This window comes from Symphalangus syndactylus, chromosome X, assembly GCF_028878055.3.
Source record: "Symphalangus syndactylus isolate Jambi chromosome X, NHGRI_mSymSyn1-v2.1_pri, whole genome shotgun sequence".
Taxonomy (NCBI): Eukaryota; Metazoa; Chordata; class Mammalia; order Primates; family Hylobatidae; genus Symphalangus; species Symphalangus syndactylus.
This window is the reverse complement of record NC_072447.2, coordinates 123,271,174-123,342,287: the sequence shown is the minus strand read 5'-3', so window position 1 is coordinate 123,342,287 and position 71,114 is coordinate 123,271,174. Positions and strand designations below refer to the sequence as shown.

The 71,114-nt window shown below is 45.5% G+C and overlaps 1 protein-coding gene, 2 long non-coding RNA genes and 1 other non-coding gene across 4 annotated transcripts; 3 read left to right on the top strand and 1 right to left on the bottom strand.

The window, feature by feature from the left end:
* The first annotated feature begins 8,715 nt into the window (after positions 1-8,715).
* Positions 8,716-11,485, top strand: LOC134735998 (uncharacterized). The gene is made up of 2 exons (XR_010119612.1): positions 8,716-8,956; positions 9,269-11,485. It is a non-coding gene; the product is annotated as an uncharacterized lncRNA (long non-coding RNA).
* Positions 11,486-33,860: 22,375 nt separating this feature from the next.
* On the bottom strand, positions 33,861-48,659 carry LOC129475568 (uncharacterized). The gene is made up of 4 exons (XR_008654828.2): positions 48,402-48,659; positions 45,343-45,608; positions 45,016-45,136; positions 33,861-34,494 (listed from the first exon to the last, which is right to left on the bottom strand). It is a non-coding gene; the product is annotated as an uncharacterized lncRNA (long non-coding RNA).
* A 64-nt stretch (positions 48,660-48,723) lies between these two features.
* On the top strand, positions 48,724-54,603 carry RPL39 (ribosomal protein L39). Its single transcript, XM_063634874.1, has 3 exons — positions 48,724-48,847; positions 50,436-50,539; positions 54,375-54,603. Exons 1-3 carry the CDS (start codon positions 48,845-48,847, stop codon positions 54,421-54,423), a joined length of 156 nt encoding a protein of 51 aa, XP_063490944.1. The 5' UTR covers positions 48,724-48,844; the 3' UTR covers positions 54,424-54,603.
* Positions 53,631-53,762, top strand: LOC129476575 (small nucleolar RNA SNORA69). The gene has a single exon (XR_008655003.1). It is a non-coding gene; the product is annotated as a small nucleolar RNA SNORA69 (small nucleolar RNA).
* Positions 54,604-71,114: the final 16,511 nt, after the last annotated feature.

Sequence of the window (71,114 nt, the reverse complement as noted above, 5' to 3'; positions counted from 1 at the left end):
GCCTGGCTGACACAGTGAGACCCTGTCTCCAAAGAAAATAAATTTAACCAGGCATATAAAATAATAATTATGAAATGGTTGCTTTTCTTTGGAGATGGAGAGAGGAAGTGGGCAAGTTGTCATTTACCATGCCCTCATGTATTTGGTCTTAAATGACTGGGGTTTAGTATATATTAATATATAAGGTATAACCTAAAAATCTCATGTAAAAGCTTAGTAGCATTGTTGTAACAGTAACATATTTCATTGTACTTCAGAATTGTCCATGGATGCAGCGTTACCATCCAAGAGCTCGAGGCCGAGGTCGACTCTGGCACCCTGTTGACAAGTCTAGAGATTCAGCAGTAGAAAGAAACCAGGAAAGTGGTATTAATCTTAGAAAAGAAGGAGGAGAAGAGTGATAAGTCCAGATGGCCTTAGGTTTCCTGACTGGGCAGCCAAAGAGCACGTTAGGCAATCCAGAGGACAATGGAATAGAGATAAAGGGAGCCACTGTGCTGGTGGGGTACACTGCAGAGAAGTAAGTTTTGTGTCAAAGCTGGAATCTGATCAGAGGTTCAGAATTGGAAGTACTATTTCATTGTTTTTGCAATTTTACAATTTAATATTTATTTATTTATCTATTTATTTATTTATTTATTTATTTATTTATTTGAGACAGAGTTTTGCTCTTGTTGTCCAGGCTGGAGTGCAATGGCACGATCTCAGCTCACTGCAACCTCTGCCTCCTGGGTTCAAGCAATTCTCCTGCTTCAGCCTCCCAAGTAGCTGGGATTACAGGCATGCGCCACCACACCGGCTAATTTTGTATTTTTAGTAGAGACGGAGTTTCTCCATGTTGGTCAGGCTGGTCTCGGACACCCAACCTCAGGTGATCTGCCCGCCTCCGCCTCCCAAAGTGCTGGGATTACAGGCATGAGCCACTGAGCCCGGCCAGTCTACAATTTAGTTTTAAAGTGTCAGAAAAAGGTGATGGCGAGGACATGCATTGCAATTTACAGGAGGGAAATGTCAAGTGAGGACTTCATCACATATGACACGAGAGAAAAGTAAGAGCTGGTTCTAAAATCAAAAGCTGTTGTTCATCCTGAATTGAATTTTCTAAACTTGGATGGAGTAGAGTCGCTTTGAAGCCTTGTTCCGATCTTGTTCTATTGCATTGTTAATGATAACTGTTGACTTTGTTTAGTATAGAAGCAACAAGCATGTCGTTGTAGTACAAGTATGGTGAAGGATAGAACAAATTTTTGTTGATGCAAACATTCATTCATTTATTAATTTATTTATATATTGAGACGGAGTTTCACTGTTGTCACCCAGGCTGGAGTGCAGTGGTGCAATCTCGGCTTACTGCAACCTCCGCCTCCTGGGTTCAAGCGATTCTCCTGTCTCAGTATCCCGAGTAACTGGGATTACAGGCACCTGCCACCATGCCCAGATAATTTTTGTATTTTTAGTAGAGATGGGGTCTCACCATGTTGGCCAGTCTGGTCTCAAACTCCTGACCTTAGGTGATCCGCCTGCCTCAGCCTCCCAAAGTGCTGGGATTACAGGCATGAGCCACTGCGCCCACCTGATACAAACATTTAAATAGTCATGGCACTTCTGTATCCAATGTCCTAAAGTTTCAGGATTCGTTTTAGTTTTTTGTTTGCTTACATGAGCTTAGGATAAAAATATTGTGAAATATCTCATTTTATCTTCAGCATTTTTTCTATTAAGAGGTGAAATGTAGTCCTTGTTTGACTGTTGACAATCCAGTTTGTTTTATCTCAGGGCTCATGATCTGAGTGCATGCCCTCTCCAGGAAGGAAACTGCACCAATGTCTGTTGCTGTTAAATGGCAACTTTTAGTCTCAGCTTGTTCTGTTTTAATGTCAATAAACAGTAACAGCATTTGGCTGTGCACAGTGGCTCACGCCTGTTATCCCAATACTTTGGGAGGCCAAGGCGGGTGGATCACAAGGTCAGGAGTTTGAAACCAGCCTGGCCAATATGGTGAAACCCTGTCTCTACTAAAAATACAAAAAAATAGCCAGGCATGTTGGTGCGTGCCTGTAGTCCCAGCTACTCAGGAGGCTTACGCAGGAGAATTGCTTGAACCCAGGAGGCGGAGGTTGCAGTGAGCCAAAATTGTGCCACTGCACTCCATCCTGGGCAACAGAGGGAGACTCCATCTCAAAAAAAAAAAAAAATAGTAACAGCATTCAAGTATGAGGCTAAGTGTAGTGAGTACCAAGTAGCTGTGAGTTTTGAGAAATTTTTGATACTGAATTAACCTCTTTGGAGTTTGGAAAGCAGATGAATGATATTAGTTTCTGCCTTCACTAGCATGCCTTTGTTTTGTCTACCAGGGAATGATCAGTTCATGGTTCACTCCTATATTAGGTCCTTCTTGCATTGCTATTATGAAATACCTGAGACTGGGTAATATATGAGAAAAGAGGTTTAATTGGCTCACAGTTCTGTGGGCTATACAAGCAAAATGTCTGACATTGCTTATCTTTTGAGAGACCTCAAGGAGCTTTTACTCATGGCAGAAAGTGAAGCAGGAGCAGGCATCCCACATCACAGAGTGAGAAAGGGAGTGAGTGCGGGGAGAAGGTACCACACTTTACAACAACCTGATCTGTAAGAACTCACTGTGGGGAGGACAGCACTAAGCCGTGAGGGATCCGCCCCATAACCCCAGGACCCCACCAGGCCCCACCTACAACACTGGGGATTATATTTCCATGAGATTTGGGTGGGGACAAATATCCAAACCACATCAACTATTCTGGTCCCATAAGAACAAAATGTATAGACAACATCCTTGAGCTTTTGCTTGATTTTCATTCATCCTGCCAGCCTTTCCTGAGCCACCATGTCCAGCCTTATATGGATTTTTAAAAGAACAGAGGCCAAGCACGGTGGCTTCCACCTGTAATCCCAACACTTTGGGAGGCTGAGGCAGATGGATCACCTGAGGTCAGGAGATCGAGACCAGCCTGGCCAATATGGCGACACCCCATCTCTACTAAAAACCAAACCAAAACAAAATTTAGCAAGGCGTGGTAGCATGCACCTGTAGTCCAAATTTCTCAGGAGGCTCAGGCAGCAGAATGGCATGAACCCAGGAGGCGGAGGTTGTAGTGAGCAGAGATCACACCACTGCACTCCTGCCTAGGCGACAGAGCAAGACTCACCACCACCCCCGCCCCGCCCGGCAAAAAAAAAAAAAAAAAAAAAAAAGGCCGAGCATGGTGGTACACGACTGTAGTCCCAGCACTTTGGGAGGCCAAGGTGGGCACTTCACTTGAGGTCAGGGGTTTGAGACCAGCCTCGCCAACATGACAAAACCCTGTCTCTACTAAAAATACAAAAATTAGCCAGGCACGGTGGCAAGGGCCTGTAATTCGAGCTACTCGGGAGACTGAGGCAGAAGAATCGTTTGAACCCGGCACGTGGAGGTTGAGTGAGCCGAGATTGCGCCACTGCACTCCTGCCTAGGCAATAGAGCAAAACTCCATCTGAAAAAAAAAAAAAAAGTAAAAGAAAAGTTTCTGGAAAATAGAAATAAAAGAAAAAAATGTAAACTTCTCATAAGATCCACCAAGGGCAAGACACTTTTGTAAGCAATGATACTTCCCACTTATTTATTTATTTACTTTTGTCTCTTGCTCACAACAATTACATACTAGCCATTTCATCCATCCCCTAAGAAGTGGAGGTCCTGGGAATTTAACCACATCAATGAAATCTTTTTTACATTATTAGCTGAAGAGAAATGGGTGCCCTTTACAGACTTTCTAAGATTAGGAAACAAAAAGGAGTCAGAGGGAGCTAAATCCCGAATGTAAGCTGGATGCCTAATGGTTTCCCATTGAAACTCTCAAAATTGCCATTGTTTGATGAAAGGCATGAGCAGAAGCATTGCCGTGGTGGAAAAGGACTCTCTGGTGAAGCTTTCCTGTGCATTTTGCTACTAAAGCTTTGGCTTTCTCAAAACACTCTCATAATAAGCAAGTGTTATTTTTCTTCGGCCCTCCAGAAAGTCAACAAGGAAAGTTCCTCAAGCAGCTCACAAAACTATTGCCATGACCTTTGCTTTGACTGGACCACTTCCACCTCTTCGGAGCCATTATTTTGATTGTGCTTTGTCTTCAGAGTCATGCTGAGAAAGCCATGTTTTACCTCCTATTACACTTTCCAAATAGATGCTTCATGATCTATTGATTGGTGCAAATATAATTAAGACTTTTGACATTCCATGGCATAAACCGCAATTAATATGCAGCAACCTAATAGAGCTCACTTGTTTAAAATTTCCATTGAAATCTCTGTTCTTGTCTGCAGCTAATCTAGTTTTGGCACCCATCAAGTGGAAAGTTTGCTCAAGTTTTAATTTTTCAGTCAGAATTGTGTAAGCTGAACCAACTGAAATGTGTATGGTGTTGGCTGTTATTTCTGCCATTAATTGTTGGTCCTTTTCTTTTTCTTTCTTTTTTCTTTTTTTTTTTTTTTTTTTTTTTTTTGAGACAGAGTCTGACTCTGTCACCCAGGCTGGAGGCCAGTGGCATGATCTTGGCTCACTGCAACCTCCGCCTCCAGGTCCAATGACTCTCCTGCCTCAGCCTCCTGAGTAGCTGGGATTACAGGCGCCCTCCACTGCGCCCAACTAATTTTTGTATTTTTCTTAGGTACAGGGTTTCACCATGTTGGCCAGGCTGGTCTCGAACTCCTGACCACAAGTGATCTGCCCGCCTTGGCCTCCCAGAGTGCTGGGATTACAGGGGTGCCGCCACGTCTGGCCAAAGCTTTCCAGTTAGAGCACAAACAGGATTAATTTTTTTCCTTGCAAATTGACGTGGATGACCTGCTGCTGCAGGCTTCATCTTCAACATCGTCTTGTCCCTTCTTACAAGTTATCCATTTGTAAACTGCTGATTTCTTTAGGGGCATTGTCCTCATAAACTTTGGGTAAAGCATCAGTGATTTTACCATTCTTCTACCCAAGCTTCATCTTAAATTTTATGTTTGTTCTTCCTTCAATTTTAGCAGAATCCATTTTGCTCTGATAGGGGCTCTTTTCAAACGGATGACTTCTCCTTTTTAATGCTGCAAGGTAGATCCTGTCGAGATATTTTTTAACGAGTTAGTACCAATTTATTTTGGTGCCAAAAGATTTTGCAATCCGTGCACAGTTTCTTGATAATACACATTTTCCATGGACTTTTTGAAGGCTTCTCATATGGCTGTTGATAAGATTGGGCTCTGTGCCCGCACCCAAATCTCATCTTAAATTGTAATCCTCATGTGTCAAGGGAGGAGCCTGGTGGGAGGTGATTGGATTTGGGGTGGGGGGGCAGTTTCCCACATGCTTATCTCGTGATAGTAAGTCTCCCGAGATCTGATGGTTTTATACTAGGCAGTTTTTCCTATGCTTGCACTTCACCTCTAGTCTGCTGCCATATAAGACGTGCCCGCTTCCCCTTCTGCCATGATTGTAAATTTCCTGAGGCTCCCCCAGCCATACAAAACGGTGAGTCAATTAAACCTCTTCTCTTTATGTATTACCCAGTCTCAGGCATTTTTCTTTCTACCAGTGGGGAAACCAACTAACACAGCTATGAAAGAAATGGAGATACATAGATTAATGGTTTTAATGAAGCATCATTTTAAGTTTGAGAAAGTAAGTTTAGAAGCCAAAAGGAAAGCTCTAGAAGGATGAATAGCCAAGAGACAATGAATACTGTAGGCTTCCTTCAAAGGCATGTGAAAATGGTAGCCAAGGTAGAGGTTAGAGGAGAAACAATGTTTCCTGAACCACCAGGTATGAGTTGACATCCTTGCCTCTTTGTCTAGCCTGTTGTCAGCCATCTCAAAGCCGTTTTCATATCAGCACCTCCCTCTTCTGTTCTACTTGCCTTGCCTGTCCAGCTCTGGGTAAACCACCCATCCCCACCCTACCCTCTTAAATTTCTTCCACTCGCCCATTCATTTAGCAAACATGTACCAATCACTGTCTGTGTGCCAGGCCCTGGAGGTCAAGGATTCAAATAAATCCTTGTACATGTGGAACTCATGTTTCGGTGTTGGCAAGAGGCAAATAGCAATAATCAGATCATGATGCACAATGTCAGAAGGGTCGTGGTAGCACAGGGTGTTGTGGGAGCCTCTTGCCCCTAAGCTGCAAGTGTCACTGTAGAAAATCCCTCAGCCAGATCAACTGGTGAAACCACAGGAGGGCCCTCCCTCCTGCTAAGCAATTTTTAAAATCCATCTTGAGTTGATATCCTTTCCCCAGCGCCACCTTTCTTCTTCTAATTTGCTGCCTTGTTCTCCTTTCTTGTGTTGCAGGCAAAGGGGGTGAGGACCACTTCCTCATAAAGCATAATTTCATGTCCTTAATAACTATAGGCCAGGCACGGTGGCTCATGCCTGTAATCCCAGCACTTTGGGAGGCTGAGGCGGGTGTATCACTTGAGGTCAACAGTTGGAGACGAACCTGGCCTAAATGGTGAAACCCTGTCTCTACTAAAAATACAAAAATTAGCCTAGCATGGTGGCGTGCACCTGTAGTCCTAGCTGCTTGGGAGACTAGGGCAGAAGAATCGCTTGAACCCAGGAGGCAGAGGTTGCAGTGAGCCAAGATGGCACCACTGCACTCTAGCTGGGCAACAAGAGCAAAACTTCATCTCAGAAAAAAAAAAAAAAAAAAGAGAAAGAAAGAAATAGGCCAGGGATGATGGCTCATGCAGGTAGTCCTAGCTTTTGGGAGGCCAAGGCAGGAGGATCATTTAACTTCAGGAGTTCAAAGCCAGCCTGGATAACATAGGGAGACCCCATCTCTATTAAAAATTTTAAAACTTAGCCCAGTGTGGTAGAGCATGCCTGCAATCCCAACTACTAGGGAGCCGAGGTGGGAGGATTGCTTGAGTCTGGAATGTCGAGACTGCAGTGAGCCCTGATCTTGCCACTGGCACTTCAGCCTGGGTGACACAATGAGACCATGTCGCCACAAAAAAAAGTGATACCAGCCTTATAAAATAATAATTAGGAAATGATTGCTTTTCTTTGGAGATGGAGAGAGGAAGTGGGCAAGTTGTCATTTACCATGCCCTCATATTTTTGGTCTTAAATGACTGGGCTTTAGTATGTATTAATATATAAGGTATAACCTGAAAATCCCATGTAAAAGCTTAGTAGCATTGTTGTAACAGTAACATATTTCATTGTACTTCAGGATTATCCATGGATGCAGCGTTACCATCCAGGAGCTCGAAGCAGAGGTCAACTCTGGCACCCTGATGACAAGTCTGGAGATTCAGCAGTAGAAAGAAAGCAGGAAAGTGGTATTAGCCATAGAAAAGAAGAGGAGAGGCCGGGCGTGGTGGCTCATGCCTGTAATCCCAGCATTTTGGGAGGCCGATATGGGTGGATCACCTGAGGTCAGGACTTTGAGACCAGCCTGGCCAACATGGTGAAACCCAGTCTCTACTAAAACTACAAAAATTAGCCGGGCTTGGTGGCAGGTGTCTGTAGTCCCAGCTACTCGGGAGGCTGAGGCAGGAGAATTGATTAAACTCAGGAGGTGGAGGTTGCAGTGAGCCATGATCGTGCCACTGCACTCCAGCCTGGGTGACACTAGGGAGGCTCTATCTCCAAAAAAAAAAAGAATGAAAGAAGAGGAGAAGAGTACGCAGCAGAAAAGTAAGTTTTGTCTCAAAGCAGGAATCCGATCGGAGGTTCAGAATTGGAAGTACAATTTTATTGTTTTTGCAATTCCTATAAATTAAAGTGTCAGAAAATGCTGATGGCGAGGACATGCATTGCAATTTGCAGGGGAAATGTCAAGTGAGGACTTCATCACGTGTGACACGAGAAAAAAGTAAGAGCTGGTTTTAAAATCAAAAGCTGTTGTTCATCCTGAATTGAATTTCTAAATTTTGGTGGAGCAGAGTCACTTTGAAGCTTTATTCCCATCTATTTCTATTGCATTGCTAATGATAACTGTTGACTTTGGGTAGTGTAGAAGCAACACGCATGTCCTTGTCTATAAGTACAGAGAAGGATAGGACAAACTTTCATTGATGCAAACATTTAAATAGTCATGTTACTTCTGTATCCAATGTCCTAATGTTTTAGGGTTACTTTTAGTTTTTTATTTGCTTACATAAACTTAGCATGAAGAATATTTTTAAACATCTCGTTTTGTCTCCAGCATTTTTTCTATTAAGAGGTAAAATGTAGTCCTTGTTGGATTCTTGACAATCTAGTTTGTTTTATCTCAGGTCTCATGATCTGAGTGCCTACCCTCTCCAGGAAGGAAACTGCACCAATGTCTGTTGTTGTTACATATCAACTTTTAGTTTCAGCTTGTTTTGTTTTGATGTCAGTACATAGTAACAGCAGTCAAGTATGAAGCTAAGTGTAGTGAGTAACTTTAGTAAACAGCTGTGAGGTTTTTTTTTTTTTTTTTGAGACGGAGTTTCACTCTGTCACCCAGGCTGGAGTGCAGTGGCACGATCTCGGTTCACTGCAACCTCCACCCTCCGGGTTCAAATGATTCTCCTTCCTCAGCCTCCTGAGTAGCTGGGACTACAGGCGCCTGCTACTGCACCTGGCTAATTTTTTGTATTTTTAGTAGAGATGGGGTTTCACCATCTTGGCCAGGCTGGTCTTGAACTCTTGACCTCGTGATTCACCCGCCTTGGCCTCCCAAAGTGCTGGGATTACAGGCGTGAGCCACCGTGCCCAGCCAGCTGTGAGTTTTGAGAAATTAAATTTTTTATACTGAATTAGCCTCTTGGAAGTATCGAAAGCAGATGAACAATGTTAGTTTCTGCCTTCATGGGCATTGCCTTTGTTTTGTCCACCAGAGAAAGATCAGTTCATGGTTCACTCCTGTATTAGGCCGTTCTTGCATTGCTATAAATAAATGCCTGAGACTGGGTAGTTTATAAGAAAAGAGGTTTAAAGGCCGGGCGCGGTGGCTCAAGCCTGTAATCCCAGCACTTTGGGAGGCCGAGGCGGGCGGATCACGAGGTCAGGAGATCGAGACCATCCTGGCTAACACGGTGAAACCCCGTCTCTACTAAAAATACAAAAAATTAGCCGGGCGTGTTGGCGGGCGCCTGTAGTCCCAGCTACTCGGGAGGCTGAGGCAGGAGAATGGCGTGAACCCGGGAGCCGGAGCTTGCAGTGAGCCGAGATCGCGCCACTGCACTCCAGCCTGGGCAACAGAGCGAGACTCCGTCTCAAAAAAAAAAAAAAAAAAAAAGAGGTTTAATTGGTTCACAGTTCTGCAGGCTGTACAAGCATGGCATCTGACATCACTCAGCTTCTGGGAGGCCTCAGGGACCTTTTACTCATGGCGGAAAGTGAAGCAGGAGCAGGCATCGCACATCACAGAGTGAACAAGAGAGTGAGTGCAGGGAGGAGGTGCCACACTTTACAACAACCTGATCTGTAAGCACTCACTATGGAGAGGACAGCACCAAGCCATGAGGGATCCGCCCCATAACCCCAACACCCCACTAGGCCCCACCTACAACACTGGGGATTATATTTCCATGAGATTTGAGTGGGGACAAATTTCAAAACTACATCAACTGTTTTGGTCCCATAAGAACAAAATCTTTAGACAACATCCTTGAGCTTTTGCCTGATTTTCATTCATCCTGCCAGCCCTTTCTAACATGGCATCTGTTTGCCAGATGCCTGGGCTCAAACAATCTGTCCACTGTAGCCTCGAAAAGTGCTGGGATTATACGCATGAGCCACCGTGTCCAGCTTTATATGGATTTTTAAAAGAACAGAGGCCAGGGGCAGTGGCTCATGCCTGTAATCCCAGCACTTTGGGAGGCTGAGGCGGTTGGATCACCTGAGGTCAGGAGTTCGAGACCAGTCTGGCCAACATGGTGAAACTCCATCTCTACCAAAAAATACAAAAAAAAAAAAAAAATTGGCCAGACTTGGTGGAGCGCACCTGTAGTCCAAACTCCTTGGGAGGCTCAGGCAGGAGAATCACTTGAACTTGAGTGGCAGAGGTTCCAGTGAGCAGAGATCTCAACACTGCACTCCTGCCTGAGCAACAGAGTTAGACTCCATCTGCCCCCCTCATCACCACACCCAAAAAAAGGCCGAGCATGGTGGCACATGCCTGTAATCCCAGCACTTTGGGAGGCTGAGGTGGGTGGATCACCTGAGGTCAGGAGTTTGAGACCAGCCTGGCCAACATGGTAAAACCCCATCTCTACCAAAAAATACAAAAAAAAAAATTGGGCCAGGCTTGATGGAGCGCACCTGTAGTCCAAACTTCTCGGGAGGCTCAGACAGGAGAATCACTTCAACTTGGGAGGCAGAGGTTGTAGTGAGCCTAGATCTCACCACTGCACTCCTGCCTGAGCGACAGAGGGAGACTCCATCCCCCCCACAACAAAAAGGCCAGGCATGGTGGCACATGCCTGTAGTCCCAGCACTTTGGGAGACCGAGGCGGGCACTTCACCTGAGGTTAGGGGTTCAAGACAAACCTGGCCAACATGGTGAAACCCAGTCTCTACTAAAAATACAAAAATTAGCCAGGCACAGTGGCGGGCTCCTGTAATCCCAGTTAGTCGGGAGGCTGAGGCTGGAAAATCGCTTGAACCCAAGAGGCAGAGATTGCGGTGAGCCAAGATCGTGCCACTGCACTCCTGCCTGGGCAACAGAGCCCAGACTCCATCTCAAAAAAAAAAAAAAAAAAAAAAAAGGAAAAAATAGAAAAGTTTGTGAAAATAGAAATAAAAGAAAAAAATATAAACTTCTCATTGTAAGATCCACCAAGGTCAAGACACTTTCGTAAGCAATGATACTAGCCATTTATGTATGTATGTATGTCTTTTGCTCACAGCAATTACATACTAGCCATTTCATCCATCCCCTAAGAAGTGGAGGTCCTGGGAATTTAACCACATCAATGAAATCTTTTTTACATTATTAACTGAAGAGAAATGGTTGCCCTTTACAGACTTTTTAAAATTAGGAAACAAAAAAGTGACAGAAGAAGCTAAATCCCGACTGTAAGGTGGATGCCTAATGGTTTCCCATTGAAACTCTCAAAATTGCCCTTGTTTGATGAGAGGCATGAGCAGAAGCATTACCGTGGTAGAAAAGGACTCTCTGGTGAAGCTTTCCTGGGCATTTTGCTGCTAAAGCTTTGGCCTTCTCAAAACATTCTCATAATAAGCAGGTGTTGGCCAGGCACGGTAGCTCACACCTGCAATCCCAGCACTCTGGGAGGCCGAGACGGGTGGATCACGAGGTCAGCAGTTCGAGACAAGCCTGATCAACATGGTGAAACCTCGTTTCTACTAAAAATACAAAACTTAGCCAGGCATGGTGGTGCGTGCCTGTAATCCCAGCTACTCAGGAGGCTGAGGCAGGAGAACAGCTTGAACCTGGGAGGCAGAGGTTGCAGTGAGCCAAGATTGCACCACTGCAGTCCAGCCTGGGTGACAGAGTGAGATTTGGTCTCAAAAAAAAAAAAAAAAAAAAAAGCAGGTGTTATTATTTCTTCAGCCCTCCAGAAAGTCAATAAGGAAAGTTGCTCAAGCAGCTCAAAAAACTATTGCCATGACCTTTGCTCTTGGCCAGTCCAGTTTTGCTTTGACTGGATCACTTCCACCTCTTCGGAGTCATTGCTTTGATAGTGCTTTGTCTTCAGAGTCATACTGGGAAAGCCACATATCACCTCCAGTTACACTTTCCCAATAGATGCTTCATGATCTATTGGTTGGTGCCAACGTAATTGTGGCTTTTGACATTCCATGGCATAAACCACAATTAATATGCAGCAACCTAATTGATCTCACTTGTTTAAAATTTCCATTGAAATCTCTGTTCTTGTCTGGAGCTGATCTGGTTTTGGCACCCATCAAGTGGAAAGTTTGCTCAACGTTTAATTTTTCAGTCAGAATTGTGTAAGCTGAACCAATTGTGATGTCTATGGTGATGGCTATTGTTTCTGCCGTTAATAGTCGGTCTCAGTCTCTCACGAAGGCTGGAGGCCAGTGGCACAATCTTGGCTCACTGCAACCTCTGCCTCCCGGGTTCAATGATTCTCCTGCCTCAGCCTCCTGAGTAGTTGGGATTACAGACATCCGCCACCGCACCTAGTTAATTTTTGTATTTTTATTAGAGACAGGGTTTCACCATGTGGGCCAGGTTGGTCAGGTGACCTGTCCGCCTTGGCCTCCCAGAGTGCTGGAATTACAGGGGTGAGGCACCACGCCTGGCCGATGCTTTTCAGTTAAAGCACAAAGAAGATTTTGTTGTTGTTTTTTAAGACGGAGTCTCACTCTGTTGCCCAGGTTGGAGTGCAGTGGCATGATCTCAGCTCACCACAACCTCCGCCTCCTGGGTTCAAGCGATTCTCCTGCCTCAGCCTCCTGAGTAGCTGGGACTACAGGCTCGTGCCACCATGCCCAACTAATTTTTGTATTTTTAGTAGAGACAGGGTTTCACTATGTTGGCCAGGCTGGTCTTGAACTTCTGACCTGGTGATCCACCCACCTCAGCCTCCCAAAGTGATGGAATTACAGGTGTGAGCCACCACGCCCGGCCTAATTTTTTCTCTTGCATATTGATGTGGATGACCTGCTGCTGCAGGCTTCATCTTCAACATCATTTTGTCCTTTCTTACAAGTTATCCATTTGTAAACTGCTGATCTCTTTAGGGGCATTGTCCCCATAAACTTTTGGTAAAGCATCAGTGATTTTACCGTTCTTCCACCCAAGCTTCATCTTAAATTTTATGTTTGTTCTTCCTTCAATTTTAGCAGAATTCATTTTTCGCTGATATGGGCTCTTTTCACACTGATGCCTTCTCCTTTTTAATGCCTCAAACTAGATGCTGTCAAGATATTTTTTAATGAGTTAGTACCAGTTTATTTTGGTGCCAAAAGATTTTGCAGTCCATGCATAATTTCTTGATAACACACATTTTCCATGGACTTTTTGAAGACTTCTCATATGGCTGTTGATATGATTGAGCTCTGTGCCCGCACCCAAATCTCATCTTAAACTGTAATCCTCATGTGTCAAGGGAGGAGCTTGGTAGGAGGTGATTGGATTATGGGGGCAGTCTCCGACATGCTGATCTTGTGATAGTGAGTAAGTCTCATGAGATCTGATGGTTTTAAACAAGGCCGTTTTTTTCCTATGCTTGCACTTCACCTCTAGTCTGCTGCCATGTAGCATGTGTCCACTTCCCCTTCTGCCATGATTGTAAGTTTCCTGAGGCTCCCCCAGCCATGTGGAACAGTGAGTCAATTAAACCTCTTCGGCTGGGCTTGGTGGCTCACCCCTGTAATCCCAGCTTTGTGAGGCTAAGGCTGGTGGATCACCTGAGGTCAGGAGTTCCAGACCAGCCTGACAAACATGGCGAAACCCGTCTCTACTAAAAATACAAAAATTAGCTGGGTGTGCTTATGCCCGCCTGTAATTCTAGCTACTCAGGAGGCTGAGGCAGGAGAAGCGCTTAAACCTGGAGGGCAGAGGTTGTGGTCAGCTGAGATCGCACCATTGCACTCCAGCCTGGGCGATAAGAGCAACACTACGTCACATTAAAATAAATAAATAAATAAATAAATAAATAAATAAATAAAATAATTAAACCTCCTCTCTTTATATATTACCCAGCCTTGGGTATTTTTTTCCACTAGTGTGAAAACCGATTAATATAGCTGTGAAAGAAATGGAGATACATAGGTTAATGGTGTTAATGAAGCTTTATTTTAAATATGAGAAAGTAAGTAAGTTTAGAAGCCAAAACGTAAGCTCTACAAGGATGAATACTCAAGAGAAAGAGACAACGAATACTGTAGGCTTCCTGCAAAGGCAGGTGAAAATGGAAGCCAAGGTAGAGGTTAGAGGAGTTGGCCTTAAGAGAAGCAATTCTCCTGAACCACCAGGCATGAGTTGACATCCTTGCCTCTTTGTCTAGCCTGTTTTCATGTCAGCACCTCCCTCTTCTGTTCTACTTGCCTTGCCTGTCCAGCTCTGGATAAACCACCCGTCCCCACCCCACCCTCTTCAATTTCTTCCATTTGCTCATTCATTTAGCAAACATGTACCAATCACTGACTGGGGTCACGGATTCAAATAAGTCCTTGTGCACGTGGAACTCATGTTTCAGTGTTGGCAAGAGGCAAATAGCAATAATCAGATCATGATGCACAATGTCAGAAGGGTTGTGGTAGCACAGGGTGTTGTGGGAGCCTCTTGCCCGTAAGCTGCAAGTGTCACTGGAGAAAATCCCTCAGCCAGATCAATTGGTGAAACCACAAGAGGGCCTTCCCTCCTGCTAAGCAATTTTTACCATCAGTCTTGAATTGATATCCTTTCCCCAGTGCCACCTTTTTTCTACTTAGCTCCCTTGCTCTCCTTTCTAGTGTTGCAGGCAAGGGGGGTGAGGACCACTTCCTCATAAAGCATAATTTCATGTCCTTAATAACTATAGGCCAGGCACGGTGGCTCATGCCTGTAATCTCAGCATTTTGGGAGGCCGAGGCGGGTGGATCACTTGAGGTCAGCAGTTAGAGACGAGCCGGGCCTACATGGTGAAACCCCGTCTCTACTAAAAATACAAAAATTAGCCGGGCTTGGTGCTGTGCACCTGTAGTCCCAGCTACTCAGCAGACTAAGGCAGGAGAATCGCTTGAACCCGGGAGGCAGAGGTTACGGTGAGCCGAGATTGCACCACTGCACTCCAGCCTGGACAACCAGAGCGAAACTTCGTCTATGCAGGCAATCCTAGCATTTGGGAGGCCAAGGCGGGAGAATCATTTAACTTCAGGAGTTCAAAGCCAGCCTGGATAACTTAGGGAGACCCCATCTCTATTAAAAATTTTAAAACTTAGCCCAGTGTGGCAGTGCATGCCTGCAATTCCAGCTACTAGGGAGCTGAGGTGGGAGGATCGCTTGAGTCTGGAATGTCAAGGCTGCTATGAGCTGCAATCTTGCCATTTGCACTTCAGCCTGGGTGACAAAATGAGATCATGTCTCTAAAAAAAATAAGTTGTACCAGGCTTATAAAATAAGCCATTGGGAAATGGTTGCTTTTCTTTGGAGATGGAGAGAGGAAGTGGGCAAGTTGTCATTTACCATGCCTTCACATTTTTGCTCTTAAATGACTGGACTTTAGTATATATTAATATATAAGTTATGACTTGAAAATCCCACGTAAAAGCTTAGCAGCATTGTTGTAACAGTAACGTATTTCATTGTACTTCAGAATCATCCAGGGATGCAGCTTTACCATCCAGGAGTTCGAAGCCAAGGTCGACTCTGGCACCCTGATGACATAACCAAGTCTGGAGATTCAGCAGTAGAAAGAAAGCAGGAAAGTTGTATTAGCCATACAAAAGAAGAGGAGAGGCTGGGTGTGATGGTTCACGCCTGTAATCCCAGCACCTTGGGAGGCCGAGGCGGGCGGATTACCTGAGGTCAGGAGTTTGAGACCAGCCTGGCCAACATGGTGAAACCCCATCTCTACTGAAAATATAAGAACTAGCCAGGTGTGGTGGCAGGTGCCTGTAGTCCCAGGTACTCGGGAGGCTGAGGCAGGAGAATCGCTTGAACTCGGGAGGCGGAGGTTGCAGTAAGCCGTGATCTTGCCACTGCACTCCAGCCTAGGCAACAGAGTGAGACTCCATCTCAAAAAAAAAAAAAAAAAAAAAAAGAGTAGGGGAGTGTGCAGCAGGGCAGTAAGTTTTGCCTCAAAGCAGGAATCTGATCAGAGGTTCAGAATTGGAAGTACAATTTCACTGCTTTTGCAATTTCTATAAATTAAAGTGTCAGAAAAAGATGATGGCGAGGACATGCATTGCAATTTGCAGGGGAAAATGTCAAGTGAGGACTTCATCACATATGACATGAGAGAAAAGTAAGAGCTGGTTCTAAATCAAAAGCTGTTGTTCATCCCAAATTGAGTTTCTAAATTTTGGTGGAGCAGAGTCGCTTTGAAGTCTCGTTCCGATCTATTTCTACTGAATTGTTGATGATAACTGTTGACTTTGGGTAGTGTAGAAGCAACAAGCATGTCCTTGTAGTACAAGTACAGGGAAGAATAGAACACACTTTCATTGATGCAAACATTTAAATAGTCATGTTACTTCCATATCCAGTATCCTCAAGTTTTAGGATTAGTTTTAATTTTTTATTTGCTTATCTAAGCTTGGCATGAAGAATATTTTTAAACATCTTGTTTTGTCTCCAGCATTTTTTCTATTAAGAGGTAAAATGTAGCCCTTGTTGGATTCTTGACAATCTAGTTTGTTTTATCTCAGGTCTCATGATCTGAGTGCCTACCCTCTGCAGGAAGGAAACTGCACCGATGTCTATTCCTGTTACATAGCAACTTTTAGTCTCAGCTTGTTTTGTTTTGATGTCAATAAATAGTAACAGCATTCAAGTATGAAGCTAAGTGTAGTGAGTAACTTTAGCAAATAGCTGTGAATTTTGAGAAATTAATTTTTTGATACTGAATCAACCTCTTTGGAGTTTGGAAAGCAGATGAATGATATTAGTTTCTGCCTTCGCTAGTATGCCTTTGTTTTGTCCACCAGGGAACGATCAGTTCATGGTTCACTCCCGTATTAGACCATTCTTGCACTGCTAAAAAGAAACACCTGAGACTGGGTAATAAGAAAAGAGGTTTGGCCGGGCACGGTGGCTCATGCCTGTAATCCCAGCACTTTGTGAGGCCCAGGTGGGATGACCACTTGATGTCAGGAGTTAGAGACGAGCCGGGCCAACATGGTGAAAACCCCGTCTCTACTAAAAATACAAAAATTAGCCGGGCTTGGTGCTGTGCACCTGTAGTCCCAGCTACTCAGCAGACTAAGGCAGGAGAATCGCTTGAACCCGGGAGGCAGAGGTTACGGTGAGCCGAGATTGCACCACTGCACTCCAGCCTGGACAACCAGAGCGAAACTTCGTCTATGCAGGCAATCCTAGCATTTGGGAGGCCAAGGCGGGAGAATCATTTAACTTCAGGAGTTCAAAGCCAGCCTGGATAACTTAGGGAGACCCCCATCTCTATTAAAAATTTTAAAACTTAGCCCAGTGTGGCAGTGCATGCCTGCAATTCCAGCTACTAGGGAGCTGAGGTGGGAGGATCGCTTGAGTCTGGAATGTCAAGGCTGCTATGAGCTGCAATCTTGCCATTTGCACTTCAGCCTGGGTGACAAAATGAGATCATGTCTCTAAGAAAAATAAGTTGTACCAGGCTTATAAAATAATAATTGGGAAATGGTTGCTTTTCTTTGGAGATGGAGAGAGGAAGTGGGCAAGTTGTCATTTACCATGCCTTCACATTTTTGCTCTTAAATGACTGGACTTTAGTATATATTAAGTTATGACTTGAAAATCCCACATAAAAGCTTAGCAGCATTGTTGTAACAGTAACGTATTTCATTGTACTTCAGAATCATCCAGGGATGCAGCTTTACCATCCAGGAGTTCGAAGCCAAGGTCGACTCTGGCACCCTGATGACATAACCAAGTCTGGAGATTCAGCAGTAGAAAGAAAGCAGGAAAGTTGTATTAGCCATACAAAAGAAGAGGAGAGGCTGGGTGTGATGGTTCACGCCTGTAATCCCAGCACCTTGGGAGGCCGAGGCGGGCGGATTACCTGAGGTCAGGAGTTTGAGACCAGCCTGGCCAACATGGTGAAACCCCATCTCTACTGAAAATATAAGAACTAGCCAGGTGTGGTGGCAGGTGCCTGTAGTCCCAGGTACTCGGGAGGCTGAGGCAGGAGAATCGCTTGAACTCGGGAGGCGGAGGTTGCAGTAAGCCGTGATCTTGCCACTGCACTCCAGCCTAGGCAACAGAGTGAGACTCCAACTCAAAAAAAAAAAAAAAAAAAGAGTAGGGGAGTGTGCAGCAGGGCAGTAAGTTTTGCCTCAAAGCAGGAATCTGATCAGAGGTTCAGAATTGGAAGTACAATTTCATTGCTTTTGCAATTTCTATAAATTAAAGTGTCAGAAAAAGATGATGGCGAGGACATGCATTGCAATTTGCAGGGGAAAATGTCAAGTGAGGACTTCATCACATATGACATGAGAGAAAAGTAAGAGCTGGTTCTAAATCAAAAGCTGTTGTTCATCCCAAATTGAGTTTCTAAATTTTGGTGGAGCAGAGTCGCTTTGAAGTCTCGTTCCGATCTATTTCTACTGAATTGTTGATGATAACTGTTGACTTTGGGTAGTGTAGAAGCAACAAGCATGTCCTTGTAGTACAAGTACAGGGAAGAATAGAACACACTTTCATTGATGCAAACATTTAAATAGTCATGTTACTTCCATATCCAGTATCCTCAAGTTTTAGGATTAGTTTTAATTTTTTATTTGCTTATCTAAGCTTGGCATGAAGAATATTTTTAAACATCTTGTTTTGTCTCCAGCATTTTTTCTATTAAGAGGTAAAATGTAGCCCTTGTTGGATTCTTGACAATCTAGTTTGTTTTATCTCAGGTCTCATGATCTGAGTGCCTACCCTCTGCAGGAAGGAAACTGCACCGATGTCTATTCCTGTTACATAGCAACTTTTAGTCTCAGCTTGTTTTGTTTTGATGTCAATAAATAGTAACAGCATTCAAGTATGAAGCTAAGTGTAGTGAGTAACTTTAGCAAATAGCTGTGAATTTTGAGAAATTAATTTTTTGATACTGAATCAACCTCTTTGGAGTTTGGAAAGCAGATGAATGATATTAGTTTCTGCCTTCGCTAGTATGCCTTTGTTTTGTCCACCAGGGAACGATCAGTTCATGGTTCACTCCCGTATTAGACCATTCTTGCACTGCTAAAAAGAAACACCTGAGACTGGGTAATAAGAAAAGAGGTTTGGCCGGGCACGGTGGCTCATGCCTGTAATCCCAGCACTTTGTGAGGCCCAGGTGGGATGACCACTTGATGTCAGGAGTTAGAGACGAGCCGGGCCAACATGGTGAAAACCCCGTCTCTACTAAAAATACAAAAATTAGCCGGGCTTGGTGCTGTGCACCTGTAGTCCCAGCTACTCAGCAGACTAAGGCAGGAGAATCGCTTGAACCCGGGAGGCAGAGGTTACGGTGAGCCGAGATTGCACCACTGCACTCCAGCCTGGACAACCAGAGCGAAACTTCGTCTATGCAGGCAATCCTAGCATTTGGGAGGCCAAGGCGGGAGAATCATTTAACTTCAGGAGTTCAAAGCCAGCCTGGATAACTTAGGGAGACCCCCATCTCTATTAAAAATTTTAAAACTTAGCCCAGTGTGGCAGTGCATGCCTGCAATTCCAGCTACTAGGGAGCTGAGGTGGGAGGATCGCTTGAGTCTGGAATGTCAAGGCTGCTATGAGCTGCAATCTTGCCATTTGCACTTCAGCCTGGGTGACAAAATGAGATCATGTCTCTAAGAAAAATAAGTTGTACCAGGCTTATAAAATAATAATTGGGAAATGGTTGCTTTTCTTTGGAGATGGAGAGAGGAAGTGGGCAAGTTGTCATTTACCATGCCTTCACATTTTTGCTCTTAAATGACTGGACTTTAGTATATATTAAGTTATGACTTGAAAATCCCACATAAAAGCTTAGCAGCATTGTTGTAACAGTAACGTATTTCATTGTACTTCAGAATCATCCAGGGATGCAGCTTTACCATCCAGGAGTTCGAAGCCAAGGTCGACTCTGGCACCCTGATGACATAACCAAGTCTGGAGATTCAGCAGTAGAAAGAAAGCAGGAAAGTTGTATTAGCCATACAAAAGAAGAGGAGAGGCTGGGTGTGATGGTTCACGCCTGTAATCCCAGCACCTTGGGAGGCCGAGGCGGGCGGATTACCTGAGGTCAGGAGTTTGAGACCAGCCTGGCCAACATGGTGAAACCCCATCTCTACTGAAAATATAAGAACTAGCCAGGTGTGGTGGCAGGTGCCTGTAGTCCCAGGTACTCGGGAGGCTGAGGCAGGAGAATCGCTTGAACTCGGGAGGCGGAGGTTGCAGTAAGCCGTGATCTTGCCACTGCACTCCAGCCTAGGCAACAGAGTGAGACTCCAACTCAAAAAAAAAAAAAAAAAAAAGAGTAGGGGAGTGTGCAGCAGGGCAGTAAGTTTTGCCTCAAAGCAGGAATCTGATCAGAGGTTCAGAATTGGAAGTACAATTTCATTGCTTTTGCAATTTCTATAAATTAAAGTGTCAGAAAAAGATGATGGCGAGGACATGCATTGCAATTTGCAGGGGAAAATGTCAAGTGAGGACTTCATCACATATGACATGAGAGAAAAGTAAGAGCTGGTTCTAAATCAAAAGCTGTTGTTCATCCCAAATTGAGTTTCTAAATTTTGGTGGAGCAGAGTCGCTTTGAAGTCTCGTTCCGATCTATTTCTACTGAATTGTTGATGATAACTGTTGACTTTGGGTAGTGTAGAAGCAACAAGCATGTCCTTGTAGTACAAGTACAGGGAAGAATAGAACACACTTTCATTGATGCAAACATTTAAATAGTCATGTTACTTCCATATCCAGTATCCTCAAGTTTTAGGATTAGTTTTAATTTTTTATTTGCTTATCTAAGCTTGGCATGAAGAATATTTTTAAACATCTTGTTTTGTCTCCAGCATTTTTTCTATTAAGAGGTAAAATGTAGCCCTTGTTGGATTCTTGACAATCTAGTTTGTTTTATCTCAGGTCTCATGATCTGAGTGCCTACCCTCTGCAGGAAGGAAACTGCACCGATGTCTATTCCTGTTACATAGCAACTTTTAGTCTCAGCTTGTTTTGTTTTGATGTCAATAAATAGTAACAGCATTCAAGTATGAAGCTAAGTGTAGTGAGTAACTTTAGCAAATAGCTGTGAATTTTGAGAAATTAATTTTTTGATACTGAATCAACCTCTTTGGAGTTTGGAAAGCAGATAAATGATATTAGTTTCTGCCTTCGCTAGTATGCCTTTGTTTTGTCCACCAGGGAACGATCAGTTCATGGTTCACTCCCGTATTAGACCATTCTTGCACTGCTAAAAAGAAACACCTGAGACTGGGTAATAAGAAAAGAGGTTTGGCCGGGCACGGTGGCTCATGCCTGTAATCCCAGCACTTTGTGAGGCCCAGGTGGGATGACCACTTGATGTCAGGAGTTAGAGACGAGCCGGGCCAACATGGTGAAAACCCCGTCTCTACTAAAAATACAAAAATTAGCCGGGCTTGGTGCTGTGCAACTGTAGTCCCAGCTACTCAGCAGACTAAGGCAGGAGAATCGCTTGAACCCGGGAGGCAGAGGTTACGGTGAGCCGAGATTGCACCACTGCACTCCAGCCTGGACAACCAGAGCGAAACTTCGTCTATGCAGGCAATCCTAGCATTTGGGAGGCCAAGGCGGGAGAATCATTTAACTTCAGGAGTTCAAAGCCAGCCTGGATAACTTAGGGAGACCCCCATCTCTATTAAAAATTTTAAAACTTAGCCCAGTGTGGCAGTGCATGCCTGCAATTCCAGCTACTAGGGAGCTGAGGTGGGAGGATCGCTTGAGTCTGGAATGTCAAGGCTGCTATGAGCTGCAATCTTGCCATTTGCACTTCAGCCTGGGTGACAAAATGAGATCATGTCTCTAAGAAAAATAAGTTGTACCAGGCTTATAAAATAATAATTGGGAAATGGTTGCTTTTCTTTGGAGATGGAGAGAGGAAGTGGGCAAGTTGTCATTTACCATGCCTTCACATTTTTGCTCTTAAATGACTGGACTTTAGTATATATTAAGTTATGACTTGAAAATCCCACATAAAAGCTTAGCAGCATTGTTGTAACAGTAACGTATTTCATTGTACTTCAGAATCATCCAGGGATGCAGCTTTACCATCCAGGAGTTCGAAGCCAAGGTCGACTCTGGCACCCTGATGACATAACCAAGTCTGGAGATTCAGCAGTAGAAAGAAAGCAGGAAAGTTGTATTAGCCATACAAAAGAAGAGGAGAGGCTGGGTGTGATGGTTCACGCCTGTAATCCCAGCACCTTGGGAGGCCGAGGCGGGCGGATTACCTGAGGTCAGGAGTTTGAGACCAGCCTGGCCAACATGGTGAAACCCCATCTCTACTGAAAATATAAGAACTAGCCAGGTGTGGTGGCAGGTGCCTGTAGTCCCAGGTACTCGGGAGGCTGAGGCAGGAGAATCGCTTGAACTCGGGAGGCGGAGGTTGCAGTAAGCCGTGATCTTGCCACTGCACTCCAGCCTAGGCAACAGAGTGAGACTCCAACTCAAAAAAAAAAAAAAAAAAAAGAGTAGGGGAGTGTGCAGCAGGGCAGTAAGTTTTGCCTCAAAGCAGGAATCTGATCAGAGGTTCAGAATTGGAAGTACAATTTCATTGCTTTTGCAATTTCTATAAATTAAAGTGTCAGAAAAAGATGATGGCGAGGACATGCATTGCAATTTGCAGGGGAAAATGTCAAGTGAGGACTTCATCACATATGACATGAGAGAAAAGTAAGAGCTGGTTCTAAATCAAAAGCTGTTGTTCATCCCAAATTGAGTTTCTAAATTTTGGTGGAGCAGAGTCGCTTTGAAGTCTCGTTCCGATCTATTTCTACTGAATTGTTGATGATAACTGTTGACTTTGGGTAGTGTAGAAGCAACAAGCATGTCCTTGTAGTACAAGTACAGGGAAGAATAGAACACACTTTCATTGATGCAAACATTTAAATAGTCATGTTACTTCCATATCCAGTATCCTCAAGTTTTAGGATTAGTTTTAATTTTTTATTTGCTTATCTAAGCTTGGCATGAAGAATATTTTTAAACATCTTGTTTTGTCTCCAGCATTTTTTCTATTAAGAGGTAAAATGTAGCCCTTGTTGGATTCTTGACAATCTAGTTTGTTTTATCTCAGGTCTCATGATCTGAGTGCCTACCCTCTGCAGGAAGGAAACTGCACCGATGTCTATTCCTGTTACATAGCAACTTTTAGTCTCAGCTTGTTTTGTTTTGATGTCAATAAATAGTAACAGCATTCAAGTATGAAGCTAAGTGTAGTGAGTAACTTTAGCAAATAGCTGTGAATTTTGAGAAATTAATTTTTTGATACTGAATCAACCTCTTTGGAGTTTGGAAAGCAGATGAATGATATTAGTTTCTGCCTTCGCTAGTATGCCTTTGTTTTGTCCACCAGGGAACGATCAGTTCATGGTTCACTCCCGTATTAGACCATTCTTGCACTGCTAAAAAGAAACACCTGAGACTGGGTAATAAGAAAAGAGGTTTGGCCGGGCACGGTGGCTCATGCCTGTAATCCCAGCACTTTGTGAGGCCCAGGTGGGATGACCACTTGATGTCAGGAGTTAGAGACGAGCCGGGCCAACATGGTGAAAACCCCGTCTCTACTAAAAATACAAAAATTAGCCGGGCTTGGTGCTGTGCACCTGTAGTCCCAGCTACTCAGCAGACTAAGGCAGGAGAATCGCTTGAACCCGGGAGGCAGAGGTTACGGTGAGCCGAGATTGCACCACTGCACTCCAGCCTGGACAACCAGAGCGAAACTTCGTCTATGCAGGCAATCCTAGCATTTGGGAGGCCAAGGCGGGAGAATCATTTAACTTCAGGAGTTCAAAGCCAGCCTGGATAACTTAGGGAGACCCCCATCTCTATTAAAAATTTTAAAACTTAGCCCAGTGTGGCAGTGCATGCCTGCAATTCCAGCTACTAGGGAGCTGAGGTGGGAGGATCGCTTGAGTCTGGAATGTCAAGGCTGCTATGAGCTGCAATCTTGCCATTTGCACTTCAGCCTGGGTGACAAAATGAGATCATGTCTCTAAGAAAAATAAGTTGTACCAGGCTTATAAAATAATAATTGGGAAATGGTTGCTTTTCTTTGGAGATGGAGAGAGGAAGTGGGCAAGTTGTCATTTACCATGCCTTCACATTTTTGCTCTTAAATGACTGGACTTTAGTATATATTAAGTTATGACTTGAAAATCCCACATAAAAGCTTAGCAGCATTGTTGTAACAGTAACGTATTTCATTGTACTTCAGAATCATCCAGGGATGCAGCTTTACCATCCAGGAGTTCGAAGCCAAGGTCGACTCTGGCACCCTGATGACATAACCAAGTCTGGAGATTCAGCAGTAGAAAGAAAGCAGGAAAGTTGTATTAGCCATACAAAAGAAGAGGAGAGGCTGGGTGTGATGGTTCACGCCTGTAATCCCAGCACCTTGGGAGGCCGAGGCGGGCGGATTACCTGAGGTCAGGAGTTTGAGACCAGCCTGGCCAACATGGTGAAACCCCATCTCTACTGAAAATATAAGAACTAGCCAGGTGTGGTGGCAGGTGCCTGTAGTCCCAGGTACTCGGGAGGCTGAGGCAGGAGAATCGCTTGAACTCGGGAGGCGGAGGTTGCAGTAAGCCGTGATCTTGCCACTGCACTCCAGCCTAGGCAACAGAGTGAGACTCCAACTCAAAAAAAAAAAAAAAAAAAGAGTAGGGGAGTGTGCAGCAGGGCAGTAAGTTTTGCCTCAAAGCAGGAATCTGATCAGAGGTTCAGAATTGGAAGTACAATTTCATTGCTTTTGCAATTTCTATAAATTAAAGTGTCAGAAAAAGATGATGGCGAGGACATGCATTGCAATTTGCAGGGGAAAATGTCAAGTGAGGACTTCATCACATATGACATGAGAGAAAAGTAAGAGCTGGTTCTAAATCAAAAGCTGTTGTTCATCCCAAATTGAGTTTCTAAATTTTGGTGGAGCAGAGTCGCTTTGAAGTCTCGTTCCGATCTATTTCTACTGAATTGTTGATGATAACTGTTGACTTTGGGTAGTGTAGAAGCAACAAGCATGTCCTTGTAGTACAAGTACAGGGAAGAATAGAACACACTTTCATTGATGCAAACATTTAAATAGTCATGTTACTTCCATATCCAGTATCCTCAAGTTTTAGGATTAGTTTTAATTTTTTATTTGCTTATCTAAGCTTGGCATGAAGAATATTTTTAAACATCTTGTTTTGTCTCCAGCATTTTTTCTATTAAGAGGTAAAATGTAGCCCTTGTTGGATTCTTGACAATCTAGTTTGTTTTATCTCAGGTCTCATGATCTGAGTGCCTACCCTCTGCAGGAAGGAAACTGCACCGATGTCTATTCCTGTTACATAGCAACTTTTAGTCTCAGCTTGTTTTGTTTTGATGTCAATAAATAGTAACAGCATTCAAGTATGAAGCTAAGTGTAGTGAGTAACTTTAGCAAATAGCTGTGAATTTTGAGAAATTAATTTTTTGATACTGAATCAACCTCTTTGGAGTTTGGAAAGCAGATGAATGATATTAGTTTCTGCCTTCGCTAGTATGCCTTTGTTTTGTCCACCAGGGAACGATCAGTTCATGGTTCACTCCCGTATTAGACCATTCTTGCACTGCTAAAAAGAAACACCTGAGACTGGGTAATAAGAAAAGAGGTTTGGCCGGGCACGGTGGCTCATGCCTGTAATCCCAGCACTTTGTGAGGCCCAGGTGGGATGACCACTTGATGTCAGGAGTTAGAGACGAGCCGGGCCAACATGGTGAAAACCCCGTCTCTACTAAAAATACAAAAATTAGCCGGGCTTGGTGCTGTGCACCTGTAGTCCCAGCTACTCAGCAGACTAAGGCAGGAGAATCGCTTGAACCCGGGAGGCAGAGGTTACGGTGAGCCGAGATTGCACCACTGCACTCCAGCCTGGACAACCAGAGCGAAACTTCGTCTATGCAGGCAATCCTAGCATTTGGGAGGCCAAGGCGGGAGAATCATTTAACTTCAGGAGTTCAAAGCCAGCCTGGATAACTTAGGGAGACCCCCATCTCTATTAAAAATTTTAAAACTTAGCCCAGTGTGGCAGTGCATGCCTGCAATTCCAGCTACTAGGGAGCTGAGGTGGGAGGATCGCTTGAGTCTGGAATGTCAAGGCTGCTATGAGCTGCAATCTTGCCATTTGCACTTCAGCCTGGGTGACAAAATGAGATCATGTCTCTAAGAAAAATAAGTTGTACCAGGCTTATAAAATAATAATTGGGAAATGGTTGCTTTTCTTTGGAGATGGAGAGAGGAAGTGGGCAAGTTGTCATTTACCATGCCTTCACATTTTTGCTCTTAAATGACTGGACTTTAGTATATATTAAGTTATGACTTGAAAATCCCACATAAAAGCTTAGCAGCATTGTTGTAACAGTAACGTATTTCATTGTACTTCAGAATCATCCAGGGATGCAGCTTTACCATCCAGGAGTTCGAAGCCAAGGTCGACTCTGGCACCCTGATGACATAACCAAGTCTGGAGATTCAGCAGTAGAAAGAAAGCAGGAAAGTTGTATTAGCCATACAAAAGAAGAGGAGAGGCTGGGTGTGATGGTTCACGCCTGTAATCCCAGCACCTTGGGAGGCCGAGGCGGGCGGATTACCTGAGGTCAGGAGTTTGAGACCAGCCTGGCCAACATGGTGAAACCCCATCTCTACTGAAAATATAAGAACTAGCCAGGTGTGGTGGCAGGTGCCTGTAGTCCCAGGTACTCGGGAGGCTGAGGCAGGAGAATCGCTTGAACTCGGGAGGCGGAGGTTGCAGTAAGCCGTGATCTTGCCACTGCACTCCAGCCTAGGCAACAGAGTGAGACTCCAACTCAAAAAAAAAAAAAAAAAAAGAGTAGGGGAGTGTGCAGCAGGGCAGTAAGTTTTGCCTCAAAGCAGGAATCTGATCAGAGGTTCAGAATTGGAAGTACAATTTCATTGCTTTTGCAATTTCTATAAATTAAAGTGTCAGAAAAAGATGATGGCGAGGACATGCATTGCAATTTGCAGGGGAAAATGTCAAGTGAGGACTTCATCACATATGACATGAGAGAAAAGTAAGAGCTGGTTCTAAATCAAAAGCTGTTGTTCATCCCAAATTGAGTTTCTAAATTTTGGTGGAGCAGAGTCGCTTTGAAGTCTCGTTCCGATCTATTTCTACTGAATTGTTGATGATAACTGTTGACTTTGGGTAGTGTAGAAGCAACAAGCATGTCCTTGTAGTACAAGTACAGGGAAGAATAGAACACACTTTCATTGATGCAAACATTTAAATAGTCATGTTACTTCCATATCCAGTATCCTCAAGTTTTAGGATTAGTTTTAATTTTTTATTTGCTTATCTAAGCTTGGCATGAAGAATATTTTTAAACATCTTGTTTTGTCTCCAGCATTTTTTCTATTAAGAGGTAAAATGTAGCCCTTGTTGGATTCTTGACAATCTAGTTTGTTTTATCTCAGGTCTCATGATCTGAGTGCCTACCCTCTGCAGGAAGGAAACTGCACCGATGTCTATTCCTGTTACATAGCAACTTTTAGTCTCAGCTTGTTTTGTTTTGATGTCAATAAATAGTAACAGCATTCAAGTATGAAGCTAAGTGTAGTGAGTAACTTTAGCAAATAGCTGTGAATTTTGAGAAATTAATTTTTTGATACTGAATCAACCTCTTTGGAGTTTGGAAAGCAGATGAATGATATTAGTTTCTGCCTTCGCTAGTATGCCTTTGTTTTGTCCACCAGGGAACGATCAGTTCATGGTTCACTCCCGTATTAGACCATTCTTGCACTGCTAAAAAGAAACACCTGAGACTGGGTAATAAGAAAAGAGGTTTGGCCGGGCACGGTGGCTCATGCCTGTAATCCCAGCACTTTGTGAGGCCCAGGTGGGATGACCACTTGATGTCAGGAGTTAGAGACGAGCCGGGCCAACATGGTGAAAACCCCGTCTCTACTAAAAATACAAAAATTAGCCGGGCTTGGTGCTGTGCACCTGTAGTCCCAGCTACTCAGCAGACTAAGGCAGGAGAATCGCTTGAACCCGGGAGGCAGAGGTTACGGTGAGCCGAGATTGCACCACTGCACTCCAGCCTGGACAACCAGAGCGAAACTTCGTCTATGCAGGCAATCCTAGCATTTGGGAGGCCAAGGCGGGAGAATCATTTAACTTCAGGAGTTCAAAGCCAGCCTGGATAACTTAGGGAGACCCCCATCTCTATTAAAAATTTTAAAACTTAGCCCAGTGTGGCAGTGCATGCCTGCAATTCCAGCTACTAGGGAGCTGAGGTGGGAGGATCGCTTGAGTCTGGAATGTCAAGGCTGCTATGAGCTGCAATCTTGCCATTTGCACTTCAGCCTGGGTGACAAAATGAGATCATGTCTCTAAGAAAAATAAGTTGTACCAGGCTTATAAAATAATAATTGGGAAATGGTTGCTTTTCTTTGGAGATGGAGAGAGGAAGTGGGCAAGTTGTCATTTACCATGCCTTCACATTTTTGCTCTTAAATGACTGGACTTTAGTATATATTAAGTTATGACTTGAAAATCCCACATAAAAGCTTAGCAGCATTGTTGTAACAGTAACGTATTTCATTGTACTTCAGAATCATCCAGGGATGCAGCTTTACCATCCAGGAGTTCGAAGCCAAGGTCGACTCTGGCACCCTGATGACATAACCAAGTCTGGAGATTCAGCAGTAGAAAGAAAGCAGGAAAGTTGTATTAGCCATACAAAAGAAGAGGAGAGGCTGGGTGTGATGGTTCACGCCTGTAATCCCAGCACCTTGGGAGGCCGAGGCGGGCGGATTACCTGAGGTCAGGAGTTTGAGACCAGCCTGGCCAACATGGTGAAACCCCATCTCTACTGAAAATATAAGAACTAGCCAGGTGTGGTGGCAGGTGCCTGTAGTCCCAGGTACTCGGGAGGCTGAGGCAGGAGAATCGCTTGAACTCGGGAGGCGGAGGTTGCAGTAAGCCGTGATCTTGCCACTGCACTCCAGCCTAGGCAACAGAGTGAGACTCCAACTCAAAAAAAAAAAAAAAAAAAAGAGTAGGGGAGTGTGCAGCAGGGCAGTAAGTTTTGCCTCAAAGCAGGAATCTGATCAGAGGTTCAGAATTGGAAGTACAATTTCATTGCTTTTGCAATTTCTATAAATTAAAGTGTCAGAAAAAGATGATGGCGAGGACATGCATTGCAATTTGCAGGGGAAAATGTCAAGTGAGGACTTCATCACATATGACATGAGAGAAAAGTAAGAGCTGGTTCTAAATCAAAAGCTGTTGTTCATCCCAAATTGAGTTTCTAAATTTTGGTGGAGCAGAGTCGCTTTGAAGTCTCGTTCCGATCTATTTCTACTGAATTGTTGATGATAACTGTTGACTTTGGGTAGTGTAGAAGCAACAAGCATGTCCTTGTAGTACAAGTACAGGGAAGAATAGAACACACTTTCATTGATGCAAACATTTAAATAGTCATGTTACTTCCATATCCAGTATCCTCAAGTTTTAGGATTAGTTTTAATTTTTTATTTGCTTATCTAAGCTTGGCATGAAGAATATTTTTAAACATCTTGTTTTGTCTCCAGCATTTTTTCTATTAAGAGGTAAAATGTAGCCCTTGTTGGATTCTTGACAATCTAGTTTGTTTTATCTCAGGTCTCATGATCTGAGTGCCTACCCTCTGCAGGAAGGAAACTGCACCGATGTCTATTCCTGTTACATAGCAACTTTTAGTCTCAGCTTGTTTTGTTTTGATGTCAATAAATAGTAACAGCATTCAAGTATGAAGCTAAGTGTAGTGAGTAACTTTAGCAAATAGCTGTGAATTTTGAGAAATTAATTTTTTGATACTGAATCAACCTCTTTGGAGTTTGGAAAGCAGATGAATGATATTAGTTTCTGCCTTCGCTAGTATGCCTTTGTTTTGTCCACCAGGGAACGATCAGTTCATGGTTCACTCCCGTATTAGACCATTCTTGCACTGCTAAAAAGAAACACCTGAGACTGGGTAATAAGAAAAGAGGTTTGGCCGGGCACGGTGGCTCATGCCTGTAATCCCAGCACTTTGTGAGGCCCAGGTGGGATGACCACTTGGTGTCAGGAGTTAGAGACCAGCCTGGCCAACATGGTGAAACCCCGTCTCTACTAAAAATACAAAAAAATTAATCGGGCATGGTGGCGCACTCCTGTAATCCCAGCTACTCAGGAGGCTGAGGCAGGAGAATCGCTTGAACCCAGGAGGCAGAGGTTGCAGTGATCAGAGATCAAGCCAGTGCACTCCAGCCTGGGTGACAGAGCGAGACTCCATCTCAAAAAAAAAAAAAAGAAAAGAAAAAAATAAAAGAGGTTTAATTGGCTTACAGTTCTGCAGGCTGTACAAGTGGGGAATCTCACATTGCTCAGCTTCTGGGAAGCCTCAGGGAGCTTTTACTCAGGCGGAAAATGAAGCAGGAGCAGGCATCTCACATCACAGAGTGAGCAAGAGAGTGAGTGCGGGGAGGAGGTGCCACACTTTACAACAACCAGCTCTGTAAGCACTCACTTTGGAGAGGACAGCACCAAGCCATGAGGGATCCGCCCCATAACCCAAAAACCCCACCAGGCCCCACCTACAACACTGGGGATTATATTTCCATGAGATTTGGGTGGGGACCAATATCCAGACTACATCCACTATTCTTGTCCCATAAGAACAAAATGTTAGACAACATCCTTGAGCTTTTGCCTGATTTTCATTCATTCTGCCAGCCCTTCCTAACATGGCATCAGTTTGCCTTTACTTTCTTAATCACCACTTTATGTTTTCCCAGCTTTTAGAAACAAATAGCCAAAGAGGCAGGTACAAGAGCCAACAATAATGACTGAAAGTAAATGATTGTCAACTGGGCAAGAGTACTAAAGGGAAAATTTCAAGAAGGAGATTGGCTGACAATGTCCCATGCCACAGAGAGGTTAAGGAAGACAAGAGATGGAAGTGTTCATTGGATTTGGCAGTCGTGATTTCGTTAGTGAACTAATGAAACTGATGACCTAAAAGAGACAGAAACCATGTTACAGTGAGGGGTGAATGGCAGGTGGGAAATGGATGTATGTTTGGAACTCATCTCTTCTTAGGTGGTCATTGAAGTCATGGCCATTGATTCTGTTACTTAAGAGGGAGAGTGAAGTAAGAACAGAAGCAGACCTAGGGCCCAACCTCAAAAAACTAACATTACATAGAGGTAAAGAAATGTATCTACAAAGACAGAAAAGGACTAGCCAGAGAGTAGGAGAAAAACCAGAAGACTCTGGGTTACTTAATCTAAGAGAAAAGTGTTTCAAGGAAGAGGAGTGGCCAGCAGGGTTGGATGCCACTGAATGGTCAGTTATGATGCCTGACAGAGGCCATGGCATTCAGTGACTTGCAAATCACTGATGCCCTAGAATTATGGGGCAGGGAAGCCAGATTGGGTTGAGAATGGAAAAGATATATACAACTTTTTAGAGAAGTACGAGGGATCTTCAAAAGTTTGTGGACCCTTAGTTCTACTCTGAGGCCTCCTTCACATTCTCCTGAACATATCAAAGTATAATTATAAGAAAGAATCATGGCTTGCAATTAGTTCCTAGGTGGATATTTTTCTTTTTTTTTTAAGACGGAGTGTTGCTCTGTCACCCAGGCTGGAGTGCAGTGGTGCCATCTTGGCTCACTGCAACCTCCACCTCCTGAGTTGAAGAAATTCTCCTGCCTCTGCCTCCCAAGTAGCTGGATTGCAGATGCCTGGCACCACACATGGCTAATTTTTGTATTTTCTGTAGAGATAGGGTTTCACCATGTTGGCCAGGCTGGTCTCCAATTCCTGACCTCAAGTGATGTGCACACCTAAACCTCCCAATGGGCTGAGATTACAGGCATGAGCCACTGGGCCCAGCCTGGATATTTTTTTTTCTTTTGAGGTAAGGTTTCTGTCTGTCACCACCACTGGAGTGCCATGGCACAATCATGGCTCACTGCAGCCTTGACCTTCTGGGTTCAGTTGATCCTCCCACATCAGCCTCCTGAGTAGCTGGGAATATAGGCATAGGCCACCATGCTCAGCTAACTTTTGTATTTTTTGTCAAGACAGGGTTTTCCCATGTTGCCCAGGCTGATCTCAAACTCTTGGGCTCAAGCAATCCGCCCACCTTAGCCTGGCAAAGTGCTAGGATTACAGGTATGAGCCACTGTGTCCAGCCTGATGGGTTTTTTTTTTTTTTTTTTTTTTTGAGACTGAGTCTCGCTCTGTCACCATACTGGAGTGCAGTGGTGGGATCTTGGCCCACTGCAACCTCTGCCTCCGGGGTTCAAGTGATTCTCCTGCCTCAGCCTCCCGAGTACCTGGAATTTCAAGCATGCGCCACCAAGCCCAGCTAATTCTTGTATTTTTAGTAGAGACGGGGTTTCACCATGTTGGCCAGGATGGTCTAGATCTCTTGACTTTGTGATTCGTCCACCTCGGCCTCCCAAAGTGCTGGGATTACAGGTGTGAGCCGCCGCACCTGGCCATGGATTTTTAAAAGAACAGACAATGGGTGCAGTGACTCACGCCTGTAATCCCAGCATTTTGGGAGGCCGAGGCAGGTGGACCACCTGAGGTCAGGAGTTCAAGACCAGCCTGGCCAACATGGCAAAACCCCACCTCTACTAAAAAAATAGAAAAAAAATTGCTGTGTGTTGTGGCACGCACCTGTAGTACAAACTACTCAGGAGGCTCAGGCAGGAGAATCGCTTGAACCTGGGAGGCAGAGGTTGCAGCGAACAGAGATCACGTCACTGTACTCCAGCCTTGGTGACAGAGCCAGACTCTGTCTCAAAAAAAAAAAAAAGTTTGTGGAAAATAGACATAAAAGATAAAAAATATAAACTTATAAGATCCACCAAGGTCAAGACACTTTTGTAAGCAATGATACTAGCCATTTATTTATTTATTTATTTATTTATTTTTGTCTCTTGCTCACAGCACTTAGATACTAGCCATTTTATCCATCCCCAAAGAATTGGAGTTCCTGGGAATTTACATCAATCCAATCTGTTTTACATTATTAACTGGAAAAAAAATGGTACCCTTTACAGATTTTTTATCATTAGGAAACCAAAAGAAGTTGGAAGGAGCTAAATCCCAACTGTAGGGTGAATGCCTACTGGTTTCCCATTGAAATTCTCTCAAAATTTCCCGTTTGAACCTCTGCTGTGGTAGAAAAGGACTCTCTGGTGAAGTTTTCCTGGGCATTTTTCTGCTAAAGCTTTGGCTTTCTCAAAACACTCTTATAATAAGCAGATGTTATTTTTCTTTGGCCCTCCAGAAAGTCAACAAGCAAAATTTCTCAAGCAGCTCAAAAAACTATTGCCATGACCTTTGCTCTTGACCAGACCACTTTTGCTTTGACTGGATCACTTCCACATCTTCGGAGCCATTACTTTGATTGTACTTTGTCTCCATAGTTGGAAAGCCACGTTTCACCTCCTGTTTCACTTTCCCAATAGATGCTTCATGATCTATTGGTTGGGGCAAAAGTAATTGTGGTTTTTGACATGCCTTTCAGTGGCAAAAACTGCAATTAATTTTGTAGCAACCAATAGATCCTACTTGTTTAAAATTTCCATTGAAAGCTTTTTTTTTTTTTTTTTTTTTTTTGAGACGGAGTCTCGCTCTGTCACCCAGGCTGGAGTGCAGTGGCGCGATCTCGGCTCACTGCAACCTCCGCCTCCCGGGTTCACGCCATTCTCCTGCCTCAGCCTCTCCGAGTAGCTGGGACTACAGGCGCCCGCCACCACGCCCGGCTAATTTTTTGTATTTTTAGTAGAGACGGGGTTTCACCGTGGTCTCGATCTCCTGACCTCGTGATCCGCCTGCCTTGGCCTCCCAAAGTGCTGGGATTACAAGCGTGAGCCACCGCGCCCGGCCAATGTTCAGCCAGGCACGGTGGCTCACGCCTGTAATCCCAGCACTTTGGGAGGCCGAGGCGGGCGGATCACAACATCAGGAGATGGAGACCATCCTGGCTAACACAGTGAAACCCCGTCTCTACTAAAAAATACAAAAAATTAGCCGGGCGAGGTGGTGGGCGCCTGTAGTCCCAGCTACTCGGGAGGCTGAGGCAGGAGAATGGCGTGAACCCCGGGGGACGGAGCCTACAGTGAGCTGAGATCGCGCCACTGCACTCCAGCCTGGGCGACAGCAAGACTCTGTCTCAAAAAAAAAAAAAAAAAAAAAAAGAGCTCTGTTCTTTGCAGCTGATCTGGTTTTGGCACCCATCAAGTGGAAAGTTTGCTCAACTTTTAATTTTTCAGTCAGAATTCTGTAAGCTGAACCAATTGTGATGTCTATGGTGTTGGCTGTTGTTTCTGCTGTTAATCGTTGGTCCTTCCAAATTAGGGCACAAAGAAGATTAATTTTTCCTCACAAATTGATGTGGATGACCTGCTGCTGCAGCCTTCATCTTCAGCATCGTCTTGTCCTTTCTTACAAGTTAACTATTTATAAACTGCTGATTTATTTAGGTGCATTGTCCCCATAAACTTTTGGTAAAGCATCAGTGATTTTACCACTCTTCCACCCTAACTTCACCCTAAATTTGACGTTTGTTGTTCCTTCAATTTTAGCAGAATTCATTTTGCTCTGATTGGAGCTCTTTTCAAACTGATGACTTCTTTTTAATGACTCAAACTAGATCCTGTTGAGACATTTTATAACGTGTTAGTACCAGTTTGTTTTGGTGCAAAAAGATTTTGTTTTTGAGATGGAGTCTCACTCTGTCGCCCAGGCTGGAGTGCTATGGCGCAATCTCAGCTCACTGCAACCTCACCTCCCCAGTCCAAGCTATTCTCCTCCCTCAGCCTCCTGAGTAGCTGAGAATACAAGTGTGAACCACCACACCTGGCTAATTTTTCTGTTTTTTAGTAGAGACGAGGTTTCACCATGTTGGCCAGGCTGGTATCAAACTCCTGACCTCAAGTGATCCACCAGTCTCAGCTTCCCAAAGTGCTGGGATTACAGGGGTGAGTCACCATGCCCAGCCCTCAAAAAGATTTTGCAATCCATGCACAGTTTCTTGATAATACACATTTTCCATGGACTTTTTGAAGACTTCTCATATGGCTGTTGATATGGTTGGGCTGTGTGTCCCCACCCAAATCTTATCTTGAATTGTAATCCTTATGTGTCAAGGGAGGAAGTTGGTGGGAGGTGACTGGATTAGGAAGCTGGTTTCCCTCATGCTGTTCTCCTGATAGTGAGTGAGTCACACCAGATCTGATGGTCTTAAAAGTGGCAGTTTTTCCTATGCTCGCAATTCACCTCTCGCCTGCTGTCATGTTAGGCATGCCTGCTTCACCTTCTGCCATAATTATAAATTTCCTGAGGCCTCCCAAGCCATTTGAAACTGTGAGTCAATTAAACCTCTTCTCTTTATATACTACCCAGTCTCGGGTATTTCTTTCTACCACTGTGAAAACAGACTAACACAGTTGTGAAAGAAATGGAGATACATAGGTTAATGGTGTTAATGAAGCATTATTTTAAATATGAGAAAGTAAGTAAGTTTAGAAGCCAAAAGGTAAGCTCTAAAAGAATGAATACCCAAGAGAAAGAGACTACTAATACTGTAGGCTTCCTGCAAAGGCAGGTGAAAATGGAAGCCAAGGTAGAGGTTAGAGGAGTTGGCCTTAGGAGAAGCAACGCTCCTGAACCACCAGGCATGAGTTGACATCCTTGCCTCTTTGTCTAGCCTGTTGCCAGCCATCTCAAGGCTGTTTTCATGTCAGCACCTCCCTCTTCTGTTCTACTTGCCTTGCCTGTCCAGCTCTGGATAAACCACCTGTCCCCACCCCACCCTCTTCAATTTCTTCCATTTGCTCATTCATTTAGCAAACATGTACCAATCACTGACTGGGGTCACGGATTCAAATAAGTCCTTGTGCACGTGGAACTCATGTTTCAGTGTTGGCAAGAGGCAAATAGCAATAATCAGATCATGATGCACAATGTCAGAAGGGTCGTGGTAGCACAGGGTGTTGTGGGAGCCTCTTGTCCCTAAGCTGCAAGTGTCGCTGGAGAAAATCCCTCAACCAGGTCAATTGGTGAAACCACAAGAGGGCCTTCCCTCCTGCTAAGCAATTTTTACCATCAGTCTTGAATTGATATCCTTTCCCCAGTGCCACTTTTCTTCTCATTTGCTCCCTTCCTCTCCTTTCTTGTGTTGCAGGCAAGGGGGGTGAGGACCACTTCCTCATAAAGCATAATTTCATGTCCTTAATAACTATAGGCCAGGCACAGTGGCTCATCCCTATAAGCCCAGTACTTTGGGAGGCTGAGGCAGGCAGATGACTTGAGGTCAGCAGTTGGAGACGAGCCGGGCCTACATAGCATTTCGGAGGCCAAGGTGGGAGGATCACTTAACTTCGGAATTCGAGACCAGCCTGGATAATATAGGCAGACTCCCTCTCTACTAAAAATTTAAAAACCTAGCCCAGTGTGGTTGCACCTGCCTGCAATCCCAGCTACTAGGGAGCTGAGGTGGGAGGATCGCTTGAGTCTGGAATGTGGAGGCTGCAGTGAGCTGCAATCGTGCCACTTGCACTTCAGCCTGGGTGACACAGTGAGATGATACTTCTAAAAAAAAAAGAAATTGAACCAGGCTTATAAAATAATAATTATAAAATGGTTGCTTTTCTTTGGAGATGGAGAGAGGAAATGGGCAAGTTGTCATTTACCATGCCCTCACATTTTTGGTCTTAAATTACTGGGCTTTAGTATATATTAATATATATAAGATATGACCTTATAATCCCATTTAAAGCTTATTAGCATTGTTGTAACAGTAACATATTTCGTTATACTTCAGGATCATCCAGGGATGAAGCTTTACCATCCAGGAGCTCAAAGCCGAGGTCGATTCTGGTGCCAAGATGGCAGCACCAATCTGGAGATTCAGCAGTAGAAAGAAAGCAGGAAAGTGATACTAACCATAGAAAAGGAGGAGGAAGGGAGTGTTAAGTCCCGATGGCCTTAGGTGTCCTGACTGTCTAGGCAGCCAAAGAGCACACATTAAGCAATCCAGAAGTGCCTTCAGGGCAAAGAATAGAGAGAAAGGGGGTCGCTGTGCTGGTGGGGTACACTGCAGAGGAGTAAGTCTTGTGTCAAAGCAGGAATCTGATCAGAGGTTCAGAATTGGAAGTACAATTTCATTGCTTTTGCAATTTATACAAATTAATTTTAGTGTCAGGAAAAGCTGATGGTGAGGACATGCATTGCAATTTGCAGGGAAATGTCAAGTGAGGACTTCATTACATATGACATGAGAGAAAAGTAAGAGCTGGTCCTAAAATCAAAAGCTGTTGTTCATCCCGAATTGAATTTTCATTTTTTTTCTTTTGTTTAGACAGGGTCTCACTCTGTTGCCCAGCCTGGAGTACAGTGGCACAATGTCAGTTCACTGCAACCTCCACCTCCTGGGTTCAAGCGATTCTCCTGCCTCAGCCTCCCGAGTAGCTGGGATTACAGGTGCCCGCCACCGTGCTTGGCTAATTTTTGTATTTTTAGTAGACATGGGGTTTCACCACGTTGGCCACGCTGGTCTTGAACTCCTGACCTCAGGTGATTCCCCCTGCTTTGGCCTTCCAAAGTGCTGGGATTACAGGTATGAGCCACTGTGCCTGTCCATTCCAATCTAGTTTTATTGCATTGTTGATGGTAACTGTTGACTTTGGGAAGTGTAGAAGCAACAAGCATGTCCTTGTAGTATGAGTACAGTGAAGGATAGAACACACTTTTGTTGGTGCAAAAATTTAAATAGTCATGTTACTTCTGCATCTAATGTCCTAAAGTTTAAGGATTAGTTTTAGTTTTTTGTTTGCTTACATGAGCTTAGCATGAAGAATATTTTCAAACATCTGCTTTTATCTTCAGCTTTTTTTCTATTAAGAGGAAAAAGGTAATCCTTGTTTGATTCTTGACAATCCAGTGTGTGTTTTATCTTAGGTCTCATGATCTGAGTGCATACCCTCTCCAGGAAGGAAACTGCACCAATGTCTGTTCCTGTTAAATAGCAACTTTTAGTCACAGCTTGTTTTGTTTTGATGTCAATAAATAGTAACAGCATTCAAGTATGAAGCTAAGTGTGTTTATTAACTTCACTAAATAGCTGTTATATTTGAGAAATTAAATTTTTGATACTGAATTAACTAACCTCTGGAGAATTTTGAAAGTGCATGAATGATATTAGTTTCTGCTTTCACTGGCATGCCTTTGTTTTGTCCACCAGGGAAAAATCAGTTCATGGTTCACTCCTATGTTAGGCCTGATATTGTTTGGCCGTGCCCCCACCCACATCTCATCTTGAATTCCTACATGTTGTGTGAGGGACCCAGTGGGAGGTAATTGAATAATGGGGGCAGGTCTTTCCTGTGCTGTTCCCATGATAGTGAAGAAGTCTCACAAGATCTGATGGTTTCATAAAGAGGAGTACCCCTGCACAAGCTCTTTTTGTCCTGCTGCCATCCATGTAAGACATGACTTGCTCCTCCTTGCCTTCTGCCATAATTGTGGGGCCTCCCTACCCATGTGGAACTGTGAGTCCATTAAAGCCTCTTTTTCATCCCAGTTTCGAGTATGTCTTTTTTTTTTTTTTTTGAGACAAGGTCTTACTCTGTCGCCCAGGCTGGAGTGCAGTGGCGCGATCTCAACTCACTGAAACCTCCGCCTCCCAGATTCAAGCAATTCTCCTGCCTCAGCCTCCCTAGTAGCTGAGATTACAGCCATCTGCCACCGTGCTGCCTAAATTTTGTATTTTTAGTAGAGATGGGGATTCACTATGTTGGCCAGGCTGGTCTTGAACTCCTGACCTCAGGTGATCCACTGCCTCGGCCTCCCAAAGTGCTGGGATTACAGGCATGAGCCACTGCACCCGGCCTCAGTTATGTCTTTATCAGCAGTGTGAAAACGAACTAATACAGGCTGTTCTTACATTGTTATAAAGAAATACCTGGCCGGGGCCGGGGGCAGTGGCATATGCCTGTAATCCCAGCATTTTGGGAGGCCAAGGCGGGTGGATCACGAGGTTAGGAGTTTGAGACCAGCCTGGCCAACATGGTGAAACCATGTCTCTACTAAAAATACAAAAAATTAGCTGGGCGTGGTGGCACATGCCTGTAGTCCCCAGCTACTCAGAAGGTGGAGGCAAAAGAATCACTTGAACCCGGGAGGTGGAGGTTGCAGTGAGCCGAGATTGTGCCACTGTACTCCAGCCTGGGTGACAGAGTGAGACTCCGTCTCAAAAAAAAAAAAAAAAGAAAAAGGAAAAAAGAAATACCTGGCCAGGTGCAGTGGCTCCTGCCTGTAATCCCAACACTTTGGAAGGCTGAGATGGGTGGATCACTTGAGGTCAGGAGTTTGAGACCAGCCTGACCAAAATGGTGAAACCCCATCTCTACTAAAAATACAAAAATTAGCCGGGCATGGTGGCAGGTGCCTGTAATCCCAGCTGCTCAGGAGGCTGAGGCAGGAGAATAACTTGAACCCAGGAAGGTGGAGGCCGCAATGAGCTGAGATCGCACCACTGCACTCCAGCCTGGGCAACAGAATGAGACTCTGCCTCAGAAAAATAAATGAATAAATAAATGAATACCTGAGACTGGGTAATTTATAAGAAAAGAGATTTAATTAGCTCCCAGTTCTGCAGGCTGTACAGGAAGTGTGGCACTGGTATCAGCTCGAGTTTTGGGAAAGCCTCAGGGAGCTTTTACTCATGGCAGAAAGTGAAGCAGGAGAAGACATCCCACATCACAGAGTGAGCAAGAGAGTGAGTGCGAGGAAGAAGTGCCACACTTTACCACAACCAGCTCTGTAAGAACTCACTATGGAGAGGACAGCACCAAGCCATGAGGGATCTGCCCCATAACCCAAACACCCCACCAGGCCCCACCTACAACACTGGGGATTATATTTCCATGAGATTTGGGTGGGGACAAATATCCAAACCACATCAACTATTCTGGTCCCATAAGAACAAAATGTTTAGACAACATCCTTGAGCTTTTGCCTGATTTTCATTCATTCTGCCAGCCCTTCCTAACATGGCATCAGTTTGCCTTTACTTCCTAAATAACTTTGTTTCCTCAGCTTTTAGAAACAAGTAGCCCAAGAGGCATGTAGAAGAGCCACCAAAAATGATTGAAAGTGAATGATTGTCAGCTGGGCGAGAGGATTAAGGGAAGGGAAAATTTCAAGAAGGAGATTGGCTGACAATGTCCCATGCCACAGAGAGATTAAGGAAGACAAGGAATGGAAGTGTTCGTTGGATTTGGCAGTCATGATTTCATTAGTGAACTAATGAAACTGATGACCTAAAAGAGACAGAAATCATGTTACAGTGAGGGGTGAATGGCAGGTGGGAAATGGATGTATGGATTTGGAATTCATCCATTTTTAGGGGTCCATTGAAGTCATGATCATGGATTCTGTCACTTTATGGGGAGAGAGTGAAGTAGGAACAGAAGCAGACCTAGGGCCCAGCCTTAAAGAACTCTTAACATTACATAGAGGTAAGGAAATGTATCTACAAAGACAGAAAGAATAGCCAGAGTAGGAGAAATACCAGAAGACTCTGGTGTTACTTAATCCAAGAGAAAAGTGTTTCAAGGAGGAGGAGTGGCCAGCAAGGTTGGCCACTAAAAATACGGCTGGGCGCGATGGCTCATGCTTGAAATCCCAGCACTTCGGGAGGCGGAGGCGGGCAGATCACTTGAGGTCAGGAGTTCAAGACCAGCCTGGCCAACATGGCGAAACCCCACCCCTACTAAAAATACAAAAATTAGCCGGGCCTGGTAGTGCACATCTATAATCCAAGCTACTTGGGAGGCTGAGGCAGGAGAATTGCTTGAACCTGGGAGACTGAGGTTGCAGTGAGCCGAGATCGCGCCACTGCACTGCTGCCTGGGTGACAGACTGAGACCCTGTCTCAAAAAAATAAACACCAAAAAAAAAAGAAAAAATATTAAAAATACAAAAGTTAGCCAGGCGTGTTGGCACAAGCCTGTGGTCCCAGCTACTCAGGAGGCTGTGTCAGGAGAATTGCTTGAACCCAGGAGGCGGAGGTTGCAGTGAGCCAAGATCACACCAGTGCACTCCAGTCTGGGCAAGAGAGCAAGACTCTGTCAAGAAGAAAGAAAGGAAGGAAGAAAAAAAATGGAAAGGAAGGAAGGAAGAAGAAGAAAAGAAAGAAAAAGGGAAAGAAAGGGAGGGAGGGAAAGAAAGAAAAGGGAGGGAGGGAGGAAAGAAGGAAGGAAGGAAGGAAGGAAAAAGGAAGGAAAGGAAGGAGAGAAAGAAGGAGAAAGAGAGAAAAAAGGAGGAAGGAAGGAGAAAGAAAGGAAGGAAAGAAAGAAGAGAAAAAAGAAAGGGAGGGAGGGAGAAAGGAAGGGAAAGAAAGAAGAAGGAAGGAAGGAAAAGAAAAGGAAAGAAGGAAGGAGAAAGAAAGAGGAGGGAGGGAGGGAAAGAGAAAGAAAAGGAGAAAGAAAAGGAAGGAAAAGAGAGTGAGAGGGAGGGAAGGAGGAAGGAAAGAGGGAAAGAGGGAGGGAGGAATGAAAGAAGGAAGGAAGGAAGGAAAAGAGGAGGAGGAAGGAAAGAGGGAGGGAGGGAGAAAGGAAGGAAAGAAGGAAGGAAAGAAGGAAGGAAAGGAAAGGAAAGAAGGAAGGAAAGAGAAAGGAAAGAAAAAGAGAAAAAGGAAAGAAAAGAAAGAAAAAATAGAAGAGAGAAAGAAAGAAAAAGAGAAAGAAAGAAAGAAAAAGAAAGAAAAGAAAGACAGACAGAAAAAGAAAGAAAGGAAGAAAGAAAGAAAGAAAGAAAGAAAGAAAGAAAAAGAAAGAAAGAAAGAAAGAAAGAAAGAAAGATGAGCTGGGCATGAGAGCTCTTGCAGGTAATCCTAGCATTTGGGAGGCTGAGGCGGGAGCATCACTTGAACTTAGGAGTTCGAGACTAGCCTGGGGAACATAGTGAGACCCCGTCTCTATTAAAAAAAATTAAAAATGCTGGCCTGGCACAGTGCCTCACGCCTGTAATTCCAGCACTTTGGGAGGCCAAGGTGGGATGATTGCTTGAGCTCAGGAGTTCAAGACCAGCCTCAGCAATATAGTGAGACCCCACTTCTAAAAAAAATGAAATACTGATTCATGCTACAACATGGATGAACCTTGAAAACATTATGCTAAGTGAAAGAAAGCAGACACAAAAGGCTACATATTATATGTCTCCGTTTATATAAAATATCCAGAATAGGCAAATCCACAGAGACGGAAAATAGATTAGTGGTTTCCTAGGGCTGAGAGAAGAGTGGGAATGAAAGAGTGACTGCTAGGCCAGGCGCGGTGGCTCACACCTGTAATCCTAGCACTTTGGGAGGCTGAGGCGGGTGGATCACCTGAGATCAAGAGTTCGAGACCAGCTGGGCCAACATGGCGAAACCCCATCTCTACTAAAAATACAAAATTAGCCAGGGGTGGTGGCACATGCCTGTAATCCCAGCTACTTGGAAGGCTGAGGCAGGAGAATCACTCGAACCCGGGAGGCGGAGGCTGCAGCGAGCTGAGATCATGCCACTGCACTCCAGCCTGGGTGACAGAGACTCCATCTCAAAAATAAATAAAATAAAATAAAATAGTGGCCAGTGCGGTGGCTGATGCCTGTAATCCCAGCACTCTGGGAGGCCGAGGTGGGCGGATCACCTGAGGTCAGGAGTTCAAGACCAGCCTGGCCAACATGGTGAAACCCCGCCTCTACTAAAAATACAAAAATTAGCTGGGTGTGGTGGTACATGCCTGTAATCCCAGCTACTCAGGAGGTTGGGGCAGGAGAATCGCTTGAACTAGGGAGGCCGAGGTTGCAGTGAGCTGAGATCATGCCATTGCACTCCAGCCTGACAGAGCAAGACTCTGTCCCCCCCCCCCCAAAAAAAAGGTGATTTTCATATTACGTGAATTATATCTCACTTAAAGAATGGGAGAGAAGTTGGAAACAGTGAATGAAGACAAATCTTTACCAGGGTTTTGTTGTAAAGGGAAGGAGAAGAAGAAGTAGCTGGCAAGGCAGTTGGAGTAAAGAGCAGCTTTTTTAAGATGACAGCATATTTATTTGTATGTTGATGGGAATAATCCAGTGAACTGCAAGGACAGAAAGGGAAGACTAGTCAGAGCAGGGTTGTTGAATAGGCACGAGAGGTTTGGATCTAGGGCACAAGCGAGCAGACAGGCTGGACATAGCTCAAACATTTCATCCATAGTAACAGAGGGATGGAGGAATAGTCACGTGGAGGTGTTGGCAGATAGCATGTGTGGATGGGTTGTGGGAGTTCTCCTGTGATTGCTTAAATTTTCTCAGTGACTAGGAAGCCAAGTCCTCAACTGAGTGTGAGAATGGAGGAAGAAGGGCTGCAGGTTTGAGGAGGGAGAGGAGAGTCTTGACATAATTATCTAGGCCTAGGCTCAGCAAATTACAGCCTATGGACCAAACACTGAGTGTTTTTGTACAGCCTGAGAGCTAAGAATGGTTTCTGTATTTTTCAATGGTTGAAAAAAATCAAAAGAATATTTTGGGACACCTGACAATTCTATTGAATTTAAATTTTAGTATCTGTAACTAAAGTTTTCTTGGAACCCAGCCACACCCGTTCATTTACATATTGTCCTGCAGCTTTCATCCTGCAACAGCAGAGTTGAGGTAGTCGCAACAGACACTGTATGTCATCTGCAAAGCCTAAAATATTCACTATCAGAAAAAGTTTGCTGACAGGGCGTGGTGGCTCACGCCTGTAATCCCAGCACTTTGGGAGGCCAAGGCGGGCGGATCACCTGAGGTTAGGAGTTTGAGACCAGCCTGGCCAACATGGTGAAACCCTATCTCTACTAAAAATACAAAAATTAGCTGGGCGTGGTGGTGCACACCATAATCTCAGCTACTCGGAAGACTGAGGCAGGAGAATCGCTTGAGCCCAGGAGGCAGAGGTTGCAGTGAGCCGAAATTACGCCACTGCACTCCAGCCTGGGCTACAGAGCGAGACTCCATCTAAAAAAAAAAAAAAAAAAATTGCCAGCTGGGAATGGTGGTATGTACCTGTAATCCCAGGCTGTGGCAGGAGGATCACTTGAGCCCACGAGTTCAAGCCCAGCCTGGGCAACATAGCAAGACCTTGTCTCTACAAAAAAATTTTTTTTTTTTTTTTTTTTGAGACGGAGTCTTGCTCTGTCACCCAGGCTGGAGTGCAGTGGCGCGATCTCGGCTCACTGCAAGCTCCGCCTCCCGGGTTCACGCCATTCTCCTGCCTCAGCCTCTCCGAGTAGCTGGGACTACAGGCGCTCACCACCACGCCCGGCTAATTTTTTGTATTTTTGGTAGAGACGGGGTTTCACCGTGGTCTCGATCTCCTGACCTCGTGATCCGCCCGCCTCGGCCTCCCAAAGTGCTGGGATTACAAGCGTGAGCCACTGCGCCCGGCCTACAAAAAAATTTTTAAAGTAGCCAGGCATGGTGGTGTGCACCTGTAGTCCTAGCTACTTGGGAGGCTGAGGTGGGAGGATCACTTAAGCCTAGTTCGAAGCTGCAGTAAGCTATGATCACACCACTGCACTCTAGCCTGGCCAACACAGTGAGACCCTGTCTCTAAAATTTATGTATATATATATATATATATATATATATATATCCAACCCCTCATCTCTTCATCTAGGGCCTTGCTACCCAAAGTGCTGGTCCAAGGTCCAGCAGCATTCACATCACCTGGGAGGTTGTTACAAATGCAGAACTAGGCTGGGTGTGGTGGCTCACACCTGTAATCCCAGCACTTTGGGAGGCCGAGGTTGGTGGATCACGAGGTCAAGAGATCGAGACCATCCTGGCCAACATGGTGAAACCCCGTCTCTACTAAAAATACAAAAATTAGCGGGCATGGTGGTGGGTGCCTGTAATCCCAGCTACTCGGGAGGTTGAGGCAGGAGAACTGCTTGAACCTGGGAGGCGGAGGTTACAGTGAGCCAAGATCGTGCCATTGCACTCCAGCCTAGGCGACAAGAGCGAGATTCTGTTTCAAAAAAAAAAAAAAAAGCATAATGGTAACAACAGCCCCCGCCCCCCACGAGTCTTCTTGTTTCCACTATTGTCCCCATCCCCATCTACTCTCCAGCTGGCCAAAGGGTCTTTCTAAAATACTTACATAATTGGCCAGGCACAGTGGCTTATGCCTGTAATCCCAGCACTTTGGGAGGCCGAGGCGAGAAGATCGCTTGAAGTCAGGAGTTTGAGACCAGCCTGGACAATATGGTGAGACCCCGTCTCTACCAAAAATACAAAAAATTGGGTTGGCAGCACACGCCTGTAGTCCCAGCTACTTGGGGGCCTGAGGTTGGAGGATGGCTTGAGCCTGGGAAGTGGGGGTTGCAGGGAGCTGAGAATATACCACTGCACTCCAGCCAGGGTGATAGAGCAAGACCCTGCCTCCAAAAACAACAACAACAAATATATAATTGCCACTTACTCTTACCCTGCAAAAACTTTCAAGGCTCCCAATTGCCTTCAGCAGTAATTTTGAAAATCCACCCTCAAACAAGAAGGGTCGGGCCAAACAATGAAGATGTAAACTGCCCTGTGGAGTCTGTTCTTTGATGTTGTCTCTTTGATGTATTAGCATTTGTTCATTCATTCACCAAATATTTACTGCGCATCTACTATGTGTCAGGCACTGTTCCAGGCTCAGGGAATACAGCAGTGAACAAAATACACAATCCATGACCTCATGGAGCTTACATTCTAGGGACGGAGTCAAACAATAAATAAATAAAATATATGTTATCTCAGGTAAGTAATATGGAGAAAAATAAAGCAGTAGTAGGGGTAGGGAGTGCTGAGTGGGGGCCGGGGTTATAAATTTTTTTGAGAGAGAGTCTCTCTCTGTCACCCAGGCTGGAGTGCAGTGGCTCGATCACCGCTGACTGTAGCCTCGAACTCCCCAGGCTCAGGTGAGCCTCCCACCTCAGCTTCCTGAGTAGCTGGGACTACAGCATGTGCCACCACACCGGGCTAATCTTTGTATTTTTCTTATAGAGGCGGAGGTCTCACCATGTTGCCCGGGATGGTCTCAAACTCCTGGGCTCAAGCGATCTGCCTGCCTTGGCCTCTCAAAATGCTGAGATTATAGGTGTGAGCCACTGCGCCCGACCTGGGGGTTGCAATTTTACTTTATTTAATTTAGTTTAATTTAATTTTATTTTATTTATTTTATTTTTGAGACAGAGTGTCTCTCTGTCTCCCAGGCTGGAGTGGAGTGGCGCGATCTCAGCTCACTGCAACCTCTGCCTCCCAAGTCCCAGTTCAAGCAATTCTCCTAAGCCTCCTGAGTAGCTGGGATTATAGGCACACACCACCATGCCCAGCTAATTTTTTGTATTTTTAGTAGAGATGGGGTTTCACCATGCTGGCCAGGCTGGTCTTGAACTCCTGACCTCGTGATCTGCCCTCCTCAGCCTCCCAAAGTGCTGGGATTACAGGCGTGAGCCATCGCGCCCGGCCGAGTTGCAATTTTAGATAGATAGAGTGGTTAGGGAAAGCCTCACTGAGAAGGTGACATTGGAAAAAAGACCTAAGGAGACTGATGAAGGAAGCCATGAAGGCATGGGGACATCTAGGGGAAGAGCTTCCAGGTAGAGAGAAGAGCAAGTGCAAAGGCCCTGAGCTGAGAACTGCCCAGTATGGCCGAAGCCCAGTGAACTGATGGTGAGAGCAGTGGGAGATGAGGTCACAGAGGTGAGGTGGAAGGGGCTGATGTGGAAGCGTATGCCTGTTGTGAGAACTTGGATCTTTAATTTTTTTCTTCTTTGTACATTTTTTTGGAGATAGAGTCTTGCTCTGTTGCTCAGGCTGGAGTACAGTGGTGTGATCTCTTACTGCAGCCTGGACCTTCCAGGCTCAAGCAGTCCTCCCACCTCAGCCTCCTGAGTAGCTGAGACCACCAGTGTGTGCCCTGACATCCGGCTAATTTTTTAACTTTTTGTAGTGACAGGGTCTCCCTATGTTGCCCAGGCTGGGGCACTTAGATATTTCCTGGAGTGAAATGAGCCATTAAGAACCACTAAATAGGCCAGGCACAGTGGCTCGTGCCTGCAATCCCAGCACTTTGGGAGGCAGAAGGGGGCAGATCCTTCGAGCTCAGGAGTTCAAGACCAACATGGCCAACATACATCCCCCTCTCTACCAAAAACACAAAAATTAGCTGGGTGTGGTGGCATGCGCCTGTAGTCCCAGCCACTTGAGAGGCTGAGGCACAAGAATCACTTGAACTCAGGAGGTGGAGGTTGCAGTGACCTGAGATCATGCCACTGAGCTCCAGCCTGGGTGACAGAGCAACACTTAGTCTCAAAAAAATAAAAAAAAGGAGCCACTAAATACAGTGACATGATCAGGCTTAGGTTTTAACAGGGTCATTGACTGCTGTGTTGAGAAGAAAATGTAGAGGGGCAGGCCCAGAAGGGGGAAGACTTTGAAGGATTTTGCAGTAATCCAAGTCAGAGATGAACGACGGTGGGGGAAATGAGCACTGAATTCGAGAAACATTTTTGAGACAGCTGACAGGATTTGCTGAGATTGGATTAAGGGTGTAACAGATAATAGTCAAGGGTAAATTTCTATATAAAATGGCTTTTAAAACAAAGAGCCATTCTGTTAAAGAAGTCTGCAAATTACATTGGGTGCGGTGGCTCACGCCTGTAATCCCAGGACTTTGGGAAGCTGAGGCAGCTGGATCACTTGAGGTCAGGAGTTTGAGACCAGCCTGGCCAACATGGTGAAACCCATCTCTACTAAAAATACAAAAATTAGCTGGGCATGGTAGCATGTGCCTGTAATCCCAGCCACTTGGGAGGCTGAGGCAGGAGAATCGCTTGAACCTGGGAGGTGGAGGTTGCAGTGAGTGGAGATAACACCTTGCACTCCAGCCTAGGCGACACAGAGAGACTCACTGCAACCTCCGCCTCCCGGGTTCAAGCGATTCTCCTGTCTCAGCCTCCCGAGTAGCTGAGATTACAGGCACCCACCACCACGCCTGGTTAGTTTTTTTGTATTTTTAGTAGGGACGGGGTTTCATCATGTTGGCCAGGCTGGTCTCAAACTCCTGGCTTCAAGTAATCCGCCCGCCTAGGCCTCCCAAAGTGCTGGGATTACAAGCGTGAGCCACCACGCCCAGCTTATTTTTATGTTTATTTTATTTACTCATCAAAAAGGAAAGGTTTTTGCTTTTAAATGGGGAAAAGGATGAAAACGGGGAACACTAGCATCCCAAACGCATGTTATCGTACATCTTGCCAAAGGCGGGCTACAATGTCAGGCTGGACTTCCTAGCAGCCAAGGAAGAGGTTCTGTCCCTAACTTTCTGAATTGAAATCTTTGATTGGCAACCTTTCGCCTAGTCGAAAACCCCTAGGCTTACATAAGCGTCCACGTGGTCCAACCCCCTCCAACTTCTCCTGCTTCCTCCAACACGACTGTCCCTTCCCACACTTCCCAGCCAGGCCGAAATGACTCGTAGCCCTCTGGGAAAATGGCACTTACTCTCCGCCTGCCCAGCTCCGACCCGGCGTTCCCAGTCCCCGGCGCCCGGAGGTGACGGTCGCTTCCCCTGCCCTCCCTTAGGGTTAGTCCCGCCCAATCGGCTCCTTAGGTTTTCGAAGGAGCTTCTACTTTGGCATTTATCACGGGCTGTCTACCTTACTTACGAAGCAGGGTGCTCCTAGCACACTGCCGGGCCCCTGGGGGAACCCACTTAGGGAAGCGTAGCAAAGCTAACTGCATTTGGCAGGAACCAGCGCGCTTTCCCACGGCGCCACGGGAGCACACCGGTAGGTAGAGAAGGCACTAGAAGAGGCGGTCGGTGCATAGCGTCACCTCCTAAGCTCCGCCCATCAGAGGCGCCTTCTAATCTCGTTCTTCCGCCACCTTCCCCCCTCTCTTCCTTTCTCCGCCATCGTGGTGTGTTCTTGACTCCGCTTCTCGCCATGGTAAGTCCATCGGCCCCCATCGGCCCCAGGGTGGCTTCCCAAAACCCGAGGCCGCTGCCACGAAATGCCTGGACCCCGCGGAGCGTCGAGGGGCGGGAGCCTTTTAAAGGCTTTTTCAAGCAAAGATCCAGTTCGGCCACTGTTGTCTTTCGTGGCCTGGAGGGAAGCTAGTGAGCCAGCGAGCAACCTGGAGAGGGACGGGCTGCGCTGCGGCCGCGGATCCAAGGGGGCTCGCTCTTTGCCCGGCCGCTGCCGAGTCGGGCAGGAATTCCGGTTTCCCTTCGCTTGTAGCGAACTCTGGTTCTGGAGGCGGGGGTGGGAGGTGGCAGCCTCCAGAACCAGAGTCCACCCCGAAATCGTGGCCTGACTGTGGGCTGCCCGTGGCATGCGCAACGTGGAGGGTAATCAGGAGGGTAATGTGGGCTACTGGTTTTCTAAAAGGGTTTAGCTTGGCGTGGAGAAGCGAACCACATTTTTAGATCCCAGGACTTTTGTTTACAGGACGTTTATTCAGAGACTTGAGCGTCACCCCGTGGAAGCGCCTAGAACAAGGGGTGTTTTGTGAACCTGTATGTCATTCTGGCCTTCTTAGTAAATGGCAGCAGCGAACCAGTCACTCTTTACTGGGAAATGTAAAATGTTGATTTCTAGATATGGAGGCGATAAGAACTGGTATTTTATTACTTGTCAAGTAGTAGTTTATTACTTGACAAAATTTACAACTGCTACTGTGGATGGGGGGCGGGGTGTAATCTTTGCCTTCTTTGTGTTGGCTCCCATTATTATGCAAGGGTATGTTCGTCCAGGTTGGCCAGGCATTAAACCTGCATCCGTGCCAATTTTGCAAGATTATTCTGTAGATTTGGGGGAGTATTGGGGTTGGCCTTAGATGAAAGCCAAAAGATGCAACTAGAAATTGAGACAGTCATCCTTGGAAAAGTGACATTTCATTAATTTTTAAATTTAAAAGTTTATTTTTTTAGGCAGTGAAATTTAGCAGTAGGGATAGAGTTAGGATTAATACCGAAATGGTGAGTAGGTTAGATCTTCTGAATGTCAGGGACTTTCCCTAAGTCTTAATTACCCTCCCAATGACACTTGAAAAGTATGTACCCCTGTTTTACAAAGTAGAGCACTGAGATTCGTTGACTTGCAAATGATAGGTAGGTGGTTCTGTTTGACTCAAAGCTGTGTTCTTCCCAGGAAGTCAGATTCCTTAGCCATTCCCAATGTGGTCGTCTGAGTCCTTGGGGGACCGCAGGGTAAATTGAAAGGTAGCCTCTGGCTGTGGAGCAGAAAGGACCTGGGTTTGAATCCTGGTTCTGCACATTGATGCTCTGATTTTGTGCATGTTTCTTAACCTCCTGATTCCACTAACTTTATTTGAACAATGGAAAACTGTGGTATCTGCCCCCAGAGAAGTTGTGAGGGTCAGAGACTTGCTTGGCTTGATGGCTTAGCATTGAGAAGATTTTGGGGCTGGGGTATGTGTTAAGCACTCAAATGTTGGTTTGAAGGAGTTCTTGACTTTGAATCATTCGGGCAGGCTCTAATATCATTGTCTAAATTGATTGCATTTTCTTCCCAGTCTTCTCACAAGACTTTCAGGATTAAGCGATTCCTGGCCAAGAAACAAAAGCAAAATCGTCCCATTCCCCAGTGGATTCGGATGAAAACTGGAAATAAAATCAGGTAAGACCTCCATCATACTGCTTGTATTTTGCTAAATGTAGGAGCCACTGTGCCTGGCCAGGGTTACTTTTTGAGTATGAATACATGATTAAAATTGCATGCAATCCAATCCACCCTCTGACAGCATTCTCAAATTCCTTTTTAAAAACATACTTCCTTTGTTTCTGCACTGCATCCAGCCCACATCTGGGCTTATGGGCAGATAATTCTCCAATACTTGTTAATTTCCTGGTCATCTTCAGTCTGAGCTAGGTCATAAGGTGGAAGGCTGTCTTATACACATCCTGGTGGGGAAGACCCAGTCAGTATTTTTAGGCTTTTTGTTTTTGTATTTTGTTTTTTATTTTTTGAGATGGAGTCTCGCTCTTGCCCAGGCTGGAGTGCAGTGGCACAATCTCGGCTCACTGCAACCTCTGCCTCCCAGGTTCAAGTGATTCTTTTTTTTTTGTTTTGTGTTTTTTTTTTTTTTGTTTGTTTTGTTTTGTTTTGTTTTGTTTTTTTTGAGACGGAGTCTCGCTCTGTGGCCCAGGCTGGAGTGCAGTGGTGCAATCTTGGCTCACTGCAAGCTCCGCCTCCCAGGTTCACGCCATTCTCCTGCCTCAGCCTCCCGAGTAGCTGGGACTACAGGTGCCCGCCACCACGCCCGGCTAATTTTTTGTATTTTTAGTAGAGACGGGGTTTCACCGCTTTAGCCAGGATGGTCTCGATCTCCTGACCTCGTGATCCGCCCGCCTCAGCCTCCCAAAGTGCTGGGATTACAGGCGTGAGCCACCGCGCCCGGCGGTTCAAGTGATTCTTATGCCTCAGCCTTCAGAGTAGCTGGGACTACAGGCATGTGTCACCACGCCCAGCTAAGTTTTGTATTTTTAGTAGAGATGGGATTTCACTATATTGGCCAGGCTGGTCTCAAACTCCTGAGCTCAAGTGATCTGCCCCTCTTGGCTTCCCAAAGTGCTGGGATTACAGGCATAAGCCATTGTGCCTGGCCTTTGTTTTTGTTTTTTGAGACAGAATCTTGTTCTGTTTTACATGCTGCGTTGACACTGTCACCACAGCCTCTACCTACCAGGCTGGAGTGACCCTCCCACCTCATCTCTCTGAGTAGCTGGGACTACAGGCACACGCCACCACACCTGGCTAATTTTTAAATTTTTTGTAGAGATGGGGTCTCACTGTGTTGCCCAGGCTGGTCTTGAACTCCTGAGCTCAAGCAATCCTCCTGTCTCACCCTACCAAAGTGCAGAGATTACAGGCGTGAGCCATCACACCTAGCCCAGTTTTTCAGATGTTTCTCTCTTTTTTTTTTTTTTTTTTTTTGAAATGGAGTCTCGCTCTGTCGCCCAGGCTGGAGTGCAGTGGCGCGATCTCGGCTCACTGCAAGCTCCGCCTCCCGGGTTCATGCCATTCTCCTGCCTCAGCCTCTCCGAGTAGCTGGGACTACAGGCGCCCGCCACCACGCCCGGCTAATTTTTTTTTTGTATTTTTAGTAGAGACGAGGTTTCACCGTGGTCTCGATCTCCTGACCTCGTGATCCGCCCGCCTCGGCCTCCCAAAGTGCTGAGATTACAAGCGTGAGCCACCGCGCCCGGCGATGTTTCTCTTTTCTAAAAAGAGACTAGAAAAGATTGGAAAACTGTCCTCTACTGCAGAAGTAGTTGATCTCAAAGGAAAAACATTACTAGAATTGCTATGAAGGACCTCCAAGGTCATCTAGACTAACTCCAGGGAAAGCTAGGCCTGAAACTCAGTCTCCTGCATGGCTTTTTCAGCCCATCGCTCTTTGGACCTGATGGGCCTTGAGACAGGTTTTGAAGGGAGGAAAAATAAGCAAGAATCAGCGAGAGTTGCCCAAGGTTCAGCAGTCGCTCTCTCACCCAGGCTGAGTGCAGTGGTGCAACCCTCCCACCTCAGCCTCCTCCTGAGTAGCTGGGACTACAGGTGTTCACCACCATGCCTGGCTAATTTGTGTACCTGTTGTAGAGATGGGGTTTCGCCACGTTGCCCGGGCTAGTCAAAGCACTTTTTTTTTTTTTTTTTTTGAGACGGAGTTTTGCTCTCATTGCCCAGGCTGGAGTGCAATGGTGTGATCTTGGCTCACCGCAACCTCTGCCTCCTGAGTTCAAGCTATTCTCTTGCCTCAGCCTCCCACGTAGCTGACATTACAGGTGCCTGCCACCACACCTGGCTAATTTTTGTATTTTTACTAGAGACGGGGTTTCACCATCTTGGCCAGGCTGGTCATGAACTCCTGACCTCGTGATCCACCCGCCTCGGCCTCCCAACATGCTGGGATTACAGGCGTGAGCCACCGTGTCCAGCCAGAACTTGATTCGACTTGTATGGCAAAGCTAGTGGGATTGGTTTGCTAAGAAGACTTAAAAGTGTGGCTTCTTAGGGCTAACGTTGAGGGCCTATTTCCTTGGTTCATTTAGCCAGTTAGATGTGAAAATTGCCACCCATTGTAATGTTATGGGCTAGTTAATTGCTTACCATTTGTTTACTGGATGCTAGACACTGTCCTTTATTATTTGATACATCTACTTGATCGTGGGTTTCTCTGTGTCCTGCCTGATGGTGGGACCTGCTTGTGAAGAGTGAAGGAAGTATATATAAACCAGGCACAGTGCTTCATACCTATAATCCCAGCACTTTGGGAGAGGCCAACGCAGGAGGATTGCTTGAGGCCAGGAATTTGAGACCAGCCTGGGCAACATAGGGAGACCACCCCCGTCCATCTTTACCAAAAAAATAAATTAGCTGGATTTGGTGGCACATGCTTGTAGTCCTAACTATTTAGGAGGCTGAAGTGGGAGGATCACTTGAGCCCAGGAGTTCACAGGCTGCAGTGAACTGTGATCCGGCCACTGCATTGCAGCCTGGGCAACAAACAGTGTGACCCTGTCTCAAAAAAAGAAAAATGTATGTAAAACTCAATGCCTAGTTCAATAAATAACCTGCTCTTAAACTCTGTGGTCTCCTAGAATTGGGAAGGTATTTTGTATGTAAGATTATATACCCTTGACCCAGATAATTGACCCAATGGAATGATTTTCATTGTCTTATCTATCTTCCAGCGTTAAAAATGTCTTTGAAAGCAGGTTGCAATTACAGTGCTTCATTTTGTGGAAGTACTGCCATTATCCTGCTGAAAGAAAAGCCGTGTTAATCATTTTTGATTTTGCCTTTATGAGGGTAAAATCATGACAGATTGACATGGACAATTCTGGGATTGCTGTTTCCCTGCACTAGAGGTGAATGGAGTAGTTGATCGATTGTAAAGATCATGCGAGGCCAGGTGCAGTGGCTCATGCCTGTAATCTGAACTCTTTGGGAGGCCGAGGCGGGTGGATCTCAAAGTCAGGAGTTCGAGACCAGCCTGGCCAACATGGTGAAACCCCGCCTCTACTAAAAACACAAAAATTAGCTGGGTGGTGTGGTGGGGGGTGGGGGTGGGGGGCGACTCTGTCTCAAAAAAAATATCATGCGGGAGCTTTTATGTGTTTGTGACCCATTATGAGGGGGTTCAGAGTATGTGTACCTCCAGGTCCATTGAATCAAAAGTGGGTGCAGGTAAACTTGGAGAGAGTGGGCTTCGCCACTACTCTGATCCCAGTTAAGAGCCTAGCCTTGAAATTATTTTGAGAGGATAAAACTTGGCTAGTTTTTAAACACATAGGGAATCATTTTTTTTTACTCTCCAGAAAGAACTCCAAACTTGTTAAAGGAGAGAAAAGCAGTACCTTTTGTATTTTGTGGTACCTAAAAGGTTATGTGAATGGGAACAGCTACATTGCTGTCGGACTGCCTTTGTAACTTGACATTTTTTTCTGTGTAGGTACAACTCCAAAAGGAGACATTGGAGAAGAACCAAGCTGGGTCTGTAAGGAATTGCACATGAGATGGCACGCATATTTATGCTGTCTGAAGGTCACGATCATGTTACCATATCAAGCTGAAAATGTCACCACTAGCTGGAGATTTCGACGTGTTTTCCTCTCTGAATCTGTTATGAACACGTTGGTTGGCTGGGTTCAGTAATAAATATGTGAGGCCTTTCGTTTTAATTGCTGTTGTATTGTGGTTTGTCAAGTACTGAATTCTCCCTTCCCTGCCAAATCTAATAACAACACTATCCAGTAGAACTTTCTGCAATGATAGAAATGTTCTCTGGCTACCATGTGCTTGAAGTGTGTTTAGTGTAAGGGACTGATTCTGTAAATTTTATTTTATTATTTTTTATGTATTTATTTATTTTGAGACGGAGTCTGGCTCTGTTGCCCAGGCTGGAGTGCAGTGGTACAATCTTGGCTCACTGCAACCTCCGACTCCTGGGTTCAAGCAATTCTCTTGCCTCAGCCTCCTGAGCAGCTGAGATTACAGGCGCCCCCCACCACACCCAGCTAATTTTTGTATTTTTAGTAAAGACGGCGTTTCACCATGTTGCCCAGGCTGGTCTGAAACTCCTGACCTTGAGATCCACCTGCCTCGGCCTCCCAAAGTGTTGGGATTACAGGCATGAGCCACCACGCCCGGCCTCACGTGATTTTTACAATCGATCAACTCCCCCATTCACGTCTAGTGCAGGGAAACAGCAATCCCAGAATTTTATTTTTAGTAGAGATGGGATTTCACCATATTGGCCAGGCTGGTCTGGACCTCCTGACCTCAGGTGATACACCGCCTCTGCCTCCCAAAGTGCTGGGATTACAGGCCTGAGCCACTGCGTCCAGCCATCTGCTGGCTGTTTTTGTACAGTCTGTGAACTATATGGTTCCTACATTTTTAAATAGTTGAAAGAATATTTTATGCCATCTGAAAATTGAAATACAAATTTCTGTCCATATAAAATGTTCTTGTTTCACAGCCATATGCCTAACTTATGTATTATGTATATAAATGCACCCTTGTGCACAGAGATAATGTGGCCTGCGAAGCCTAAAATATTTACTGCTTTGCTCTTTATGGAAAAAGATTGCCAACCCCTGTTCCTGGATTCAAGAGAGTTCACTTGTTTAAAAAAAATCTAGGTTAATTGTTGACATTGTAACAGGTAATGCCATTGCCTGACTTACTGAAGAGCTACAGCTGAGTGAATGTGCAAGGTGGAAATCTTGTGGGTTTGAGCTTTTACCGGGTTAGTGCAACTTCTTCGGTACCCCTTGCAGTTTCCCTGAGATGTGTTAACAAATTATTGGCCACCTTTGTGTCGGGCACTGTTCTAGGTACTTGGGATTCATTGGATGATAAACAAATTATGTGGCATGTTAAGTGGTAACAACGAATAGGCCAATATACAAGCCTTAGCAGATCTCTTCTGTAGAAAACGTGAGAAGGAACAAAGCTCCTCCAAATACCAGTGGAATTAGGATTGAAACTGCGGCAACAAGGGGAAGAACAGGGTTTGGCTGTAACTCCCTGCCCAGTCGATAGAGGGCCTGTGCTGCCTGGACATAGCTTGAGAAGGCAGGTGGCAGGAGATGTGGGCTGCTGCGTAAAGTGTGCAAGTGGTAATGGTGGGATTGCACAGCAAAGGGGTCCCTGCCTTACAACCACACTAGGAGGTTCAGATGAAAGCAATTCCGGCCGGGCACAGTGGCTCACACCTGTGATCCCAGCACTTTGGGAGGCCGAGGCAGATGGATCACCTGAGGTCAGGAGTTCAAGACCAGCCTCGCCAACGTGGTGAAGCCTCGTTTCTACTAAAAGTACAAAAATTAGCCGGGCGTGGTGGCGCGTACCTGCAGTCCCAGCTACTGAGGAGGCTGAGGCAGGAGAATTGCTCAGACGCGGGAGGCAGAGGTTGTAGTGAGCTGAGATTGCCCCACTGCACTCTAGCCTGGGCAATGGCAAGACTTGTCTCAAAAAAAAAAAGCAATTCCTAAGAGCATGGCACTCACCAGAAGTGTGAAGAGTGAGCTCCAGAATACCAAGGAACTTAGGAGCTTTAAAGGGATCTTTGGAACCTATCTCCTGAACCCCTAGACTGCAAATATTTTTTTTCTTTTTTCTTTTTCTATTCTTTTTTTTTTTTTTTTTTTTTGAGACAGAGTCTCGCTCTGTCGTCCAGGCTGGAGTGCAGTGGCATGATCTGGGCTCACTGCAACCTCTGCCTCCCGGGTTCAAGCAATTCTCCTGCTTCAGCCTCCCAGTAGTTGGGATTACAGGCGCCTACCACCATGCCCGGCTAATTTTTGTATTTTTTTTTTTTTACTAGAGATGGGGTTTTGCCATGTTGGTCAGGCTGATCTCAAACTCCTGAACTCAGATAATCCGCCTGCCTTGGCCTCCCAAAGTGCTGGGATTACAAGTGTGAGCCACTGTCCCCGGCCTGACTGCAAATATTTTCTCTTATTGCATCAGTGATGCCTTCATATTCAAAGAAAGCTGCCACTGTGAACAGCAGTTGGTAAATATTAACATACTTAAAAATGTTACTCAAGGCTGAGCGCAGTGGCTCGCCTGTCATCCCAGCACTTTGAGGGGCCTAGGCAGGTGGATCGCTTGAGCCCAGGTGTTCGAGACCAGCCTGCACAATATGGCAAAACAAAAAATTGGCCAGGGTGGAGTGCACCTGTAGTCCTAGCTACCTGGGAGGCTGAAGTGGGAGGATCACCTGAGCCTGGATGGTCGAGGCTACAGTGAGCCATGATCACGCCACTGCACTCCAGCCTGGGTGACAGAGTGAGACCCTGTCTCAAAAAACGATACTCAAGTCCAAAGGAGAGGGACTTGATAAAATTAACTGACAGTCACAAGACGGGGACATTTCTAACCATTTCAGAGCATTAGAAAGCGGTCTTCTGCTTCAGAGTAGGTTGGGTGTTTGCTAACAGAGCCCAAGGAGGTTAAGTGACAAGGCCAAGGTCTAATTAACGGCATAGCCAGCTTTCTCTACAGACCTCAAATAGTTGGGATTACAGGCGCCCAACTATTGCATCTGTAATCCCAACTACTCGGATAGGTAGGATTAGGATTTGGAGAAAGGGAAAATGACATGGACATGGGGTTAGCCGTGTGTGAGGGGTTTATTTGGAGCCTGGGAGTTGAAAGCTGTGGGGTCTGGATCCAGTGGCCCCTCGCTATCTTGTACAATTGCCAGTACCTGTTTCCCCACCTATGAAGGGAGTTGGGTTAGATCAGTGCATCTTGAAGGAAGGAATGGGAACTTGCGATGTATTTTAAGATTTCAAAAAGGTACTGAAATAGTAAAGAAGTGAAGCATTAGATGACAGGTTTTGAAAGACAGGAAGTCACCCTTGTGGTGACACTGCCCATCCCTTGACCTACTGAGAGGCAGGCAGCAGACTGGTGGTTGAGTTTGCTGCTGTCTGTGTATCACCAGACTATAGTTTGGATTCATTAAACCCTGCTCCTGGGCTGGGCATGGTGGCTCATGCCTGTAATCTCAGCAGTTTGGGAGGCCGAGGCAGGTGGATCATTTGAGGTCAGGAGTTCGAGACCAGCCTGACAAACATGGTGAAACCCTGTCTCTACTAAAAATACAAAAATTAGCCGGGCGTGGTGGCACATGCCTGTGGTCCCAGCTACTCGGGAGGCTGAGGCAGGAGAATCGCATGATCCCGAGAGATGGAGGCTGCAGTGAGCCGAGATCGTGCCATTGCACTCCAGCCTGGGCCACAGAGTAAGACCCCATCTCAAAACTAAACAAAACAAAACCCTGCTCTCCACCACTCACCAGTTGTAAGCCCTCAGCATCCTCATCTGCAAAATGGGGTCTCCCTCAGAAGGTTGTGAGGATGAAATTTAATAATGCACCAAAGCACTTGGTTCAGTTGCCTGACTAGGAAAAGGAGATGAGGAGTAGGGAGTGAGCAGGAAGAACGTTTTGGTGTCAGTCCCCAGCACAGATGCACCATATGTTGGCACAGGGAGAGGGAGGTTGTGATGGGAGGCTGAGATAAAGTCAGGCCGAGCTGCCACGGAGTTGGTGCTCAACATAAGCTGCTAGATTGATGCCAGTTCTCTTCCAACTCCAGGGTTTTAATTTGGAGGGACAGAGTAACCTCTCAAGGCCTTGCAGGCAAGCCTAGGGTTGAATCCCAGCTTCATCACTGAACCAACTGTGGGACCTTGCTCTCTTAGAAGACTTTTATATCCAGAGTCATACCTGACTACCTCAGGTTTGTAAGGATTGAATGATGTCTGTAAAGGATTAGTTCCAGGAGTGTATTTTCAAGGTAACTTCAGTCTGTGCTCCCAGGTAAAAAGGTTTTCTTATTCTTTTTTTTTTTTTTTTTTTTTTTTGAGACGGAGTCTCACTCTGTCGCCAGGCTGGAGTGCAGTGGCACGATCTCAGCTCACTGCAATCTCCGCCTCCTGGGTTCGAGTGATTCCTCTGCCTCAGCCTCCCGAGTAGCTGAGACTACAGGCACGCACCGCCACGCCTGGCTAATTTTTTTGTATTTTAGTAGAGACGGAGTTTCACCATGTTGGCCAGGATGGTCTTGGACTCCTGACCTCGTGATCCACCCGTCTCAGCCTCCCAAAGTGCTGGGATTACAGGCACGAGCCGCTGCACAGAACCTTGTTTTTTTTTTTTTTTTTTTTTTGAGACAGAGTTTTGCTCTTGTTGCCCAGGCTGGAGTGCAATGGTGCAGTCTCGGCTTACTGCAACCTCCACCTCCCGGGTTCAAGTGATTCTCCTGCCTCAGCCTCCCAAGTAGCTGGGATTACAGACCTGCACTACCATGCCCAGCTAATTGTATTTTTAGTAGAGACAGGGTTTTACTATGTTGGCCAGGCTGGTCTTGAACTCCTGACCTCAAGTGATCCACCCGCCTCGGCCTCCCAAAGTGCTGGAATTACAGGCGTGAGCCACCATGCCTGGCCGTAAAAAGTTTTTAAAAAGAGAAAAAGATCAATTCCACTAGATATTCTTCCATTTTACAGGTAAGAAAAAGGTAAGCTGGACGTGGTGGCTCATGCCTGTAATTCCAGCACTTTGGGTGGCCGAGGCGGGTGGATTGCTTGAGCTCAAAAGTTCGAGACTAGCCTGGGCAACGTGGTGAAACCCCATCTCTACTTCAAATACAAAAACTTAGCTGGGCGTGATGGTGCACACCTGTGGTCCCAGCTACTTGGGGGGCTGAGGTGCGGAGGATCGCTTGAACCCACGAGGTAAAGGTTGCAGTGAGCCCAGCTTGCACCACTGCACTCCAGCCTGGATGACAGAGTGAAACCCTGTCTCAAAAACAAAACGAAACAAAACAAAACAAAGAAAGTACCACCTCCCATTCCCTTGTCCTGGAATGTTCTCCCTCTTCATTTGGTTAACATCCATTCATCCTTCAGGTATCAACCTGCTTGTCACTTCCACAGGGAGACCTTCCCTGACTTTCCCCTCTCTTCTTCCAGTCCAGTTAGTTTCTTCTGCTTACTCCCTCTTAAATTACCCTGTAGTTTTCCTTCACAATTGTAACTATAAAGTTATATGTGTGGTCAATTAATTGATGTCTGCCTCCTGTGCTAGATTGTGAGCTCCACAAGGATAGATCCAGAAGGGTATGTCTTGCTCGCTGCACTTTGCTTTCAACAAACTGCATCTGGCACGAAGGAGGTACAATAAATGCATTTGTTGGCTGGGCGCAGTGGCTCATGCCTGTAATCCCAACACTTTGGGAGGCCAAGGCAGGCAGATCACAAGGTCAGCAGATCGAGACCAACCTGGCCAACATGGCGAAACCCTGTCTCTAGTAAAAACACAAAAAAATTAGCTGGACATGGTGTCGCGTGCCTGTAATCCCAGCTACTCAGGAGGCTGAGGCAGGAGAATCACTTGAACCAGGGAGTCGGAGGTTGCAGTGAGCCGAGATCGCACCACTGGACTCCAGTCTGGCAACAGAGCGAGACTGTGTCTCAAAAAAAAAAAAAAATGCATTTGTTGAATGACCAAATGAGAATGAATGAATGAATGAATGAACGAATGAATGAAAGAATGAATAGAGGGGAAGATGGACTTTCAAGTGAGCAATATCAGTATAAAATGTGTGCTGTGGGCATGGTGGTTTACGCCTGTGATTCCAGCACTTTGAGAGGCTGAGGTGGGAGGATCGCTTGAGCCCAAGAGTTGGAGACCAGCCTGGGCAACATAGTGTGACCCCATCTCTAAAAAAATAAGTTATCCAAGTGTGGTGGTGCACACCGGTGACCCCAGATACTCTGGAGGCTGAAGTGAGAGAATTGCTTGAGCCTGGGAGATCGAGGCTGCACTGAGCCATTTTTGTGCCACTGCACTCTAGCCTGGGTGACAGAGTGAGACCCTGTTTCAGAAAAGACGACCTCACTGGGGTTCACAAGAAAGGAGACAAGGGGTGCACGTGTGTGTGTGTGTGGGTGTGTGTGCATGCACAGTGGGTAGGTACCAGGAGTTTAAGGCACTAGGGAAAGGATATAGAGAATCAGGTGGGGCACATCATGAAAGCTCAGGTATCCTGGGAGTTGGGAGTGATACTGTTCTTTGGGGCTTCAGACTAGGAAGCCAGTCGTTGGCTGTCATCCTCCTCCTCCACACTGCTGAGCCAGCCCCGGCACGTGAAATATGATCACTGACAAGGCCACTTGGGGCTGCAGGTCCAAAGCTGCTGATGGGGACATGGCAGAAGCAGCAAGCCAGGACTTGGCTCTCAGCCCTGACTCTAAACAAAAATGTGTTCTTCTGATCAATTTGAATAACTCAGATTCCAGCAGAACTGATAATATAGATAGTTTGGAGATGTTTCATAAAGATGAAAATAGATACATATAATAGTAGCAGTGAGGGAAATGATAGTAAAACGCCAAAAAAGCAAACACCAGCAGCATAAGCCAGGCCAGAGCCATCTTCTGGAGGAAGGAAAGAAAAAGAGAAAGTTTAAAAGTTAATCCCCCCGCTGGGCACAGTGGCTCACGCCTGTAATCACAGCACTTTGGGAGGCCAAGGCGGGCAGATCGCGAGGTCAGGAGTTCAAGACCAGCCTGGCCAACATAGTGAAACCCTGTCTCTACTAAAAATACAAAAAATATTAGCCAGGTGTGGTGGCGGGCACCTATAGTCCCAGCTACTTGAGATGCTGAGGCAGAAGAATCGCTTGAACCCGGAAAGCAGAGGTCGCAGTGAGCCAAGATTGTGCCACTGCACCCCAGCCTGGGTGACAGAGTTAGACTCCGTCTAAAAAAAAAAAAAGTTAATCCCCCTCCACACCTCCCCCAACTCCCATTATTATCAATATTGGAATTATAGACTATTTTCTTTCTTTTTTTTTTTTTTTTTGAGACAGAGTCTTGCTGTGTCACCCAGGCTGGAGTGCAGTGGCACAATCTCCGTTCACTGCGACCTCCGCCTCCCAGATTCAAGCGATTCTCCTGCCTCAGCTTCCTGAGTAACTGGGATTACAGGCTGGCACCACCACACTCAGCCAATTTTTGTATTTGTAGTAGAGACGGGGTTTCGCCATGTTGGCCAAGCTGATCTCGAACTCCTGACCTCAGGTGATTCACCCACCTCGGCCTCCCAAAGTGCTAGGATTACAGGTGTGAGCCACCGTGCCCGGCCGCCTGGCTATATTTTTAGTGTTTTTGAAATATAACATTCATAAAGAAGAGTGCATTTTTTTTTTTTTTTTGACAGAGTCTCGCTCTGTCACCCAGGCTGGAGTGCAGTGGCACGATCTCGGCTCACCGCAGCCTCTGCCTCCCAGGTTCAAGCGATTCTCCTGCCTCAGCCTCCTAAGTAGCTGGGATTACAGGTGCCCACCACCACGCCTGGCTAATTTTTGTATTTTTAGTAGAGACAGGGTTTCACCATGTTGGCCAGGCTGGTCTCAAACTCCTGACCTCAGGTTATCCAACTGTCTTGGCCTCCCAAAGTGCTGAGATTACAGGCATGAGCCACCGTGCCCGGCAGAAGAGTGCACTTACACGTGTAGATAGCTTGATGAATTTTCACAGGGTGAATCCATTCGTGTCACCAGCACCCAAATCAAGAAACAAAACATGATCAGCATCCTAGATGCTCCTCCTTGAGCTCCCTTTAGTCACTATCACCCCCCAAGTGTAACCACTGTCCTAGCATCTAACAACATACATTAGTTTTGCCTGTTTTTGTGTTATTTATGAATGGAATAATGAACTTTGCACTTTTGTGTCTTGCTTCTTTTGCTCACTATCACATAAGATTGATCCATATTGTTGCATGCAATTGTAGATAATTCTGTGTCATGTTCCAGTGTGTGAATACCCCCTGATTTATTTCCCCACTTTCCTGTTGACAGGCATTTGGACAATTTCCAGTTTGGGGCCTTTATGAATAGTACTGCTATGAACATTTGTGTACATATCTTTTGTCCAATGTGTGTACACGTTTCATTACAGGTGATTTGGTTTTCATTTTATGCTTCTCAGGATATATAAACATAACGAAAATGTGTCTCATAATGAGACGAAAGCAAATTAAAATTTCCACAATGAGCACGTATTTACAATCAGATGAGATTAGGCAAATTCAGGGTGGCATGGCCACAGACTGTACTTATAATCAGAAAAAGATTTTTTTAAGAACAGGAAAATCACTGGGAGTTGAACAATGAGAACACATGGACACAGGGAGGGGAACATCACACACTGGGGCCTGTTGGGGGGTGGGGGGCCAGGGGAGGGATAGTATTAGGAGAAATACCTAATGTAGATGACGGGTTGATGGGTGCAGCAAACCACCATGGCACGTGTATACCTAAGTAATAAACCTGCACGTTCTGCACATGTATCCCAGAACTTAAAGTATAATAATAAAAAAAGAACAGGAAAATTAAAGTTAACTTTCAGGGTTACAGCACAGCCATTCACAAATGTCTTTTTCTTTTTTTGAGATAGATCTTGCTCTGTCGCCCAGGCTGAAGTGACGTGGCGAGATTTCGGTTCACTGCAGCCTTGACCTCCTGGGCTCAAGTGATCCTCCCACCTCAGCCTCCCAAGTAGCTGTGACCACAGGTGCATGCTGCCACGCCCAGCTAATTTTTGTATTTTTAGTAGAGACAGGGTTTCACCATGTTGGCCAGACTGGTCTCAAACTCCTGGCCTCAAATGATCTGCCCACCTCAGCCTCCCAAAGTGCTGGGATTACAGGCGTGAGCCATTGTGCCCAGCCATCTTTTTTTTTTTTAAAAAAAAGAAGGTAATTGAACACAAACCTTCAAAGATGTCTCATGAAATCCAAGGGCAGGAGGCAGCCAGGCTTCCAGAAGAACCAGAACCAGGGCCTTGAAAGCCACTGAGAAGTCAGGCAGGCTGCTCTCGCTCTCTGGGCCTCAGTCTTCTACTCCGCTTCTTTCTGTGTGTCTGTCTCACTCTCATTCTTGGCAGACCTGCCTCCTCTGCTTCTCTGAACACAAGGCAAAAGATGGCCTCCTCTCTGTCCTCAGGTCAGGCCACCAGTGGAAATGGATGGGAATCGCTGAATCCCAACAGCAAGATCATGAGAGGAGGAGGCCAGTGGCTCAACTTGGGTCATGAGTCCAGTCAAGAGTCAGTAACTATGGACCAGGCGCGGTGGCTCACACCTGTAATCCCAGCACTTTGGGAGGCTGAGGCGGGTGGATCACCTGAGGTCAGGAGTTCAAGACCAGCCTGGCCAACGAGGTGAAACCCAGTCTCTACTAAAAATACAAAAATTAGCCAGGCATGGTGGTGTGCGCCTGTAGTCCCAGCTACAGGGAAGGCTGAGGTGGGAGAATCGCTTGAACCCAGGAGGTGGAGGTTGCAGTGAGCCAAGATCATGCAGCTGCACTCCAGCCTGGGCAACAAAGCGAGACTCCATCTCAACAAAAAAAGAATCAATAACTATGGCTGAGAGGACTGCCCTGTGGGTGGGCTGGTGCCCGGAGAAAGCAGTATGGGCTTAGCAGATATCCCCAAGAGCATCTACTCCAAGGGAACTCTGAATGAGAGACCTGTCTGTGTACTAGTACTGGTGGCGTTGCCTCAAGTAATCCCTTACCTCTCTAGGATTTTGTCTTCATCTGTTTGCTCCTGTTCTCTTGGTGCTTCCTACAGTCCTTTATGTTGACTTTTGTTTAAGTTTGCTTTTCTATGGGTAAATTTTCAGGGGCTCCCAAGGACACTAAGACCTGGGAAAGATGGCATATCAAACAAACAAAGGATAATTTTGAAAGAAATTCGACAAGCTTATGAATTGCGGGATTTGAAAAAAGACATACTCTTTTGACTCAAGACCAAATTCTTGGGTTTGGGCTGCAGGCCAGTTAGCAGTCCAAGCTGGAATAAAATATTACCTCTCTCCGGAAACTCAGGATAAGATGTTACCTCTCTCCAGAGACTCGGGATGACTCCCACTTTCTTATCTGAAGCTGCTAGTTTCAGAGGAAGTCTTTGTAACTGCCTTATGCGTTACGGCCTGGCACCTGTCTCTGAGTGTTCTGAGACACATATATAATCCATTCCAAACAGCACAGGGTAGAGGCAACTTTTTCTATTGTTAGTAATTCATTATCGCAGTTACGATTTAAAATATTTAAAAATAGGCCAGGCGCGGTGGCTCACGCCTGTAATCCCAGCACTTTGGGAAGCTGAGGTGGGCAGATCACGAGGTCAAGAGATCGAGACTATTCTGGCCAACATGGCAAAACCCTGTCTCTACTAAAAATACAAAAATTAGCCGGGCATGGTGGCACACATCTGTAGTCCCAGCTACTCGGGAGGCTGAGGCAGGAGAATTGCTTGAATCCGGGAGGCAGAGGTTGCAGTGAGCCGAGGTCCGCACCACTGCACTCCAGCCTGCCAACAGAGCAAGACTCCGTCTCAAAATAAATAAATTAAATTAAATTAAATTAAATATTTAAAAATAAAGTAACCATAGGAAAACTGGGTGCAGGCTATACAAGAACTCTCTAATATTCTTGCAACTTTTCTGTAAATCTAAAACTATTCTAAAATATAACTTTATGACTTTATTTTAAAATAAAATAAGGCCAGGTACAGGGACTTACACATGTAATTCCAGCACTTTGGAAGACCGAGGCAGGAGGATCACTTGAGCCCACCAGGAGCTTGAGACCAGCCTGGGAAACATAGTGAGACCCCATCTCTACAAAAAAAAAAATCCTTTTAATGAGCCAGGTGTGGTGTCACACACCTGTAGTCCTTCTACTTGGGAGGCTGAGGTGGGAGGATCGCCTGAGCCCAGGAGTTTGAAGCTGCAGTGAGCTAGGTTTGTGCCACTGCACTCCAGCCTGGGTGACAGAGTGAGACCTTGTCTCAAAATAAATGAAATGAATATTCATTTATGAAAATAACCAAGCAAACACCTACACCTGAAGTGAAATTGATGAACTATGCATTTTAAAGTGTGGCACTCAAGGAGGCTGATGGTAGAGTGAGTTCCTGGTTTATTTACAAATCACCAAAAGTTGAGGAACTCCACTGATGATGTCTGCATCATAAACACTTACCTTAAGTTGTGTCTGCATAGGTCAGTTCCGCATAGATTGATAGAGAAAATGTCCCATTCATAGGATGTCTTGTCTTAGCAAAACCCTTCGTGTAGGTGCTTTGGTTAACTGCATGGGGGCAGCAGAGTGACATGCAGCGCTCACAAAGCTATGGAGCTGGCCGGGCCTGAGTTCACATTAAATACATACCTCTTACTTAGTAGTTGTGCGACTTTATTTTCATTTATTGGTTTATTTATTTTGAGACGGAGTTTCACTCTTATTGGCCAGGCTGGAGTGCAATGGCGCGATCTCAGCTCACCCCGCAACCTCCGCCTCCCGGGTTCAAGTGATTCTCCTGCCTCAGCCTCACGAGTAGCTGGGATTACAGGCGTGCACCACCACACCCAGCTAATTTTGTATTTTTAGTAGAGATGGGGTTTCTCCATGTTGGTCAGGCTAGTCTCAAACTCCCGACCTCTGGTGATCCGCCTGCCTCGGCCTCCCAAAATGTTGGGATTACAGGCGTGAGCCACTGCGCCCAGGCTAGGCGACTTTAGAGGAGTTACTTAACCTCGCTGAGCATGTGTAAAATGGGGTAAATATTGTGCTATAACTTGCTTTGGCAATTAAATGAGATGATGTGTTAAAATTGCCTGGCCTATTGTATAATAGCAATCTTTAAGAGTGCCTGGTGTAGGCCCAGCACAGTGGCTGATGCCTGTAATCCCAGCACCTCGGGAGGCCAAGATGGGAGAATCGCTTGAGCCCAAGAGTTCGAGACCAGCCTGGGCAACACAGTGAGACCCCCCATCTGTATTTAAAATATATATATATATATATATATATATATATATATATATATATAAAATAGAAAAAAAAAGAGTTTCTGATATAAACCTATAACTGATATTTGTTTCTTCCCTCCCTGCCTCCTTTCCTTCCTTCCTTCCTTCCTTCCTTCCTTCTCTTCCTCTCTCTCTCCCTCCTTTTTTACTCTTGACATATTTGGGGAGAGAGTAGATAGTTTCTGTTCCGGCAGGCAGTTAACAGAAAGTTCACACTGGTGTAGATATGTAGGCCCAAACTGAAAACTGAAAATGGATGAATAATAAATATATTGCTGTAAGACTCCCTGAAGTACAAGTCTCGAGCCCAGCACTATTCTTAGGAAAGGGTGAAGGGTCCCAAGAAGACGAGGATGTTCATCTCTTAATAGGAGCATTCAAGAATAAATTTCATTCATTTAACACATATTTACAGAACACCTACATGTGCCAAACAGTGCACTGGCTGCTGGGGATGCAGTGGTGAATAGGCTGGGCATGGACCCTGCCCTTAGGATCTCACAATCTATTCCAGTGGCCACAACACACACACACACACACACACACACACACAATCCTGCAATCCTGCAATCCTGCAAGTTTCTTGATTTCATACTTACTTGTGTGCAATGCATACTTACGTTTTTATTTTATCCCATTTCATTGAAAAAATGGATTTCATGCCCCACTAATAGGTGGCTTGTGTAGTTTGAAAGGCATGGATCTAGTCAAGGAGATAAATACATAGACAATTATCATACATTGTTATAAGCACAATGATAGAGAAGTATTCACAGATGCCAAGGAAAATATTCTGAACTTACATATTTTAAATTAAAAAGGTCTGATAAGGCTGATGCCAAAACAATGTATGTCCATAGTGTGAAGTGCATATTTATATTTTATTTAATTAATTAATTTATTTATTTATTTATTTTTGAGATGGAGTCTCACTCTATTGCCCAGGCTGGAGTGCAATGGTGAGATCTCAGCTCACTGCAACCTCCGCCTCCCAGGTTCAAGCGATTCTCGTGCCTCAGCCTCCCAAGTAGGTAGGACTACAGGTGTGTGCCACCACACCCTGCTAATTTTTGTATTTTTAGTGGAGATGGGGTTTTCCCATGTTGTCTTGGCTGGTCTCGAACTCCTAACCTCAAGTGATCCGCCTGCCTCAGCTTCCCAAAGGGCTGGGATTACAGGCCTGAGCCACCGTGCCTGGCCACATTTATATATTTTTATCACCAAAGTGACATTCATATGCTTGCAATATGCATACACATATATTTAGTATGTAATTTGGGAATCACAGAATGATGACACTTTATACAAACAGAACTTTGTGCTTCAAAAGACAGCATTTCACTGGCATTTTGAAGAATGCTAGAGATAGTATGTGTTCCTGTTATCTATTGCTGTGTAACAAACTATTCCAAAACCTAGTGGCCTAAAACGAGCATTTTGTTTCCATTCCTGGGTCAGGAAGTTGGGAAGACCTTGGCTGGTTGCTTTTTTTCTGATCTAGTGGGGGTAGCCGGGGCTGGAGGATTCGCTTCCAAGATGCCTTTTCCACTCACATGCTGGGTGCCTTAGTGCTCCTTGGCCTTCCACTCCCTCTCCTTACATGGCATCTCATCCTACAGGGCCGCTTTATGTGGCTTGGCCTTCTCACGGCATGGTGCTCTTGGGGTAGATGACTGCTTATGTGGTGACTGGCCTGATCATGTGTTCCAAGAGACAGGAACTGGAAGCTGCCAGTCTCTTAAGACCTGGGCCCTAAAACTGGCACCGGGACCAGCTTCCTGGGGGTGGTTGTGCAGTTGCACAGGGCTCTGTGCTTAGCTTGATGCTCTGATTTTGCTATCTTGAAATTCCTTTTTTTTTTTTTTGAGATGGAGCCTCGTTGTGTTGCCCAGGCTGGAGAGCAATGGCGTGATCTCGGCTCACTGCAACCTCCGCCTCCTGGGTTCAAGCGATTCTCCTGCCTCAGCCTCCCGAGTAGCTGGGATTACAGATGCATACCACCATGTCCGGCTAATTTTGTGTATTTTTAGTAGAGACAGGGTTTCACCATGTTGGCTAGACCAGTCTCAAACTCCTGACCTCAAGTGATCCACCCGCCTCGGCCTCCCAAAGTGCTGGGATTACAAGCGTGAGCCACCACACCCAGTCTTTCTTGAAATTCTTAATTTCTTAAAAGGGGTCTCACATTTTCAGTTTGGGCTCCACAAATTACGTAGCTGGGCCCATCCAGACTGGGTTATCCCTTTTCCTTTATTTTTTTGGTCTAAGCAGTTCCAGAACCCATCCAGATTCAAGGGAAAGTGTGATAGAGGCCACCTTTCAATGGGAAGAGTATCAAAGGACTTGTGGTCATCTTTAATCCATCACAGCATGGTATGGGATAGGAGAAAGAGCACTGGAATCAAGAAATCTGAGGCTTAGTCCCAATTTTACAGCTACAACTAGCCTGCCACTAACAAGCCACCGCAGCTTTGGGGACCTGTTTTCTTCCATTTGAAATGAGGAAATTGGACTTGATTGCTAACCTCTAAAATCATGAACCTATAATGCCACATTTGTAACTGTCTAATGTACATCTAACATGGTGTTCATTAGAAAAACTGTTTCCAGGCCGGGCACGGTGGCTCAGGCCTGTAATCCCAGCACTTTGGGAGACCAAGGCGGGTGGATCGCTTGAGGTCAGGAGTTGGAGACCAGCCTGGTCAACATGGTGAAACCCCGTCTCTACTAAAATTATAAAACTTAGCCAGCCATGGTGGCAGGCACCTGTAATCCCAGCTACTTAGGAGGCTGAGGCAGGAGAATCACTTCAACCCAGGAAATAGAGGTTGCAGTGAGCTGAGATCATGCCACCACACTCCAGCCTGGTGACAAAGTGAAACTCTGTTTCAAAAAATAAAAGAAAAGAAAAAAGAAAAATTGTTTCCACAGGGCTCTCCAAAGGAAGAAGGGCATGGGAACTGAAGGCAAATGAATACAAAAAACACAACTATTAGTTAAATCAGAAAGCCTGCGGATCTAAATTCAAGGTCAGCTGCCTCCAACTCCCACTTGTTCATTCTCAAACACCCGTTTCAGACTATGAGGCTGATACACAGTGTTGTATCTGTGCTGGGTGCTGGGCTGCAGCAGTGAACCACATCCACAGGCCCACATCTTCTTGGACTCCCAGCCTACAGGGAAGCAGATGACAGCGCAGACACAGCTCCTAGTGCGGAGTGCCGCGGCAAGGATGGCACTAGGGTCTTGGGAACCTGTCCCGAACACGGGAGGGGCTGAGGAAGAGCAAACTGAGCCCTGGAGGCCCACGAGGAATTAGGTTTTGTGGCTGAGGCTGCCGGGTGGAACATTCATGTTCTATGCAGAGGAAGCAGACTGTGAAAAGGCCCAGTCAAGAGAAAGCTGGGAGATCGGGAACTGAAAGTTACTGCATGGCAGGAGTGTAGAAAGGGGATGTATTCATGGGTGAGGAAAGAGGATGCAAACTGGAAGTAGTGATGAGGAATGAAGCTGGAGAGATAAGCAGACACCAGATCACGAGGAGCCTCTAAGTCTTAAGTGAGAGCTTCAATTCTATCCTGAGGCCAAGAGAAACATTAAAGAGTTCAAAAGTAGACAGTGGCCTATCAGGTTTGGGTTTAAGAAATCATCGAGGTTAGTAGGCTGGGCGTGGTGGATCATGCCAGTAATCCCAGCACTTTGGGAGGCTGAGGCAGGCAGATCACCTGAGGTCAGAAGTTCAAGACCAGCCTGGCCAACATGGTGAAACCCCGTCTCTACTAAAAACACAAAAATTAGCTGGGCTTGGTGGCACATGCCTGTAATCCCAGCTATTTAGGAGGCTGAGGCAAGAGAATCACTTGAACCTGGGAAGCGGAGGTTGCAGTGAGCCAAGATCCTGCCACTGCACTGCAGCCTGGGTGACAGAGCAATACTCTGTCTCAAAAAAAAAAAAAGAAAGAAAGAAAGAAAAAGAAAAGAAAAAACAGAACGTATTCAACTTCCTGCAACCAAACCTGTGAACTCACCTGTATGTGCGCCTTCTTTTTCCTCCTGCACTCCTGTTATAATAATAACAGCTACCATTTATGCAATGTTCCTGTGTGCAAGGCACAATGGTAAGCATATTACATGCATTATCTCCTTTAATCATCAGCCCAAATTTATGAGGCAGGTACTCATAATTCCTTTTTTTTTTTTCCTTGAGACGGAGTCTCGCTCTGTCACCCAGGCTGGAGTGCAGTGATGCGATCTCGGCTCACAGTAACCTCTGCCTCCTGGGTCCTG

Coding starts and splice junctions, on each gene's coding strand:
- RPL39 (XM_063634874.1), top strand. Junction 50,540..54,374: donor AAAACTGGAAATAAAATCAG/GTAAGACCTCCA, acceptor TTTTCTGTGTAG/GTACAACTCCAAAAGGAGAC.